The sequence below is a fragment of the Podarcis vaucheri genome (genome assembly GCF_965113315.1).
Source record: "Podarcis vaucheri genome assembly, chromosome: 17".
NCBI lineage: Eukaryota > Metazoa > Chordata > Lepidosauria > Squamata > Lacertidae > Podarcis > Podarcis vaucheri.
This window is the reverse complement of record NC_138755.1, coordinates 23,627,785-23,699,873: the sequence shown is the minus strand read 5'-3', so window position 1 is coordinate 23,699,873 and position 72,089 is coordinate 23,627,785.

Below are 72,089 nucleotides of genomic sequence, written 5' to 3'. Positions count from 1 at the left end.
TCTGCTAGATGACATCGCAAGGGATCGTTGCCTTAGGAAAATGAGAAAAAATTCCCAGGGATGACTCACACCCTAGCCATCACCTCTTTAATCTTCTACCCTCGGGCAGGAGATATAGACGTCTAATCAGCCGTACCAACAGGCTAAAAAATATCTTCTATCCATGGGCTGTTAGGCTGTTGAATGAAAAATAACAGCAAAAGCGACTTGCGAGGTGCTGTGTTGTTTAATAAGAGATTGAGTGTTTGGGGGTGGGGAGGGAGGTTCATTTAATTTCGTTGAACACAGGTTGTACAATGACAATAAAGGTATTATTATTATTATTATTATTATTATTATTATTATTATTATTATTAGATGCTAATGGTAAACTCCTTAATTCCACCAGTTCTAGAGTTCTGGTGTATGTAGTACAGTGCTTGAATAAACTAGTTCAGTTGAAAAAAGTTCATTACATATATACATACACCTGAAAGTAGTTCCTATAATTGCTGGGTGAGTTTTAAGTTAATTTTGGGGTGGAACTTAAAATGAATTCTAGTTCATCTTCATCCCTGGTCCCCAAAACATGAGGCCTGGTCTCTTATCTTTCTTCTTTTCAAAAAGGAAGTCAATTGGACATCTATAAAGAAAGTTAGAAAGCAAAGAGTGGAGACAATTTTCTAAGGTTATTAGGCAGATACCTCTGCTGATGCTCAACCACTTATTCACTGCTGCTAAACAATCAGAAGGAAAGGATGGGAGGCATTTCCTGCATGTAACTCCTAGAGAAATGTGCTGTCTTCCGACAGGAGCAGATCACAGTGAGAAGTACAGGTATAGTAACAAATTGAATGATGCCTTGGGTCTTTAAAAGCTGTGTGGGTGCTATAAATTAAACAGAGTAAGCCTTTTCTAGTAGGGAAATGCAATTAAGGGGAAAGCTTCACCTGTTAACCTTCTGTCTGTCAGACAAACGAAAGTAATATGATTACTTTTTGTGTGGCCCCTGGTTTACTTTTGGAATCTGCACTTCAGCACAGCAGCTTGTAACATTCTGAATGTTTGAAATGGTTTTGCCAAGGATGACCTGTTGATGAACTAAAAGTTCATTGGGTGAACTTGAAATGAACCAGTTCAAAAAGGCAAGATAAACTAGAAGTACATACGCTCCAACTTTATAGGGGCATTTCTCATTCCTCCAACTGACCCTCCTTGACACTCCTTTTTTGTTGTCCCCCCTTGCAGAGCATTTCCTATCAGTGCCACCACCACCACACCAATGGGACACAGCACACACACCCTCCAGGTAAGAGAAACCCCTTAATCCTGATTTGATCCTTTGATTGATTTACCCCCTTTTTTTCTTGCCCAGGGTGGCCCTGCCCTCTGCCTGCACCTCAGAGCTGGTGGCAGCAGCCCCTCTTTCTCCTTGCTCATTCTCCAGCAGCTGCTAGGAGCTACCCAAGGGAGGAGGCCAGCAGTGGTGGCCATGGAGAGGCCATGGAAAGACAATGGGATGCTCCTCCTGGTGTATATTTTGCTTTAGGAGGCTTAGTTTGGTCAGAATCGAGTATACACTTCTAGAGTTAACACAAAATACATCATTTCTGGCAAATGAGCCACCAAAGATGCTAGAGGGCTGTGAAATTGGTGTCCTGGGCTTTTTAGCTCATCTTCCCATCTGAAACCCAAGGGGTGCATTGTTTGCCAGATGTGATTCCCCCCCCCCCAGCTCTCCTACCCCACTACATTATTTGTTTGCTTAGATGTTTAGAAAGATGCTTAGAAATTGAGGTAATTTTAATCTGACTTAGTATTTTAACTTCTGTATGTTTTATAGTATGGTTTTGATTTTTTCTCGATTTTATTGTTTCATCATTTTGTAAACTGCTTTGAGGTTGTTGGGTTTTTTTACATTCAAGTAGTGTATAAATTTCATGAAACAAACCCTCATACATGGGTCTTTTTCTCTTTTCCCCCTCCCCCTTTTAATGAGAAAGCCACATTTCTTCCCCTGACCTACAGACCTGTTGGTAGATGTAGTTAGCAGCTCTTAACTCTGTTAAGAGACAAGGGAGGAAAACATCTTGACTATATCAAATTTCACTTGAGTCCAAAATCTGATCACTTTGGCTCATTCAGGTGAAACTTCTTATAGTGCCTACTGGCAGCATAGCTTTTGTTTTTTAAAAAAATGCAATTTAAGTGTTAAAAGAAATGTTTCCAGATGGTCTACATATTTTATCCTACTCCCACCAACCCTTCATAAACAGATGGTTGGGAAAAACATCTAGCCAGAGGTGGCAGTAACTAAATTATAAGAACTGTGAAGGTGCCAGCAAGTGATTCATGTTAGCAGACTAACAGCTCTCCTTTGGGGGAAATTGTACTTTGAACCTTTTTTTTCCAGGATGTCACACATCCCAAAATGCATTTTTTTCTGACCTCATTATGAGTAGGTATTGTGGAATACTTGACATGGGATTCATGCCATTAAATATATGATAGGAAATCACTCAAGTCTCTTGAAAGGGGAAAAAAAACATACGTTTCTCCTTGCACAAAGTCCTGAAGGTTCCCTAAAGGTCAGATGGTACAATTTTCATATTTATATCTGCTGATGCAATCTCATCACAACCCATAGGACCATAGGCTTTGATTTAGGCAACTGTCTTTTGTTCTCTGTCATTTTCCAATGGATGCCACGTGAGATCCACAAAAAACAAGCTTGAATCCATCACATGACGTCCACCTCTGAGGGTCTTCTGGCAGTTTCCTCATTGTGAGAAGTGAAGTTACAGGAAACCAGGCAGAGGGCCTTCTTGGTAGTGGTGCCCGCCCTGTGAAATGCCCTCCAAACAGATGTCAAGGAGATAAGTAACTATACAACTTTTAGAAGATATCTGAAGGCAGCACTGTATAGGGAAGTTTATAATGTTGTTGGGTTTTTTTGCTGTGCTTAATGTTTCTAATTTGTTGGAAGCCACCCAGAGTGACTTGGGCACCCAGTCAGATAAGCAGGATATACAGTAAATAAGAAAATGATGAAGATGCTGCTGCTGATGGTATCCATTAGTGATCATTGGCTTATGGTCCATTCTTAAGAACCAGTGAGTAGAACATTGGAGTTGTCTGGAAAATCTGCTATTTGGGTTATATTAGGGCTTTGGGTGGTAGTACCTGAATCTAGACCTGCAATGGTCAGCTGCTCCTCCTCCTGCCATGGAAGGGAAGGAGGGTTGAAGCAACCTCCTGCTGATTCCAGTTCTAAGAGGAGGCGGAAGAGGAGCTGCTACCCATGGAACTGCATGGCTGCCGTGTTTGGCTTCACCCCCAGTTGCTCCCGATGTCCTGACATCACAAGCATGACATTGGCCCCCACAATCGCCCTTGCAAGCTGGCACCTCTGCACCAGGCCAATTGGCTCCAGTCTGGTAGTTTTGCCTGCCTTATAGCAATTGTCACAACTCTAGCAGTTTAGGTACTTGGTAAACCTTAGTCATGGATGAAAGAGTGATTTTAGCTCTGTCTGCCCCTCCAAAGGACAGGGAATCCTGTTAGAGGGTTCCAGGACGAGTGGCTTGTTAGGAAAACATTCTTTAAGAAACAGAAAAAGTTTCTGGAAGCTTAAAAGAGGGTTCCAGAATTTTCTTTAGTGTGTAAGAGTGGCACTCTAGGCTTGATTGGTGTTAGCTGGAGGTGCAAATAAAGGGAGGAAGTTGCAGGCTGCAATTTCCATACGAGGAAAGCACACACACATACACACACTCACTGTCAGCATGCACGCTGACAACAAATTTGGAAGTAAGACAATGTGTGCTGCTGATACTGTGAGTTTTGCTGTGTCAGAATTGTTACTTACTGGACTGTATACCATGCTGGAGAGATTGAGAAGGAATGTAAATAGCTTGTATATAATAGTAACAGAAATGCTTGTGCAACCAGTCAAGCAATAAAGAAGCTCTTGACTGAAGAATTTGAGTATGACTCCTGTTCTTGTCCTCTGCCTCTGCAAGAAATTCTGCTACCCCCTGCGGGGGTTCCCCCTACTTGATGTAAGTCATAGGATGTCCCCGCTGCCCAGTTGACTCTAATTCACTTCTGGCAGGTGGGTCGGAAGACAAGGGTTATGCCCACTGCCTATGACAAACCTCTTACATCTGCAGTCAATAAAGTTGTGGCCTTATTCGACCCAATTTAAACTGTGTTGTGTCTATTCTTTGTATTCAGTTATGGCACAGAGCCTGGGCATGCAACAGACCTCAAGGAAAGAGCCGTGTCATGTTATTTGCAATGTGATATTTTATATGGAATTGTTAAGAATAAGGAGGCTATAAATATAGGCATTATGTAGCCACCTCTACATATGTTTTGAAATGAAATAATTTTGCAAAACATTGCAGAGAATCTTTCAGTTTTCAGGAGATCTGTCTCCATTGGATTTTAGTACTAACCAGTCCCTTCCAGCCACAGGCTTCCACCAGTTCCCTTTCCATGTGCTTCTTAGCTACACAGGTGAGGAAGCCCTTCAAGTTCCTAACAAATGGATTTTCCAGCAGCCTGAAGCATGTAGCAGCAGTTTGCAAGTGCTCACCCTTCACGATTCCTTTTGAGCTGCTTGACAGGAGTAGGAAGAGGAAGTTTGGGACTTGCAGTAAAGTGTATGCAAGAATTCTAGGCAAGTGAACAATAAATAACTGTAGAAAGGGGCATCTGCTAGCTGACAGTGGTTAGAGGCCTTAGGCCTCAATTGCCTTTTAGATTGTATTAAGTTCCATTAGTAAGTAGCTGTGTTTGTCTGTCGTAAGCCTGAAGAGGCCTCTGTACTGCAGCAGAAGAAAAGAAATATATTCTACCAAAGGGCAGGTCGTGGAAGCACACAGACAATTTTGAAGGAAGAGATCAAAGCAGACTACCATTTGGTAGGGACAGCCACCTCAGGCAATTGTTTTCAGTGTCATGTTGTTACTTAGTTATTTAATTTATTTTTGGTGCATTTTATTGCCAGGGCAGTAAAAAAGGGTGTGCATGTGTTTGATTTTCTGCTTTGGGTGTAGGATACCTTGGTTGGTCTTTGGTGCTAAGCATTTGACTTGAGAGTGGAGGGGGGACGGACGTGGGTGGTGCTGTGATCTAAACCACTGAGCCTCTTGGGCTTGCCGATAAAAAGGATGCCCCATCCCTGTGATGGGGTGAGCTCCCGTTGCTCCATCCCAGCTCCTGCCAACCTAGCAGTTCGAAAGCATACCAGTGCAAGTAGATAAATGGCTACTGCTGTGGCGGGAAGGAAAATGGCGTTTCTGTGTGCTCTGGCTTCTATCACAGTGTTGTGTTGCTCTAGAAGCGGTTTAGTCATGCTGGCTACATGACCCAGAAAGCTGTCTATGGACAAACAACGGCTCCCTCAGCCTGAAAAGTGAGATGAGCGTCGCAACCCCATAGTCACCTTTGACTGGACTTAACCATTCAGGGGTCCTTTACCTTTACCTTTTACCTGAGGGCGGAGGGGGTACAGAAGGCACCCTTTGCTGCTCCACCTCAGCAAGGATGAGGGTGTTTATTTCACCATATTATTTCAGCCTAAATTTTCGCTGCCTTAGCATACCCTTCAACATTTCTCTGATGAAAATAGGGACATCCTGAGGAAAAGCAGGACACTCCAGGATCAAATCAGAAAACAGAGCAGCTTCTGTAAATCTGGGACTATCCCTGGAAAATAGGGACACTTGGAGAGTCAAGCTCAAAATGTTCCCTGAAACTTAGAATATTAGTGCAATGATAAAATAAGAAGAGTTTGGATTTGATATCCCGCTTTATCAATACCCGAAAGAGTCTCAAAATGGCTCACAATCTCCTTTCCCTTCCTCCCCCACAACAAACACTCTGTGAGGTGAGAGGTGCTGAGAGACTTCAGAGAAGTGTGACTAGCCCAAGGTCACCCAGCAGCTGCATGTGGAGAAACGGGGAAGCAAACCCGGTTCACCAGATTACGAGTCCGTTGCTCTTAACCAATACACCACACTGGTCCATATATACATGAAGTATCTCTATTTTCTTTTTAGGTTGTTGTTTTTTTTAAAGGCACATCAAAAGTGAGTTACTATACCATGGGATTGGCTAGTTTGTAAGAATTGTTCTGCACTTTCTGCTTCTCTCTCCGTCTGAACTGAGGTAGCTAGTTATTGTTTAACCTTTTACAGGATGAGCATCACTGTGCTTTTGTCAAGCCACTGGGAGTACTCTGCAAGTCTTTTTAAATGTTGAAGGAAAAAGAAGTGGCAAACACGGGCAAACCTAGCATTAGCTGACTAATGTCTGAACTCCTCACCACCACCTCTTTTTTTCAGGGCTGTTCTTTTCAGCTCTGAAATGCATACAAGAAAAAAGAATGTCAGCTCTTCAGCACTGGGATTCTCAGATCAGGAAAATGATCCTGCATCTGATGGGGAAAGGGAACTTTCTTGGGAGTAAATGCTGCTGCCAAGGTATTTGGGGCAGAGAAGTGTTAAACATTTTCCCATACTTCTCAGAATGGTTAATCCACAAATTATACATATATTATACCAGGGATGGTATAATAAGCCCCTCACTGAAAGTTTATTGTGCCCCCCCAAGACACATGCATAATTTTATTTGTATGCCAACTTTCCGCAGTCCAAACTATGCCCAAGGCAGCTTGCAACATGAAAAAAATACATAACTATGATGTAGCCATAAACAATAAATAAAACATTTAAAAATACACAACCAAACTGAACAATTTCCGCATAAATCAAAGATTTGAAATAAAGACATACACTAAAAAAAAAAGCTACAAACCATCCAGTCGAAGAGTCTTTTCAGCAGCCTCAGCTTTTGCAGCTGGAGTCAGTCAGTCAAGGCCCCACAACTCCTAGGCCAGGTAGAAAAAGGCTTACAAGGAACAAAGTGTCAGACTTGCATTCGAGTGAGCGACTCTTCCGGTCGAGTCCTCCGACATGATTAATGACCTGAGCCTTTGATGAGGCTCCAAGCACATTTCCCCATTACGCAGAGTATCCAGCACGCAGGGAAGGAGCTGAGATAATAATAGTTACATTGCAAAGAGTTTTATTTTCCTAACTACGCAGACAGAAAAGAAACATCCTCTCTCTGTGAGAGCAGAGAGCAATTGGAAGAAAGGAACGGGAAACCAGTAAACATCACAACCATCTCCTGTCTTCCGTGAGACTTCCAACAGCCTGGAATCTCTGGAATGCAGAACAGAATCTTGTGACTCCAAGGACTGCACAGTGGCACAAACAGAAACTAACACAAAGCAGGTCTTCCAGAAAGCTTAAGCTTCAGAGTCCCTGATCCTGGAGGGGCCCCAGAAGTGGCTTTGGATCTCATTGCTTAAAATTTTGGGGTCTAATAGACCCAATTTGACTCTAACCGGTTAATTTGAGAATCCCAAAATTTGAGAATCGGTAGCACAGATGTTGTAAAGGTGTGGGATCTGTCCTGGGACAAACCCATTGAAGAGGATAACAGTGGTTACCCAATCCCTCATTGCTGGTTGCAAAGGGGCGCCCATGACAGTTCATGCTTCTGACACCCAAAATGTACATCTGTCATTGCTCCTGACTCAGCAGCCCTTGGGAAGCTTCCTTCAGTAAGTTTCCTGTAGTTTGCAGTAGTTTTAGCTCTTGTCAGGATCACTCAGAGGAGCACATATATTTCTGTCAAAGCCAAGGAAATGAAAACGTAAAAAGCCACAGGTTTTGTTGTTTAAGGAAACAATGTACATTGGGAGTATATTGGGAGTCTGGTAGCAGATGCTTCTCCCAGCAAGTGTTTGTTGGCCCCACCCACTGTCTGACACTTGCAGGTGTGGGTTGCTGGCAATTCAGCTCTCAGGGTTAGCAGTCCTTGACTATACTTTGGCAGCGGTGAGAAGGGGGATACATATCTGTATAATCACATGAGAAATTTCAAGGATAGTAAAGGAGTGTGTGAGTGTTAATGACATGCACCTCCAGTAGGGAAGGAAACATTCAGTTTTAATGCAAAACTAGCTGTTTTGCACTTCCCAGAACAGTATGCAAATGAAACACATCTTATCCTTTGAAATTCACACTTCTCTGAATTTTGTGATGCAGGCCTCCAATTAAGCAAGGTGCACCAAAACGTGTTCGTTTGGAGCAAGTGTGCATTAAAATGCACATAGTAGTAAAAAAGTAAAGGTAAAGGTACCCCTGCCCGTACAGGCCAGTCTTGCCAGACTCTAGGGTTGTGCGCTCATCTCACTCTATAGGCCGGGAGCCAGCGCTGTCCGCAGACACTTCCGGGTCACGTAGCCAGCGTGACAAGCTGCATCTGGCGAGCCAGCGCAACACACAGAATGCCGTTTACCTTCCCGTTGGTAAGCGGTCCCTATTTATCTACTTGCACCCAGGGGTGCTTTCGAACTGCTAGGTTGGCAGGCGCTGGGACCGAACGACGGGAGCGCACCCCACCACGGGGATTTGAACCACCGACCTAATGATCGGCAAGTCCTAGGCGCCGAGGTTTTACCCACAGCGCCACCCGCGTCCCCTTAGTAAAAAAGTAGCATGCACCATATTAGGAGAGATGTCTTGCAAAAATGTGTATATTAGGAAACGTGTGCATCAGAATGCTGGCAAAAATTTGGAGGCGATTAGGAAAAAAAGAGACACTGAAATGGACAGATTCATCCACAAAGCAAATATACCGACGGGGCTGGCACTCAGTAACTGGTACAAGTTAAATTGTAACAACTATGTCTGGAGGGAAAATCAGAGGCTGGTAAATTTGGAAGCAACCCTAATTTTAAACCACAAACAGGCATCTTGAACCCCATGATGAGGAAAAGAGGCTTTGGCGACAATTTCCAAGAGATATTGGCAGGCAGGGAAGTATTACTCACCTCCCTGCTGCAAATTGCTTTTTCCTGAAGCTACTTTGTAGAGAAGTAGTGGCTATCAGGGTTTTATTACTTGTGCTGATGCGTACTATGTAACCTCAGAATACATTCTAATTCTGAGCATGTACTTAAAATGTTTTTTAGTTTACGGCAGAAGCTGAGTTTCCTTAGCTGCCCGCATTACTCCCGTTGCTTCCTTACATACTTGTTAAGATTTTTGATAGTGGGCTTTATAAAGATACTTTGTCACAGTACAGATGGAATATGAGGGAAGATGGATGGCAGAATTGGTTACTTCCAATCTGTTCTGTTCCTATGTCACAGCAAATCCAGTAAATGTGCATCCATACCAGGCTCCATATTACAGTATATGGGAGTTACACTGCTTTCTGAGCATCCATTTCTCTGCACTGCTAAGAGTCATGGAAGAAATGACTTGTGAGCTCATTTTATGAGCTGTGGGTCTAATTAAGAGCATTTGCATCCTACTCACTGCATGAATATTTCTGGAAGGTTAAAGCCTTGACACATTCGCACCACCAGCAACACTTCCTATGTAACTGGAGGTTTTGCAAATATCTTAACAAGGGCTTTGGGGGATATTAAATCGGAAGGTGGAAAAGGATAGAAATTAATACATTCTGATTACTTATTTATTGCTATTTATACCCTACAGACAGCGCAGAAGGGACTGACGCATCAGAACAAATGCCAGGACATTCATTTGAAAGTTTGAAATAGCCTTGTTCATGTAAATTGAATAAAGGCCACGCTATCATCGACTTGAACCAGAGGCCACCCTGTAACTGGCTGGAACAGGAAGTCATGGAGGGAATATTCTCAAGTTCTTTGGCAGCTGCAAATTTCTAACAGTTTCTGAAATCTTTATAACACGTTCTGTCTGCTTTTCATAAATATTTTCCATGTCACTTTGGTATTGACTGACAGGCTGACACAAATACAAATAAAGATGTGTTCAATTTTGCTGAATTGCTTTTTAAATCCACGCACACATATCCCCCACTCAAGGTATGTTCTGCTTCCTTCCTCCTTATCCTTACTGACAACACCATGAGCTTTCTTCCCCTGAGACAGATTGGGCATGATAGAACAGGGCCTTTCCCCCCTTCCCGATGTCAACATTTGTGATTTAATTGGGATCTCTCTATAGTTTATTATAGATTTGGAAAGCATTGTAGACTGTCTTCAGACCCCATCTGTGTTATTTATTAAAAGCAGTATCATACCATTTAAAATAGTCGTGGCTTTCCCCAGAGTATTCTGGGAAGTGTAGTTTGGCTGTTGTTGTTGATGATGATAATGATAATGATTCAGTTTATATACTGCCTTTTATCAAAAGATCCCAGAGTGGTGTACAACATTAAGAATACATGTTACAGAGCATAATGATAAAAGCATTAAAAAGCATAATAATAAAATAATCATAATAACAGTCTCCCTGCACAGTTTTAACAGGCCATAGATTATTTACTAGCCATGTTGTTGTTGTTGTTTAGTAGTGTCTGATTCTTTGTGACCCCATGGACCAGAGCATGCCACAGTGACATGAAGTGGCCGGGTGCCTCTTCTACATCCCATAAGCAGGGAAGGATAAGCACAGATCAGTTGGGTGACTGGAGTCAGGCTGCAATTGCCCACCACGGATTGACAAGCAGGAAAAATGTCATTTGAATGGCAAGAGCCCACATTGACTTTTGTTTGCTTTCAGCTACTCTGCTGTTCATATTGCAAATCTTGTTAGTTAACAAGTCTGCTGTTTTTCATGCCCCATTTGTAGATACATATCTCGTCTTCATTACAAATTTTAGGGTTGGGAAATAAACTGCACCCTTTCTGGATGCATTTATGAACAATAGTCTTTCTGTAAAAGGAATGGGAAATCAAAGACTATTTGTGTGACTGATCGCATGTGCTCTTGTTGAGTAAAAAAAGAAGAAGACCTTGTACAGTGTGCATTTTCCAAATAACAAACAGACTAATTGACTATCTAAAAGTGTTCCTTTATGCAACATAATAAGGACCTTTTCTTTGGCAGGAAGTTTAATTAAGTCTAGTTAATATATGGAAGCTGAACTTCAAACAATGCTCATAAACTACCCATATTTTTAATTCCCCCCTCTCTCAAATTTTAGGCAAGAAAAATGAATTTGGTTTAGCTGACAGCTTGGTAGAGGCACAGCTGAGATGTAATAGATTTAAAGTGAGGCTAAGTATCTAAATGGGGATATCAAAAAGGAGTGTAAAAAATAGATGCTAATTAAACAGAGGGTTTTTTTATTTTTATGTTGCCTTCTGTCTGACCTGTTTTTAAGTCTTTCATCTTCAGCATCGTCAACACATATTGAAAAAATCTGATTAACATCTGAAGAAGTAGGGTTCCTGAAAGCAGGTTTGCTCCCCCCATCTCATTTTAGGAAATGCTTTTTAATCAAAGGCTAGTGCCCAATCTCCAAGACAGCTAATTAAAGCAAAGGAGGGTGAAACCTGAATGCATTAATGTTGCAAATGTTGCAGATTTCTATGTAAGTTAACATACAAGGTTGCAGTTTCTGAACAAGACAATGGCCGCTTCCTGACTTTCCATCTTTGTCTCCCCTTCCCCCTCAGCTGCTGCCGAGGCTCACGGTGTGGCGATCACACAGGGTCCCCGAACGTTTCACCGTCTATTGATCCCTGTGCCACCACTTTATTTCTCGCTGCCACCACCCAGGCCCTACCTGGTACAATACTGAGTCCAGTCAGGGTTAAATTGAACATAAACTTCTGTTTATTTATTGCAGTTTAACAAGCGTGTGGTTTCATAAACGGTATCAGTCAATTACAATCTTGGGGTGCCTATCCAGACCTATAACTTCTGCTACATGCTCTCACTCACTAAACCACCTTTCAGATATTTACTTGTCTTCCTAGCTCCCAACTGTTCCTGACTCAGCTTATTTCGCTAAACTAACTCAACCTACCACAGGAACCCTGACCATAAGGTCCAGTCGTGACCGACTCTGGGGTTGTGGCGCTCATCTCACTCTTTTGACCAAGGGAGCCGGCGTACAGCTTCCGGGTCATGTGGCCAGCATGATGAAGCCACTTCTGGCAAACCAGAGCAGTGCACGGAAACGCCATTTACCTTCCTGCCGGAGTGGTACCTATTTATCTGCTTGCACTTTGACGTCCTTTTGAACTGCTAGGTTGGCAGGAGCAGGGACTGAGCAATGGGAGCTCACCCCGTCACGGGGATTTGTGTGGGATGTAAGCACAGGAGCAGTCAATGACAACATTCCTAGAGTGTAGGGAGGGATGTCTGTCCAGCAAACAGGTAAACTTCCTGGGGACAGACTTCCTCCGCATGTGACCAGAGGTGGGTGTGGCCTCACCTGTGCAGGTAATGACAAAAGCACAGGGCAGGCAGCCATCTCTCTCTCTCTGCCATCACCTTTCGAAGAAGCAGGATGCCCTCTTGGCTCTCAGCCAAGAGAGGAGAGGGCTATCTTCCTATAAGATAGATTCTAAGTGTATTTTACCTTTTTAAGCCTGTCTGCCGTCTGGGATCATATTGTGAACAGATCGTGAGTAAACTCTTTTATACTTTTATAAAGACTGTGTTGTGTCTTGTATTTTAAGAGGGAACAAAGGGGAAATTACCAGAGTAATTATTATAGAGGTTCTAGCGAACCTGTGCACACGTTACCGTTGCGAACTTAAAGGGGAATGTCTATAAACTCTGCTGATATTTTGGGAACTTGTTAGCACAAGTTGGATAAGGATATTGTCAGAGCTGCTACCAGGTCCCAGCTCACATAGGACCACGCCACACAGCGTCCACTTTAAAAGAGTCTTTATTGAGTTACAGGTTTCATTTCCGAACTGCAGCGTGCAGCTCTACACCTTCTGCCCTAGGTCGGCGAAGACCCATCTGAGTCCCCGCCTCTTGCACACCAGCTTAATACCCTAGCCTTGCTCCACCTCCTTCGTCTCTCCCTACGTCTCTGGGTCCTTCTGCCCCCCTGGGACTCCTCCCTTCTACTCTCCTCTGACGCTGACCCCCCTGATCCTTCCGCTTCCTTTCGGCGGGCTTTGGGACCTGGCTCACTCTCCGGGCTGCTTACTGCTCCAGCTTCCGCTGCATTTGAACTTGGCGCGCGCGCCCAACTCTCTACTTTCCTCTTGACCGTTGCCTCGCTCTCTGAGGAGGGCGTGACCACCCCTGACTCGTGCCCTCCCTCCTGCTGACGGCCTCCGGAACCCGATGCCTGGCTGCCTTCCTCCCTGCTGCTCTCAGTCTTGAGCGTGGGTCCCGACTTCCAGCTGCTGCTCTCTGAATCTCCTCTGTTCCCTTCCTCCTGGGGTGTCCCCCCGGATCCCCCCCTTGCTCTGCTCACTGGGGCTCCCTTTTGGGAGTCCTCTGACTCACTGCTTAGGCTTGGAGATCTCGGTTCGTCATCATCACTCATTCTCCCTTCGGCTTCCTCCCCCTCGCTCTCTGTTTCCACCCTTCTCTGCGTCTCTGCTTCTGAACCCCTGACATCCATCCCCCCCTCGAAGCCCCCCCTTCCCCCCTCCCCGCTGTCAGGTGTGGGTGCTGGGCGCTCCATCATCATGGGAGGGAATGCTGGATACAGGTCGCTCCCCGTGGGTGGCCGCCAACTGAAGACCTCCGAGTCTTCCCCCTCGCGGTCGTCGACGTTGACTTGTTGCTCTTCCATCTCTGTACCGCCGTGCTCGAACCCGAGGTCCTCCCCGAACACGTCCATGTCAGTCTCTGCGTCGGTCGCTCGACCTGGCCTCTCCAGCCACTTCCTGCGCCATTGCTCCTCTGGTCGATCGTCCCACCAATACGAGTTGCCTGATGCCGAACCTGCCGGTGAACCTTCTGGGGAACGGGTGCTCCGTGCGGGTTCCCCTTCTGAGTCGAATCCATGGAACGTGCTGGAAGAAAGTGTGGGTGTGAACAACCAGTCGTCGAAGAAGCTCGCTGGCATGGGTTTGTGTGGGAAGAGGGCATGAAACTCGTCCTTGAGCAGGGGTTCCTCCAAAGCGTAGTCTGGTACCCAGCTATTGGCGCTGGCCCGGGTGCCCTCTCTGGCTAAGAGGTATTCGACTCCCTCTTCCCCCCATCTGGAGTCCAAAATCTCCGTGACCTCGTTGATGTGGTCCTGGTGCTTCACCTCCCGCGTCTCCGTCCGTTCCCGGAGCGGACTTGGCGCCGTCCCTGGCTCCTGGAACCTGTGAGGTGCCTTGTAGGGAGTGAGCACCGACCTGTGGAACACCGGATGCATTCTGGAACCCTCCGGCAGCGCCAGTCGGAAGGCTACCGGGTTGATCTGCGCTTCGACTTGGTACGGACCGATCTGCTTGTGCCCCAACTTCTTCTTGGCAAGTGACCTGGTCGGCACTGCGTGGGCTGCCAACCAGACCCAGTCTCCCACTTGGATCACTTCGCCAACCCGCCTGTGCTTGTCAGCTTGCACCTTGTAGGCGTGCTTAGCTAGCTCCAGCTGCCGTCTGAGTTGATCGTGGACCGCCTGCAGCTCTGACGCGAACGCGTCCGCCGTCTGTGGTTCTCCTTCCCCCACTCTCTCCAGTCCCGGGAAGGTTCTGGGATTCCTCCCATTGTTGGCAAAGAACGGCGTCACTCCTGTGGACACGTGCTTCGTGTTGTTGTAAGCGAACTCGGCTAGCGGCAGGTAATCCACCCACGTCGCAGGCTGTTGATTGGCATAGCATCTCAGGTACTGCTGCATGATGGCATTGACCCTCTCTGCTTGCCCGTTGGTCTGCGGGTGTCTTGCTGATGCCAGATTGACCTTGACATTTAGAAAACCCATCAGCTTCTGCCAGAAAGACGAGATGAACTGGCGTCCGCGGTCGGACAGGATAGACCGTGGCAGGCCATGCACTTTGAACACGTGATCTATGAACAGTTTGGCGGTTTGTTCCGCCGTGGCCACCTTCGCACACGGAATGAAATGTGCCATCTTGGTGAACAAGTCCACCACCACTAGCACAGCTGTCTTGCCTCTCGAGCTGGGTAAATCCGTCACAAAGTCCAGGGCCACCCTCTCCCACGGTTCAAACGGTGTTTGCAGCGGTTCTAACAGTCCCGCCGGTGGTCTGTGTACCGGCTTGGCCCTCTGGCAGGTGTCGCACCTCGCGACGTAGTCCGCGACCTCTCCTCTCAGCCTGGGCCACCAGAAGTCTCTCGCGACTAATTCCATCGTTTTCTCTGTGCCAAAGTGACCGGCCGTGGGTGCGTCGTGCAACTGTTGCAGTACCTTGGCGCGAAGGTCGTCTCCTGGTACATAGACAGCCCCTTTGCGTAGGAGCAAGCCGTCCCGCACCTGGAACTCGTCCGTGGTAGCCGTGCCTCTGAGCAGTTCCGCCATCTTGTCTTGCGCGAATGAGTCGTCCCGCAATGCACGTCGCACCGCATCCAGGTCTACTGTAGCTGAGGCACACGCCCACGCCGTCGGTGCGAAGATGTGCATGGCCGCCGCTGGCGTCACCTCTTCTAGGTATTGCGGTTTTCGGGACAGTGCATCCGCCATGATGTTGGTGTCGCCTGGGACGTACTCTATTCGGAAATTGAAGTCAGCAAAGAACTCCGCCCAACGTATCTGCCTCTGGTTCAGGAACTGAGCCGTGCGCCAGTGCTCCAGATTCTTGTGGTCCGTGCAGACCTGCACCGTGTGCTTGGCGCCGATTAGGAAGTGCCTCCACGCCTTGAAAGCTGCATGAATGGCCAGCAACTCCCTGTCCCAGATGGTGTAGTTCTGCTCCGACTTGCTGAGCTTTCTGGAGTAGAACGCTCCCGGCCGCCACACCCCCTGCGGGTCTCGCTGCAGCAGGACAGCTCCCACGGCTCTGTCTGACGCGTCTGTCTCTACCCTCAACGGTTTACTGGGGTCGATATGCAGCAGTTGCTTCTCCGATGCGAAGAGATGCTTGAGCGCTTGAAAGGACTGTTCCGCCTGCTCCGTCCAGATGAATTTCTTTTTTTTGGAGCTGAGCGTGTCCGTAATTGCTGCCGTCTGCATCGCGAACCCCTTGATAAACTTGCGATAGAAGTTGGCGAAGCCGACAAACCGCTGGACCTCCTTCCGGTTGCGCGGGCTCTTCCAATCCAATACCGCACGAACCTTGGTGCTGTCCATGGCTATCCCCTTGTCCGACAACTTGTATCCCAGGAAATCCACCTCCGTCGTGTCGAACTGGCACTTCTCCAGCTTGGCGTACAGTCTATGTTGTTGCAACCTGCTGAGCACCTCCCTCACGTCTCGGTCGTGAGCTTGCTGCGAGTCAGAGAAAATCAGGATGTCATCCAGGAAGCAGACGCATGTCTTGTAGAGGAGTCCCTCCAACACGTGATGCATAAAAGCTTGAAAACAGTGAGAGCCATTTTGTAATCCAAAGGGCATAACTCTGTATTCGTAGGTGCCCAGCGGTGTGAACATGGCCGTCTTCCACTCATCGCCCTCCCGCATGCGGATGAGATTGTACGCCCCTCGCAGGTCCAACTTGGTGAACACGCGTCCCTTGCGCACCGTCGCGAGGAGGTCGTCAATCCTGGGCATGGGGTAATCAGACGGTTTGGTCATCTGGTTCAAAAGGCGGTAGTCCACAACTAGTCTTTTTTGGGGCGTGTCTTTCTTTTTCACGAAGAAAACGGGACTGCCCCCCACTGCCTTGGACTCTCTGATGAAGCCACGCTCCAGATTATGCTCGATGAACTGTTTGAGTTCCTGCATTTCATCTTCAGACATGGAGTATAGCCGCCCCTTCGGCAGCGTCGCCCCCGGTAGGAGGTCAATCTTGCAGTCATATGGCCGGTGAGGGGGTAGCTTGTCCGCCTCCTTCTCGCAGAAGACCTCCAAAAAGCTCGCGTATTTGTGGGGGACCGCTTGCAACGTTCCCAACTGCAGTTGTGATTCCTCCTCCTCTCCCTCCCGTCGGGGCAGGATGCAGTGTTCTGCGCAATAAGAGGAGCCGAAGATCAGTTGTCTCTGGTACCAAGCCAGTGTCGGACTGTGCCTGTCCAGCCAACTCATGCCCAACACAATGGGCGTGTCCGACAGTTGGGTGACATTAAAACTGATGACTTCCCTGTGGTTGCCAAGGCGCATCACCATCGGTGGCGTCTGCTTCACCACCTGCCCCCCTAGCAACTCTCTGCCATCCACTGTGACGACTTGCAGGGGCAGAGTGGCAGGCAATAGCTGTATAGCGTGCTGCTCCACAAAGCTCTGCGCTATAAAGTCTGCGTTGCTTCCAGAATCCACAGAAAGCGGCACTTCGATAGTGACGCCGTCGGGTAGCTGGAGAGATGCTGTGAGCTGCACTACTGGTTTGGGTGGGAGGGGATCCGTGGGTTGCAATATCGCTGGGGACTGCTTCACAGATGCGTCTGGCTGGGCCCCAGTGCCTCCGTCTCCAGCCAGACATCGTCGTTTCCCTGCTGTGGTTCTCCTTGCTGCGTTGCTGCAGTCACCATTGCTGAGGCTGCAGTGTGCTTGTGGAGCCTCCGGGGACACTCCTTCGCCAAATGGCCTGGATCCTCGCAGATGTAACACTTCCTGTTCCCTCTAGGAGGCTTCGCTTTCACTGCTGCCGGTGCTAGGGCTCTGGCTGCTGACTGAGCCCTTGCACCTCCAACCTCCATCGGTTCCCCTCCCCCTCCTGGCGGAGGTGTGGATTGCGCACGCGCTGCTTCCCTCGGAACGAAAGAGAAACTTCTCGCTGCTTCGCGCCCTCCACGTCCTTCATCTCTGCACCATGGACGTTCTTCCAGCCTCACCCCCACAGTCAGTGCCCTTTGGACCACCTCCTGCGTGCTTCGGGGCCTCTCCCCCCTTGCAATTTCATCCTTAACCGCAGAACTTAGACCCTCCCAGAAGAGGTCTCTGACAGGGGGCGAATCCCGATCCCATTCTAAAGCACTGACCAGCGCAAAAAATCGGGCGTGATACTGCCGGACGCTCGCCCTCCCTTGTTTTAGTCCATGAATCTCCCGTCTGGCAAGATCCACATCAATAGTAGACAAAAAACACGCATCCATCGCTTTGATAAAGGCATCTGCATTCTGAAGCGCCGGATCTTTATCCCTCCACAAATTGCGCAGCCAGGCTTTGGCATCCCCATGCAAATGGGACAATATGAACCCCACCTTCTCTTCCTCATCTCTAAAGTCTTTTGCCAGCAGTTGCAGTGCGCACATTACGTCTGCTCTAAAATTAGGGTACTGTTGCAAAGTCCCATCGAAGTGAGCCACAAGCCCTCCTGCTCTCCGTGCCAATCCCACGCCCTCCGGTCTGGGTCCCGGTTGCCCTTGCTTAACAAGCATTTCAAACCTGGCGTGTAGGTCTCTGTAGGCGGCTGTAGTCTCCTCCTCCCGTTTCTTGGAAGCCAATACCTCTGAGGACAACTGGGTCACTGCCTCTTGCAGCGCGGAGATCCTCTGTTCTTCCGTCATCTTGCTAACCTTTGTGAGCTTGCTTACAGACACCCCTCTTCCTCCCCTAGCGGCTTCTGCTCCCGCTGCGAGGTTTCAGGTTTCTGAAGCTTTGAAGAGAGATGGGTCTTACTGTCAGAGCTGCTACCAGGTCCCAGCTCACATAGGACCACGCCACACAGCGTCCACTTTAAAAGAGTCTTTATTGAGTTACAGGTTTCATTTCCGAACTGCAGCGTGCAGCTCTACACCTTCTGCCCTAGGTCGGCGAAGACCCATCTGAGTCCCCGCCTCTTGCACACCAGCTTAATACCCTAGCCTTGCTCCACCTCCTTCGTCTCTCCCTACGTCTCTGGGTCCTTCTGCCCCCCTGGGACTCCTCCCTTCTACTCTCCTCTGACGCTGACCCCCCTGATCCTTCCGCTTCCTTTCGGCGGGCTTTGGGACCTGGCTCACTCTCCGGGCTGCTTACTGCTCCAGCTTCCGCTGCATTTGAACTTGGCGCGCGCGCCCAACTCTCTACTTTCCTCTTGACCGTTGCCTCGCTCTCTGAGGAGGGCGTGACCACCCCTGACTCGTGCCCTCCCTCCTGCTGACGGCCTCCGGAACCCGATGCCTGGCTGCCTTCCTCCCTGCTGCTCTCAGTCTTGAGCGTGGGTCCCGACTTCCAGCTGCTGCTCTCTGAATCTCCTCTGTTCCCTTCCTCCTGGGGTGTCCCCCCGGATCCCCCCCTTGCTCTGCTCACTGGGGCTCCCTTTTGGGAGTCCTCTGACTCACTGCTTAGGCTTGGAGATCTCGGTTCGTCATCATCACTCATTCTCCCTTCGGCTTCCTCCCCCTCGCTCTCTGTTTCCACCCTTCTCTGCGTCTCTGCTTCTGAACCCCTGACAGATATAATTAGTCAATATATCCTCTCCTGCACCCCAGAACATTCCCACAATTTGAACCGCCAAGCTTCTGATCTGCAAGCCCTAGGCTCTGTGGTTTAACCCACAGCGCCACCCGCATCTCTATCCCAATTCACTCCCACTCCAATCAACCACCCAACTCCCAACGAACTCCCTTTTCACCCCTCCCAGAGCTGGTTTTATAGTCCCTCTGACTCCACCCCCTGGGTTCTGATTGGGTAACCTGTTTAACTATTTCACCTCACTTCTCATATGTTAACGTCACACATGGGTCCCCGCCAAAACCTATCCATTCAAACTGGCTAATCTGCTGTGTCCGCAGGGGATGCGGTGGGGCATGGGGAGTGGACCGGAGGGAGACAGGCTTCCTTTGGGTCTGCCTGCCATCTACTTAGCCTGGTTGACCCCCAAGCACATCACCAAGTCAGCCAGAAAAGTCACCCACCCTTTCCCTCCCTCCATTAATTGTCTTTTACTGCTCTAACCATTTCCTTTTCAGCTAGGTGGGCTTTGCTGTGGTCTGTTGCCACTTGCCGTATTCGGGGCCGGGAAGGAACTTCCCGTACGCTGCAGTTTTTGCCTTCCCCATAGCACTAGTCACAGTTTAGGCCTTGGATGGAACCTTACAGTCTTTCATCCAATTGGAATGTGGTGACTCACCCACTCCCAATTTCTCTGTAGAGGACACAACAGAGTGCCCCATTAAAGGGGTCTGGAGGGAAGTCTCTGTCCAAATAGCCAGTTGTGTAGGGCAAGTGGGCCACATAGCTTCCCTCAGCGTTTGGGGACCACCCGCATAAACCTGCATTTTGCAATGGACCCACACCCAAATAGACCCTGTCATGCCTCAGTTTCCTCAGTGGGATGCATGTCCAAGGCCTCCTACATTTGAAATCAATAAAGTTGTGTCCATTTCAAATCCCAGACTTTTGTTGTGTCCATTCATTTACCACTCAATAGTCGGGTGTGCCGGGGTTGGGGGTTCTGAGGCCAGGCACACAGCACCTAAACAAACGTTTGCACACTTGTTTCATTTCGAAATGTATTTTAATATATATATTATATTCCACCATATATATATATATATATATATATATATATATATATATATATATGCTTTCGTAGATTTTCACGGGTACAGGAATGCAGGTTTTATATATATATATATTTGCTTTCGTAGATTTTCACGGGTACAGGAATGCAGGTTTTGGTGTCTTCGGGTGTCTTCCCGTGTAAGAGTCGGGGTGTCTGTGCGACGTTTCGACAAGGTCTCACTCGTCATCTTCAGGCTGGTGCTTTCGGCTTCTTGTTACTGGAACACAGCCATCTTCTCAGAAAAACTCTTCACAAGCTCAAGAGGTCAAGACACGAAAGCTTTAGCAACTAATCTACACTTAATGACCCACCCAGTGATATTCAGAATATCACTCATGAAATCACCCAAGATATCCCTCAAGTAATTAAGGAACAAAAGAAGAAAAGGCACACTAATCTAGGAACTTCCTCTCTGCCCAGAACGTTGGAGGCTATACACCACACCCCTCAACAGTATTTATAGGAACTCAAACACCAGACTCTGCTCTGTTCCAGTAACAAGAAGCCGAAAGCACCAGCCTGAAGATGACGAGTGAGACCTCGTCGAAACGTCGCACAGACACCCCGACTCTTACACGGGAAGACACCCGAAGACACCAAAACCTGCATATATATATATATATCCCAGACTTTTGTTGTGTCCATTCATTTACCACTCAATAGTCGGGTGTGCCGGGGTTGGGGGTTCTGAGGCCAGGCACACAGCACCTAAACAAACGTTTGCACACTTGTTTCATTTCGAAATGTATTTTAATATATATATTATATTCCACCATATATATATATATATATATATATATATATATATATATATATATATGCTTTCGTAGATTTTCACGGGTACAGGAATGCAGGTTTTATATATATATATATTTGCTTTCGTAGATTTTCACGGGTACAGGAATGCAGGTTTTGGTGTCTTCGGGTGTCTTCCCGTGTAAGAGTCGGGGTGTCTGTGCGACGTTTCGACAAGGTCTCACTCGTCATCTTCAGGCTGGTGCTTTCGGCTTCTTGTTACTGGAACACAGCCATCTTCTCAGAAAAACTCTTCACAAGCTCAAGAGGTCAAGACACGAAAGCTTTAGCAACTAATCTACACTTAATGACCCACCCAGTGATATTCAGAATATCACTCATGAAATCACCCAAGATATCCCTCAAGTAATTAAGGAACAAAAGAAGAAAAGGCACACTAATCTAGGAACTTCCTCTCTGCCCAGAACGTTGGAGGCTATACACCACACCCCTCAACAGTATTTATAGGAACTCAAACACCAGACTCTGCTCTGTTCCAGTAACAAGAAGCCGAAAGCACCAGCCTGAAGATGACGAGTGAGACCTCGTCGAAACGTCGCCCAGACACCCCGACTCTTACACGGGAAGACACCCGAAGACACCAAAACCTACATTCCTGTACCCGTGAAAATCTACGAAAGCATATATATATATATATATATATATATATATATATATATATATATATATCATATTCCACCTTTACCCCATCAAGGAGCCTGATTTCTAAGATCGCCTCATTTCAGGCACCACTACAAGATCTAGATCATTTTAATTTCAGCAATGTGATGGCACTCACCTTGCCTTTATGTATAGATCTGGGTATCTCACAGTGATGTTTTCTCTGCAAAAAGGAGTCAGCTTAACATATAAACTCTCGGAACAGCAGAGGAGAAAGACTGGACCACAGGTGCACTGATGTGGGGTATGAGTGGACTAAGAGCTTGAGTGGGAAGTCCCAGTTAAAATCATGCCTCAAGACATACTTTTTTTAGACAGCCTCAAGTGAGGCATTATGAGCTCAGAGTCAAACATGACACAAATCTACATTACAGAGATAATTAAACTGACCTGCTCTGTGAGGCTGTTGTTAAGTGCAACTGAGATATGTACGATTATGTAGCTCTATTGTATACAGAATGTTAATAGCAAAATGTCATAATTATGGTTTTGCCAAACCTTCAACGTCTTCTTTTTTCCTGTTTTGTAAATGAGTACTATTTATCGTTTCTTCTTCTTTTTGTTTCTTATCTGTGCACTTGCAGTTTTGTACTTTTCATACGAAAGACCTTCAAAATATAAAAGACCTTCAAACGGTCTTTACTTAAAGGAGTGAAGGAAAGCTGCATCTGAAAAAGGCGAACAGGCAGTGGTGGAGGAAGAGGAGTGCGGGGGGAGCGCACCGCGCCTGGCAGCGCAATCCCAGTGGGGTGCCATCGTGGCTGCCCCGCCCCTGTGGGCAGCACACCACACCCCCAGGATGCACGCCAGCCCCACCCCCATCTGCTCTCCGCCCCCCCGGTGATGCAGTATGCTCCGCCCCTGCGAACAGGAAGTAGAATTCCATTTCCCCCTAATGGATGGAGCAGAGTTCAAAGGTGGCAAGCACTCTTTTTGTTTTGTTATTGGAAAGGCTGTGGCATCATCATTTTTGCAGACACAATCCCATCTCAGCAGGCCTTCTGGGAAAATCTAAGGATGGTTGTTGTTTTTCCTCAGCTCAAGGACAGGTGAAACAAAGTATGCCTAGGTGAACTATGGAACTCCCTGCCACATGACACAGTGATGGCCACCAAATCTAGATGTCTATAAAAGAGGATTAGACAAATTCATGGACAAAAAGCCTATTGAAGGCTACTAGATCTGATGGCTGTGATCTGCTTTCACAGCTGGGAGGTAGAAATGCTGAAAACTACAGGAGGGGAGAGGGCTCTTGTGCCCAAATCCTGCTTCTGGGTTTCCCACAGACATCTGGTTAGTCACAGTGAGAACAGGATCCTGGACTAGAGCGGGTACTGACTTGATCCAGCAAGCTGTTCTTAGTTTCTCAGTAGTATTGTAAAATAACCCTTTACTTTCCCCTGATGAATAATTGGCATTTGTTCATTTATCTGGGCACTCAGCAGTTTTATTGTGATGGTGGTGGCTAAACCTCTTTCCTGACCCCAATGATCCCCAGTGACTCTTCCAGCTGTTGAGAATCAAGCCTGCAATCAGCTCCCTCTCACCAGCCAATTAGATCGCCACTTTCTGGGTCCCCTGGATAAGGATCAAAAGTTAGGAGAATATATCAATAAGAAATTGACTTTTTGAGCGAAAGAGAAAATGAACTTGCAACACTGGGGTTGGAAGATTGAAAAAAATACTGGTTTATAGACGATAGAATGGTTGGAATGAATATTATATGCAGCTGCAGGACAGAGAGCTGGAAGTCCTTTAATTCTTTTCTATCTTTCTACAGTTCCCCCCCTCTTTCTTTCCCCTTTCTCTTCCTTTCTCTTTGCTTTTTCTTCCTTCTGGTTTTCTTTCTTTTCTTTTTTTTAGACTAAGTAGCTTTCTTATCTTATATTATATTATAAAATGACACTTCTTTGCAATGGGTATGTATTTTTTGTGTATCTATGAATAAGTATCAATAAATAAGTTAATTTAAAAAGAAAAAGGTCAGGAGAATATGAATTGACTTTACTCACTTTTATTTGACCTCTGTTGTAGTATAATTATACCTCACAAGGTCATATTTTGTGTACCACCAGATACGTATGCAGGCACACACAGCATATTTTTTGTGAGGAAAGAAAGATTCTACTTTTTTTAATCTCCCCCCTTTTCAAATCCCTTTGCATTTGTCCAGGGGTCAGCAAACTTTTTCAGCAGGGGGCCGGTCTACTGTCCCTCAGACCTTGTGGGGGGGCAAGCTATATTTTTTTGAGGGGGGTGATGCAAGAGCACCATGAGCCCCGGTAGCTGCTTACCTGTGTCTTGTGAGCAGCAGGGGCTGGTGGCGACGGCGGGGGGACGACGACAATGAGTGGCACAAAAGCTCCGTAAAGGGGCTGCTTAAAATGGCAACCACTCAAGCACTGCTGCTGGCATCAACAAATCCCAGCCCCCTTCCTCCTCTAGGCAGGGCGGGGAGAAGCCAGGAGGAGGGAGGGAGGTGGTGGCGGCAGTGGCACCACCGTGTGAGGGAGAGAGAAAGAACCCGCACGCTGGCATTCCATGCGGCGATTCCTGGACCATCCATGGGCCGGATCCAGAAGGCAATTGGGCTTGATCCGGCCCACGGGCCTTCGTTTGCCTACCCATGCATTTGTCCATATCTTGCCTTCCTCTTCCCAATCCCCAGCAAATGTTTGCCTTAAGTATTCTTTTCACAGTCATCTCCCTTCCTTTATTCCCCTCTAATTTTCTGTCATGTGCAGTTCCATTATGTGGGGAGCATGAATTTCTTTCAGCAAGAGATCTTTTTTATATTGTCTCCATTTGCCTTCAAGAAAACAGAGCCATTTGTTTTCAGGCTTTTTAGTCCAGGGCACTGAATTTTCTTTTATTCACTTTCTTTTCCACAATGTGCAAAAGCACTTGAAGATCGTCAAAACCTGTAACAACAAGGATGCTCCCCGCCATCACCATTTACTACAGCGTTATTAGAAAGAATATCAGTGTTAGTCTAGATTATGGGTCCCCAATAGCTCACAGTTCTGTGTATATTTAAAAAAACACCCCACAAACATCCAGAGAATAGCATAACTATCAATCTCTATGTGATTGTGTAGCAGCAATGTGGATGTTGTATCCCTTTTGATATCTTCTAAAGTGCTCTTATGGAGCCATTCATATTTACTGCATTCCATTTTGTGCTGAATGTTCTTATGATGATTGTAAAATGGTCTATACATAGTTACTTACTTGTTTGTTACAGCAAATATGGAGGTCCTTTTTATCCGTACACATGATGTTCTTTGCAGAACAGTCCTGTGTGTTCTTCCAAATATTATCGGGTATTTCAGATTCTTTAATTAAGACTGACATCCTTTAGCCACCTGCTTGCATTTGTACAACTATGGTCTGTGACCAAGTCCCATTTGGATTTTGGCCCTCAAATGTCCTTCTCAGGTGACTTAACTAAACTAAGCTGGATTTGCCCCAGATAAGCTAGTAAAATGTGAAGGAAATATGGTGTAGATATATTGTTGTTATTATAATTCAGGCATGCCAACTTTAGGGAGCGGAGGTGTGATCAGCCACTTCAGTATTCCTTAGTAGGGGGCTCAGCACCCCCCCAATAAAAATATTGAAGGGGTGGAGGAGGCCGAACCACTGAGCTAAGTGTGGTACAATGTTAAAGGCAAGCTCCTCCTGAGTGCGAGAGAGGAGGAGCTGCGGCCATTCTCCCGACAACACATGCACAATGTTTGTGTGTGACTGTCAGACTTCAGGGAATTTGATTCCTCACCTGCTGGGAGCCAAGAAGTGGATAGAAACTTTTAGAGGACATCAGAAGGAAGCCTGTATAGGGAAGTTTTTAATGCTTAATTTTATTATGCTTTTATATATGTTGGAAGCCGCCTAGAATGGCTGGGGTGGTACAAATAATAAAAATATTATTATGATGGCATATTTGTGTGTGTGTGCGTGCGCGCGTGGGTTTTTTTTTCTTCCATAAGTGATCAGTGTCTTTCTTTTCTTCAGTTCTCTGGTGAGCAGTCATTTCAGTTCATCTCCCACCCCGAACCCACGTAATCCTGGTTCCCATAGCTTTATTTTAATTAGACACAGCCTCTCTGAGTTTTGTCAGCTCCAGTGTGTTCACAGCTGTTCTGCCACTTCCTTCAGGCTTGAGATCATCAACTCCATTTGTGAGGTAAGTGTGAAGAAGTTCTTTTTAGCTGATGGGAGGTGGTGGGAACAAGCACCTCACTATAATTTTACCTGTGCCTACTACAAAGTTTTGCCTCAAGTTCACAGGAATATCAGAAAGGAACACCAGGCTAAAGTGGCCATCTGGGTCTTGTGTAACAGGTTAAATTTAGCCAAGAAGGCTGCGTGGACATTTTAGCCATACATAAACAATAGCACTGGGTATTCTGCTTTTTTAAGTTTTTGGCAATCAGAAATACTGTTCCAAAGGTTTTTCAATGTCCATTTGGGGAGTCATTGTGTCTTCTCTCTGCTTCTGCTTGGCACTGCTTTTTTGCTCCTTTCCCCTTCTTTCTGGATTATTCAAATGAATGATCCCAACCAACTGACAATCATATAGTGAACTAGATGGTGACATGACATATCGCCAATCAGATTTTGCTATGTGGCTGTGTCAATGAGAGCATGGGAATTGGTCCTTCCATCTGCCACTTGGGTGATTCTAGCCAATCAGGGATGATGCTGTTAATAGGAAGTCACTGTATTGCTATATGATATAAGCTATATCATGATGTGGTATCTTTCTGAGGGACATTCTAGGAAAAAAGAAAATAACAAACAAACCTGGGAGCTTCCCTCAAAATGTGAAAGATGCAAGGCAGTTTCACCTGTTTTCATTCCTGAGCCTTCACTCTGAACGTTTATTCAAAATAACAGCTGGCCCTACAACTAGGAAGCATAGGGGCACAATGGCAGCTCCCTGTCTGTATCCTTTAGTTAGAGGACAGGGCTGTTTAATTGTTAAATTGCAATATTTAAACTTCTCACTGCCATGCCCCATGTTGATTCCTTTCCCACAAGCGGCTCTGAGGGACAAAAAAATCTGAAGTCTAGATTGCTACCATTATTAACCAGCAATTATTATTATTATTATTGACAATGGCTATTGCTTGGTAATTCTTTTTTTCATCATGGAGCTCTTTGAAAACATTGATATGGAGCATGCTGTTTTATATTAAAATTCTATTATTTTCCCTTCAAGCAGGGAAGGCAAAATGTATTATTAATTGCACAATTACTTCTGCATACGAAGTACTGGTAAAAAGAAATCTAAGGTTCGAAGTGTCATGTGAAGTGTTCTTTTTTAAAATATATATATATAAATTATACAGATTCTTGATTTTCTACTTCTTACAACAATTTCTTTCGAAACCCATGAAAGTAATTCATATTAAGGCATTCCACATGGGCAACAAATTACTTACATAATCAACTACTTAGCTTACCTATAAAATTTATTTCAGAGCAATTTATTCTGTTTACATTTTTTTCCCCTTTTTCCCCTTTCATGAAAGCAAGAGAAATTGAAGATCAAGGCCTGACTCTTCCACTCTCTTGATGTAATAGCAGGGACACAGGGGAGCACAGCAAATACTCTGGCTTAGTTCTAGGATATGTTTAGTTCCAGCCGTTTACAAAGGCGAATATGCCACTGAGGAAGGACTCAGTCAGAGGCTTTCTGAGTACCCATTGGCAATTCAATTTATCTCTCTGCATCAGTTCCCCCTGAAGGACAGTACTACTTCTCTTTGCTCTGTGGTACTGTCAGGAAGATTAATTCATTAACTTTTTAAAAAAGTATTTGGGCTACTGGAAAGTAAGTCAATCAGTCAGCAATGTGGTCAAGCTGTTTTGAATAAGTGTGTGTGAGAGAGTGAGTGCCCACTTTGGTCCAAGCAGGAGAAATAGTAATGGAAGAAATGTATCCAGCAAAACCTTTAATGACACACTCTGGAATCAGCTACACTAGTGTGGGGGGGGGGAACAGAGCTTTGAATGTGTTACAAACATGCAACACCATATGGCGGTAGAGAGCAAAAAAAATTCTTTGCAGTTTTCCATAGTGTGTTCCCCCCCCTTTCGTTATAATGATTTAATTTCTTACTTATTTATAGCGTTCCCCCACCTCCTGTGTGTAGATCCACACCCTGAAGATGTGCAAATACTGGCTGACCTTGACTGGGCAAGTTACAAGTAAAGCTGCAACAGTCCACCAGCTGCAGCCCCTTTAGGACAGAAGTGACTGGTAACTAATGTGTCCAAAAAGTTGTATACCAGGGTAAAGTGATTTTAAGAGTACACGTATTAGCAAAAATAGCACACAGCATCTGCTATACTGAGGAAAGCTGCTTTACAACAATAGGCAAAATTGCATATGAAAAATTTCATATTAGAAGGAACTTGCACCAAAATGCTGGTGGATTTCCATGAGTTCTTTAGCAAAAACAATAACAACATGGCAAGCTGATGTGAGATTGTGGCCAATTGAGCTAAAGATTGTTAAAAACGAGAAACTGAAAGAAACCAAAATTGATGGAATCCAGCCATTTCTAGTGCAGACTGATCCCAATACACTGGGTCATAGGAGCCAACGCCTAGAACAGGGGTAGGTAACCTAACGCACGGGGGCCAAATGCGGCCCAATCGCCTTCTCAATTTGGCCCATAGACAGTCCAGGAATCAGCGTGTTTTTACATGAGTAGAATGTGTGCTTTTATTTAAAATGCATCTCTGGGTTATTTGTGGGGCATAGGAATTTGCTCTTTTTTTCTTTCCCGCCTCCAAAATATAGTCTGGCCCACCACATGGTCTGAGGGATGGTGGACTGGCCCACAGCTGAAAAAGGTTGCTGACCCCTGGCCTAGAAGAAGAGGAGGAGGAGGAGTTTGGATTTGATATCCTTCTTTATCACTACCCTAAGGAGTGTCAAAGCGGCTAACAATCTCCTTTCCCTTCCTCCCCCACAACAAACACTATGTGAGGTAAGTGAGGCTGAGAGACTTCAGAGAAGTGAGACTAGCCCAAGGACACCCAGCAGCTGCATGTGGAGGAGCAGGGAAGCAAACTCAGTTCACCAGATTATGAGTCCCCCTCTCTTGATCACTACACCATGGGGCAGGAGGGGTCTTCACTCCCCCAATAAAATATTGGAGGGTGCCTGCCCCCCTAAAGTTGATGAATATTGCCATTCAAGTGGTGTGCATGCAGTGTGTCATGTGATCGATTATGCTCCCTTCCCCCAATATTTTATTCATGTTGACATTCATGCATTAGGTATTATGCTTTGCACTGCTCCTATGTATAATGTGTGTGTCTTATTTCATATACTCAGCTACCTGCATTTTTGGACTTTCCTTGATAGGATGGCTATGGGTGGTATTATGACAAACTTCTATGCTATAGAATCACTATAACTCTTGCAATGGTCACCCACAAGCTGGTTCCCCAATGGCTCAAAAGGGTCTAAGATGCTGTGGAGGCCACCCTCATCCAACCTTCCTCCCCTTCCATCTTCTCTGAGATCCAGCGCCGAGGGCCTTCTGGCTGTTCCCTCATTGCAAGAAGTGAGGCTACAGGGAACCAGACAGAGGGCCTTTTTGGTAGCGGCACCCACCCTGTGGAACGCCCTCCCATCAGATGTCAAAGAGATAAATAATTACCTGACATTCATAAGACATCTTAAGGCAGCCCTGTTCAGGGAAGTTTTTAATATGTAACGCTGTACTGTTTTTAACACTGATTGGGAACCACCCACAGTGGCTGGGGAAACTCAGCCAGATGGGCGGGGTATAAATAAATTATTATTATTATTATTATTATTATTATTATTATTATTATTATTCTCCATATTGGTCTTCACAGTGCAAGAGCTTGAACATGGTGCGCCATCACTGTGCAGTGCCCCCCTCTTCTGCTGATCTCAAATGCTTGCAGACCTGAGAACCGTAGGAGTGCAGCAGCAAATTCATTTTAAATCGCAGACCTGTGGGTGATTCACGTTGCGAGGCTACATTTGCCATAGGGGAGGGGTTCCCCTCCCCACACACATTGTCATCATAACGGAATGTTCTGCCAACAAGATGCAGGTGTAAACTGCATAAGCAAATGAAAGCAGGGTTGGGAAAGGATGCTCTAAAAGTTCTATCTATAGAACTTATTCTTCCCCGAGGTGCCTTTGTGCATCTGGTATATGTTTCTGAGAAGCTTTTGCTCTTCTTTTTTCATGGTTTGAACTTTATAGTTAAGGTGGAATAAAAAGGTATGCGATCGCTTTGGAGCTGATGTACTAAAATGGCAAGATAACAAGCACTGTTGGGATATATTTAGGAGTGATACACACATTTATTTATTTCAATTTTTACATGCTGCTTTCCCATGGAAGAAACAAAGAAAGAAAGAAAGAAAGAAAGAAAGAAAGAAAGAAAGAAAGAAAGAAAGAAAGAAAGAGCCAACTCCAAAGGAGCTTGCAAAAAAATAAAAAAATAAAAATCTGGCTTACAAAGCCTGACAAGGAGGACATAGGAATTGCCAACTGCAGCAGTAAGATATTTCCTTTCTGCTTAATGAAATCATTACTTTATCATTCACACATTTGTTCTTATTTAAACCTTCACTCTTCTTTTGCATATTGTCAGAAGTGCTGGACGAGGAAGGGACTTGGGTTTTGTTGGACATCCGCTTTTAGAGTGGAAGCACGAAGAACAAAGTTTGTTGGATAGAAAGCCATTGTCCAATTAGTTTAGATGTCTGGAGAGCTGAGCATGAATGTGTTGCAGTTCCCATTTCATCATCTGCAGTTGTCAGGAAACATTGTGGAGAACTGGGGAGGGGGGGGGGGGGTAATCTAGGCAAAGGCTTGAAATATATCTAGACAAAACAGGGACTGAGGGGAAAAGTAATAAGATGATTTCTGGGCAGAAGTTCTCCCCTTCACAAGCCTTTTCAGGTATATTTCTGGCCTGGAAAGAGGGACCTTTATGTTAATATTTATGGGAGGGGCAAATGCTATAAATGAAGAGGGGGGACACAGCTTACCATCTTCACAGCGGGTTTTCAGAAGTTTATTCTTTTTTTTTTAAGGGTCTGCTTCCTCTTGAAGCATACCCTCTAACAACCCTAAAATGCCGGGGTCATCATGAAAACCCTTAAGCCATCATGGATTCTGGGCCAGCCAACCACTGCCACAGTGTCTTTTCTCCTAGCAGATCAGGAGGAACAAATGACAGCAAAGGTTGCAAGGTTTTTAGCTGGGGCAAAGAGAATAAGGTCCACTATTTGACTGCTGATTCAGGACCCCAAACTGTGTTTTATACAATCGATTTTTTTTATTTTTTTCTGTGTATATTGCAATGTTCTTTTGTTGCTATGGCTGATGGCTGACACAAATAAAGTTTCATTCATCATGGCTTCTCACTTTTTCGACTTAGATTCCCAAATTCCCAAGAGGTCTTCCCTTCAGTACAGTGTTTCAACATGTTACTGGAAGTTCAGATCTGAGCATCCCTCTAACATATTTCTTAGGTCTATGCCTCCTACTTCCCCCTCCAATATGGCGTCACTTCCTGTTCTTATGAAAACAAGACGTGGATCACTTGAATGCCCCTAAGAAAGTTTATCATGGTTTCCCTGCTTCTCAGTCAGTTGGTCACCCCTGACAAAAGAGGTGGTTGGGAGGACAAAGAGGATGGGGTCTGTCCACGAGGCCACAGTCATGGTTGCAAGGGGCTCTGATGGGTTGCAGGTGCTGAAGACCAGTCATAATGGTCATTTGGCTCTGGCCTTCTTCCCTGGCTTCTGAGGAGGAGGTGCACTGCACTGATGTAGAATATGCCCCTATTTCCATCTGAGGAATGTTGGTGGGTATGTTGAAGTGGCAGTGGCCCTGCAGTGAGCTGGCCATCTGTAGCAGGGATAGGAAGCTCAGGACTGGGCAGAGGAGGAACGGTGGAGACTGCCTCCCCATCCTGACCCTTCCAGGGAGGAGGAAGAGGAAGACAGTATAGATTTGCAACAAGGGTTTGCGGGAGGTCACAGCTCAGAGGCAGATGAGGGGGAAAGTTGGGAAATAATTGGAGAGGAGGAGGAAAAAAGCAGCAGCAGAGTGGCGACAGCTGATGGACACAGTGTCTTTAGAAAGCATTCCAGACATTCCATCTCCCAGAACCCAGCAAGCCTTGAAAGTAGGAGAGCAAAGAGCTCAAAGTCAGAGGGCATCTAGCAGCGCCCATAGAACAAATGAAGAAGTGGGAGGGGAGGGGAGATTCACTCAGGACAGCACCAGTATCCAAGAGGATGGATTCTATAGCCTTCCTCTGTAAATATTAAAGTAAAAATGGAAAGTAAAAAACTTTTCCTTGTCTTTATACTTCCCTGGGCAAGCACCCAGGAGTTGCTGACAGCATCCCTTCACTGTCTGGCCCCAGGGACACTCCACAGGGCCAGATTCAGGTTTGATGAGGCCCTAAGCTATGTCCAGCTGTCCTTTGTTAACAACAAATTGTCACTTTTTTATATTGAATATATGCTATATGGTAATTTGTGGACCTAATAGGTATCTAAAGCCATTTGCACATAACAAATAGGAGCCTACACAACACAAAACACTGTTCCTGTATGTAGGTTTTATTTTGTTTGTCTTTTATCTTATATTTTGGAAAGGTGCATCCAATTTTTTTCCCTTTAAATTTTGGGGGGACCCCCAAGAGAGTGGGGCCCTAAGCTATAGCATGTTTAGCTTATACGTAAATCTGGCACTGCACAGATCACACCCTCTCTGTGGCCCATTCCTCACACCTTGAATGTTTCTGCCTGACAGGAACATGTTTTTGAACTGTACAGGTGGTACCTCTGGTTAAGAACTCAATTCGTTCTGAAGGTCTGCTCTTAATCTGAAACTGTTCTTAACCTGAAGCACCACTTTAGCTAATGGGGCCTCCCGCTGCTGCCGCGCCGCCGCCACGCGATTTCTGCTCTCATCCTGAGGTAGAGTTAACCCGAGGTACTACTTCCAGATTAGTGGAGTCTGTAACCCAAAGTGTTTGTAACACAAGGTACCACTTTACTTGCCTATAGGAAGGATAATGAGGGGTGTGAGAGTATATATACAAACTAGGTAAAATTTACATTTGTTACTCCACCCACATTTCCCTCTGGCCCTGCCCACCACTGGCATGTGGTCCCAACCATTGATCTATAGCCTGTCCCCTAGAATGGGAAAGACATTCGATCCCCGACTGTCTGAATGGCAACTTTGCTCAGTTGTGATGTATCCTTCAAATTGTCTCAAGTGTTACAAGCAAAGAGGCTTCTTGTTGGAGGCCAAAAATATGAACCTGAGTGCATTCATGCAATTAAAATTCACATCTCTTCTTGGTTGTTTCAAATAACAGATCCATTGAAAGGGTTTGACATGACCAGAGGAAAGATCAGACTTTTAAAATGGTGTCACAGCACCAATCAAGAAAGTTGTTCGGTGCTTTCTGGCAATGGGGAAATGATGTCAAATCTTTCCACAAAAGTAGCTCTGCAGGGAAACTTTTGGAAAATAAGATGAATGGTGCTGGCATGTGCAACAGGAGGGATCACGGGTTGCTGTCAAACAACAACTTAAGAGGTAGTTTTAGAGTTTTATGCTCTAGGTAGGCTCATCAGAATTTCAGCTGATGCATCACAGACTGTTAGGAGCAGTAATTCTGCAGAAACATGGTGATTGCTGGCAACCAGTGGCATATGTCTCTACGTCTGTGACTGATGCAGACAAAAGATATGCACAAACCCAGAGAGTTGTTGAGAGAATCTTGTTTGCTTGGGAGTGCTTTCATCAATGTATCCATGGCCGGATTCATGAAGATGGAAACAGTGCTGTTTGGCAAGCCAGCGAATGGCTGCATGTGAAAAATTCAAAGATCAAACTGCAAAATAATGGTTTTGACTATCACCTCTAGACCAGGTAAATTTATGTTTACTGCAGGTGCCCTTTCCAAAGCTATAAACTCTACTTTGAAAGCAAAAACAAACAAACCCTGAGCTTGCAATTCAGGCTTGTGTAGACTTACTTGTCAAACTACTCCCAGCAGCAGTCAAGGAAATGAAACGCGTCAAAACAGAAAAGATGTCTGAGAATTCAAAAGGAAGTGGTCATTCCAGGAAGCTGGCAAACAAAGGCAGCTGTCAGCTCTGCAGAACCATGCACTTCAATGTATGTCTACTCAAAAGTGGACCCCATTGATTTAACTGGGACTTACTCCCAGGTAAGTCTACATTGGATTGCAGCATAAATGTACAAAATAGATATTTTGCAAATAAAGTGTACTACTCACACAGGCATTTGCAGGAGAGCATGCTGTCTTTTTAGCAGACACCCAGAAAAATGCTGTCCATCTCAAAGCTTTTGGTTACCCAGAATCACAATGGCAGCCTCAAAAAATGGTTACTGGCCATGGGTCCATATACACCAAAAAGCCATTTTAAAACAACTGCATTGCTTGTCTGTTTGTTTTGGGGCCCAAATCAAGCTTCACCCTCAATTATTGGAAAGACCAACATCTTCCCTACATGTTAAGACTGGCAGAGAGGACCTTCTTTGTAGTTTCACTACCATCACAAAGTCCAGGGAATCATGACCCAGGAGATGGAAGGTATGGTGGAAAGACATTGTCTCCTCATAGGCAGGAGGAAATGTGAAGGATTATCTCCTTTGTTACAGAACTCCCACCCAGAGGAGGGAAAGGAAGTGACCACACATAAAGGGTCTTCTCTAGGAAGTTCAGGACCTCTGTGTACTAGCCCTGTGCTTGTCTAGTAAAACATGCATTTGTGATTTGGGCTGCAAGCCACACAGTTACTTCCACAGCAAGCATTCCCACCCAGAAGTCAAGAAGACCAATGGAAGTTTCAACATGAATGATCAACATTTACACGCAAAGGCAGCACTGGTATGATACCAAGGAGCCTTTAAAAACTTAAAGCAATATCTCAGCTATTTCAGTCAAAATCTTTCCTGCTTTCATCCATCTTTCTCTCTCTGCTCCTTTTTCTTTCTTTTTATTTCATCCCACAGTCACTAATCTGCTTTTTTCCAGCAAGGCGGGACATGCAATAAGGTGCAACATGCAACTTAACAGAATTCAGATGAGAGGTTTCTCAACTTCTGTTCTATTTTGTCAATTCTTCTCACCCTAAAGAGTATCTCCAAAGTTCTTTTGAGACTAGCCTATACAATCAACATCTCTACACTGGAAATGGAGGTAAGCTAGCTAAAATGAAAATAATGAACACGCCTTTCTAACGCTATGTTTAGGAGTTAAGTGAAATATCTTTGGGGGGAATCGTTTGCCTGAGATAAAAAAATGCAGTCATTTTCTTGTGGTTCTTGTATTATACATGTTCCTACTCCCACAAATACATTACATTTTATTGTTGCAATATGCTTACTGTAATTATGAGCTTACAGTTAGGTAGTTTAAACTCTTTGACTTGAAAGTACTCTTTGACTTTCTTTTCAAAGTGCGCTCCCCTCTTTTAAAAAAATAAATAAATAATCACATGTTTTACCTTCATCTTTATTTCATTACTTGATTCCCCTACAGTTCCAAGAAAGAAACAGCAACAAGCTGTTGAGCAAGGTTTCTTTAAACAATATTTTGAGCACATGCTCTCATGGAATACTGGCTTATTATTATTATCAATCAGAACACATGTTACATCTGATTGGGGAATAATGGGATAAGGCATGCGTTACTGGGTGAACTGGGGCCACAGTTTAATCTAACTTCAGAGCTCAAGAACCCTGAGAATCAAGTCTTGGGAATTAACACATCACCTTAAATGCTGGATCTAGACACATCAAAAAAAGCATTTCAGGAAAACATGTTGTAAACCTGTGGTAAGAATTCCCCTCTACACCATCCTGTTCATTACCCAGGTGAGGAACCTTTTAATAAACCACAGAACCAAGGAAACGATTTTTCAAGTACAGCATCTGGATTCAGGGACCCAGTGTTTATTATAGCTATTGCAGTAGGACAGAGCTCACTCAACTCAATATGCCAGTTGAGAAGGTCTGCCCCGAGGCACTTCAGAACAAAAGCTTGTGTAGTAGTTCAAACACAGCAAACAATGAGTCATGAAACATCTTCACATGTGTCAGGAAAGGTTACAGGTCAGAAGAAGTAAAGCGCACATGGCTCCATACTGGTATCTTCACCCCGCAATCACCTTGGCATGACCCTGATGTGCCCAGACCATTTGACCATTTTAGGTCTCAGATGTCCAGCGTTACCCTGGCAACCTAGCCTTCAGTGAGGGAAGAGCATGATAAAATCCTCTTCCTGGGTCTCAGATAGCTTCAAGGATAGCTGATTTACACTCTGGCGCTAAAACATCCTGCCATTTGTACCACTTTCAGGGGTAGATAAGGAGAGATGGAATTCAGCTTAGGAGGGGCAGACTCCCTCCTTCTGTTCTGTCATTTGTGACAGCCACAACTTGACCTCTTAGGCACTTCTTGGCACTTGAAACTTGCCAGGCACATTTTGCACCTGGCTATTGGCCGCTTGAGACTAAGCGAAGCTGCCCGGGTGCCAGGATGGCATCTGACGTCTCCATCATCTGGAGGTGTATGGCTAGGGATCCTTCAATCTTGTCTTTTTGCACACTAGCAACACATCCTGCAGAATTCTATCTGATATACCGTATTTTTTGCTCTATTGGACGCAGTTTTTCCCCTCCAAAATTTGAGGGGAAATGTGTGTGTGCCCAATGGAGCAAATGCAGGCTTGTTCCATAGCCGTGCGCAACCCCTCTGGCAGGGAGAGGCTGCATGGGGCTATGGCTTCTTTAACTCTGCGCAGCCTCTCCCGGCAGAGAGAGGTTGCGTGGGGCTAAAGAGGAAGCCAAAACAGCCAGCGCGATCCATCCCGCTGGCTGCCTTGGCTTGTGCCATAGCCGCGCGCAACCCCTCCGGCAGGGAGAGGCTGCACGGGGCTATGGCTTCTTTAGCTCCATGCAGCCTCTCCCGGCAGGGAGAGATTGTGCACGGCTAAAGAGGAAGCCAAAGCAGCGAGCGGGATCCATCCAGCAGGGAGAGGTTGTGCGCAGCCTGTACGCTGGTCTTTGGGGCTGGGGGCGGAAAGATTTTTTTTATTGATTTCCCCGTCTAAAAACTAGGTGCGCCCTATGGTCCGGTGCGCCCTATGGTGAGAAAAATACGGTATTTCATCAACACAACCAGAATGAATTCCAGGAACAAAAAAAAAGTTATTATTGAAAAATACATATTGCAAGCCGTCTGGCTCAAAAATGGCAACTAGGCATTCTGTTTTGGCGACTGTAACCCTGGTTTAAGCAGCCATTTGGTGCCCAACTTATATATCTGAGTTTCTAACACTGGCAGTTCCCTCAGCCTGGGTACCTCAGCCTCTCAGGTTCGCTTCTGAGGGAGGCTGGGGCACTTTACTGTTTGTGCTCATTAAGGAAGAAATGTAAATGGCATCCCATTTACATTTTTCCCTCCCCAGGTATGCAAATTGTAACTGTGAAAAAAGCTATCAGATGAAATAAATATAGGAACTTTGAAAGTCCCAGGAAGGGTGTGGGTAGAAGCAGCACACTGAAAGCAACACATGTTCAGTGAAAAATTAGTCTATGACTCTCTTTGATTTTCTGTTGAGAAGGCAGTTGAGGGGTAGCCCCCCATGAACTCTTTCTCATTGCTGTTGAAAATGACTGTACCTTTGGCCCCGACTCCTGAACACCTTGGCTCAGGTCGGTAAACAAAGGAAGAACAAGTTCAGAGAAACCACCTCACTCCTGTACACTTTGGAATATTATGTCTAGTAATCTTTTTTTTTTTGGTTCACGGCACTCAATTTCAGGCCTAGAAGATTTTGCCTTTGAATTATTCTCATCCTGAAGAGGAAAGAGCATATACAGGACAGGAGTGATTTGAACTGGGATTGAAAGCAGCTGAGTGTTGTTACAGCGGGACTTCTCGGCAAGGTCTGCTTCTAATCGTTTATCTTCATTACTGTGATTGGGAGGACAGAAACGGCTAAACAAAGCTCTAAGTTGAGAGATGCACAGACAAACTGAGGAAAACTCGGCACTGCCTCCTGCATGCCTGGTAGCAGAAAGCCCTCCCTAGGAAGGCCTACCTGGTGCCTACTCTGAAAGGCTTTCATGCCAGGCAAAGACCTCCCCTGACATTTTAAACTATGCTGTAGTTTTAGTATCATTAAGCTCTGTGGATTGTTTACCCCTCTCCTCTCTTTTTTAATTGATCTTTTCTTAATATATAAACAATTTCAACATACCAACTATATATAAAAAATCATATTCATTATTCCCCCCTTTTCCCCACCCCTTCAAACCCTCCCACCCCAGAGACTTCCCTCAGCTCCTTTTCTCTGATTTCTCATCACATATTATTCTCTGCATGTTATAAAATTGTACATCTATCTATCATGTTATCAACCAATAAATTTGTGTATGTTTATTCAAACCCTGCCAAGGAGTCCAGTTATTTTGTTGTCTTTTTTAGATAGTTTGTAAAAAGCTCCCATTCTTCCTTAAAGTCACAGTTGTCATTGTCCCGCAGTTTGTGTGTCAATTTAGACAGTTCTGCATAACTCATCAATTTTTCTTGCCACTGTTCTTTCGTTGGGATTTCCTCATTCTTCCATCTCTTTTTTTATTGATCTGGCTCCTTGGATTGATTGATTGATTTTGTATACCAGTTGATCTCAGGGCAGTTCACAACATAAAATCACCATATATAAAAAGCAGGAAATACATAACGAAGACAACCCAATAACCCCCCTTCCACAACACATTTTAAAGGGCATTGGATGTCAATCAGCCAAAGGCCTGGTTAAAAAAGAATGTTTTTGCCTGGCATCAAAATGAAGGCACCAGGCAAGACTCCCTGGGGAGAGCATTCCACAAATGGGGAGTCCTTGTTGCAGAAAATTCACATTCTTGTGTTGCCACCCTCCAGACCTCTTGTGGTTATATTTCTTTGCTCTCTGTTTTGAATTTACAGGGGTTTAAAAAATTTGTTGTCCCATGTTGCTTTTTTCTGGCTTTTTATTATAATGCAATTATTAGCATGTTATAGGCTGTCCAGAGAACTTTTGGTGTGTGTGTATGTGTGTACATGTAATGATCTCAGGCAGTCAAACAAACGCCAAGAAGAATTAATGACTCTCTGGCAGTTTTATGATACATTTATTTACATATTAAATCCAGAGTGAGGCTCTGAGCCTGCTGCTCTTTGCTACGAGTTGCTCACTCTGAGTCTCCGCCCCATCACAACACATAGGGCGCCAAAGACTAGTCCTTCCTCTTTTGTACTTCTGTTGCATCTTAACCCTTTTGGCTCTTTTGGTTTGGGGAGAAGGTGGGTGAACTCCTCCCCCCGCACTACACTATCAAACGACAATTTCTCAAAACACTGTCTCCCTCCTGGTTTCATAGCAACCCCCTCAATGTCTTTTATCTCCTCCCCTCCCCCTGCCTGTGAGCTTTCCAAGTCTGGAAACTCTTGATAAAGGGGGGGTTGAACTACCCCACTCCTGCTCGTTCTGTGGGTGTGATCTCTCACTTCCAGAGTCAGACTCTGGCTCTCTTTGTACTGGCAATCCTTCATCTCCAGAGTCTGACTCTTTCAGGCATTCGATTCAGCCACGTCCTTGACAGTCCATGTACCAGAAGCTCCCACCCCTGCTTGTTCTGCTTGCCAAGCCTGCCAACTCCCACTGCTTGCCAACCCTGCCAACCACCCCTTTTCCCAAACCTGACCAACACCTACTCCACATCTTAACCCAAAATTCCACCCCTTCCCTCACAGCTTGCCAAAACATCCCTTCCTTTGCAGCTCGTCAAATATTCAATGGACGAGGTGTGCACTTGAGGGTGCTCTGTTAAAATTGCACACTGAAGTAGATAACAATGTTTCATGAAGCTGCTACTGTGATTCTGAGTAACCTAAAGCTGTGAGTTGGACTGCCTATTTCTGGAGATACACTGCAAGATAACATGCTCTTTTTCTTCGGTGCTGAGTAGGTAAAATATTTTGCATTGGTGTGAATTACATGTCATCTTTGTTGTGTACATTGAATTAAGTTGTTCAGTCATTGAAAATATATTCTCCTCTACCTCACTGTCAAAATGTGATGGAGCTCAAGCACAAATAAAGAGGTGTGGGTGTGGGTGTGGGTGCGTTTATATTGTCACTGTGTAAATAATATAAAACTCACTATGTTTGCATGTTGCACAGATATTATTCCAATAGTTTTTTCTTAAATGTAGCAGCAGTCCTGCAATGGAAACTATCACAGGGAATTCCATCTGATGTATTACAGCAAAACCAGTGAACTTTCTGATGTTCTGGAATTGTTAGCAAGATGCCTGAGTCAAATGGATAAGCAATTCCTTAAAGATCCATTACATTCCTTGAGAATTTTGTCTAGAGATCACTCTTGGCTTTTGTGAGAAATCATTAGCTTTTGCAGTTTAGCTTTATTATTTTCCCTTTAATGGGATTAGTAAATAATCACATTAAAGATATTAGGATGCCAAATAAAATAAAATAAACCCCTTCCCTAACCCCATTAGCATGATTGTTATTATTAGACTGATTCTTGTTACTCTAGACTCCATACAGATGATATTATTCTAAACTATCCATTTTCTTGGGTTTCTAGTCTGCTGGCAAATGACCACAAAGGCTGAAGCAAGCAAATAATGAGATTGTGTGGGATATATGTGACAACTGTTTGAGGGTTGTTGTTTAATCTTCCTATGTGTACAATGAGGCAAACAGGTTTGGCACAGGAAATACTGTTAGTATTTCCAGTGCAATGTCTTTGAAATTACAATATAATGATGGCGTCTATGACGATATTAGTGAAGGTGTGGCAAGAAATGAGAGTTAAGAGCTTAGAGCCACATGATCTTTGCCGCTAAACAACATGAAGGAAGCAGAAAGACACGTGTTAGGATTGAAGAAGAAATGGCCCGATGAAGTCCATTCAGAAGAGAAAATTGAGCTTCGCTAGATAGGTCCTGCCCTTGTCAAAATCTCATTTTCAGACTTCCTCTATTAGATCTGTGCTGGGATAGGCGTCATGACATAGTATCTTGGGTCCTTCTTGGTCCTAACCTCCCAGCAGCCCTTTATGAAAGGAAAGGGGAAGAGGCTAATGGGAGGTTATTCAAGAGTTGCTTTAGCCGTACTGCCCTTGTTGTAGTTTGACCTCTGTTTAGAGATGGGTGAATTCCTCAAAGCTTAGGCTGGATTGGGAACAGCAAATCAAGGCAGCGTACACATTACTGACAGCAGGTTGTTCTTTTTTTCTCAATTCAGATCAAAACTGGCTTGGGAGCAAACACATAAAAATGATAAGAAACGGCAGGATAGATATAGGAAAGATGTGGGACACGGCTAATGTGTGTACACACCACTTCCCAAAACAGCAGTGGGAACACACTGGATGCAGAGTAAGTGGGACTGTGCAAGTGGCTGTTGCAGACCTTGGGGTCTCAAATTTCAGTGGTGTGACACCACAATTCAGCGCCCCTCCACCTCTCACGCTTCATTCCAAATCTTGGTTGTGGAGCCCCTGAAATCTGCCTTTGAAAGGGGAGAACCTTTGAAGGAGAAAAGGTGTTCTTCCCCCCAATTCTAAATGTATTCCAAATTGCTACATCAATGAGCTAATCCCATTGTCAGGAATCCCAGTTTTCAATTTGATAACACAGCAAGCATGGTTAATTAAAAATGAAGATTTATTGCAAAAACAGAGTTTTCCAGAAGTCTCTAACATGCCCCCAGTCTCATCAACCATGATGACCCTTCTGACTGCTTCCTGCGAGACCAGAAGCAACTGAACTCTTTTGTTTTGGTTCCTGTCTTGTAGCCCTCCCATTCGATGAGATCGTGGAGGGAGAGGGTCAGCTCCCACCTCTTCCCCATTCTCTGAGAGGCTACCCTGAATTCTTTCCTGCCTGCTAAATTGCTTTTTTCTCTGTTTGCGGCATTTTGTACTTTCTGAGAGCATTGGCAGGGTTCTGGCTCACACTCATTTATTTCCTTATCAACTGCCATTCCTAAGGGTGGGGGAGTTGGAACTAGGCTATGGTCAACCTGCCTGGCAGTTAACTCTCTCTGTTCCTGGCTGTTTCCTTCAGTTGGTTGCAAACTTTCCCTGGGGGCTGGCTCATTCATGACACCCATGATCTCCTTCCCCATGAGCTTTAACCTGGTGGATGCTGCTTTCCCCCATTCCTTGATATCAAGGAGGGAAGGTGATTTGCCACCCTGGTGCTGGGAAGCAGAGAGATGCTGCTAGCGATGAGGACAGGAAGTGGGAATGGATGGATATGTGCCAAGAATGCTCTGTCGCACACATGATATGGAACTACCCTGTGTTAATTCCGGTAATTATTTACCTGGCGCCACATTCTTCATGGAAATTTAAGGACATATAGATGGCTCCATTTCCTCAGCTGGGAACCTTCTGACCAGACCAGACCTTTGGATTCATTGTGCTTGGTGACTGGCCAAGTGTAAATAATATTGCAGCACCAGAAAGACACTTTCAACCCAGCAGACTTCATTTATTTTTGGATGGTCATTATGCCATAAATGTGAAGAAGCACATATAAACATGCAGAGAAACTTAGCTTTTTTTATTTGAAGATGCAGACAGTAGAGCAGTGATACCGAAATTACAATATGGAAATACGTTGCATACGTGTCCTAGTTCCCTCACCATTAAATCAGACAAATCTTATAATTGTTTCATAGCTGCAATATTACAGTTCAGATTAAAAAGAAGGTGTTACAAAAGTTCCAGAAGACAAGCTAAATGTTGGGATTAATTAACCATGGAACATTATACAATGTTTAATCTTCGTATTGTTGTTAAGGCCAATTAGCTACACTATGTATGGAGCATTTCAGGTTATCATGCAGTAGGGGGCAGTATGATACATTCTTATCTACACAAGTAAGCTTATTAGTTGTATTAACATGGTGAATTCAGTAATTAGAACAGGACATTGGTGGTAGGTAACAGCTCCTGCAAAAATGGCTATGTCTGCTGTGAGTAACCTATCTCTGGGACTTGGTCTATTTTAGGGATATCTATGAAGTATCCAGGGATTCTGTTTTGGGTTTTTTTTAAAAAAAATTGTAATGGTGAAGGCCAGCCATGATAACGAGAGACCTCATTTTTTCATCAGTTTTCAGAAATTAGTGCATCAGTAATGCCAATAGCAACTAGATTAATCCTGAGGTTTCCCAATATTTTGTGGCAATTTTGTTAAGGCACCGGTGCACTGACAATTTACTATGTGTGCAGTCTATTCCAAGATTTTTACAATTCAGTTTTGTATCAAAAGTGCATGCACTCAGATTTTGCATGATTAAGGATCAGATTTTTTAAAAAGGAATATATTGAAGTACTTGCTGGCAGCGAGGAAGATTTATCTCTGCAGAGGCCCACAAAGGGTCAAACGAACCTCTGATTATTCTGAGAGCCTCTTTTTTATGGCTGTGGCCACCAGATGTAGATCAATACAGCTGTTATGAAAGAGCATCCTGAATTAGCAAGACACTTGCAGTGTTCTGCATAATTGATTCTAAAGTTGATTTTTAAAGTGCACCGATCCTTTATCTGATGTTTAAAAAGCAAAACAACAGCAACAAACAGAACCATAAAAGGGGAAGGATCGTAAGGGATGCTAAAAGATCCAGATGACCTCATATTTCTTAGTCATTCTAATGACTTGCCCTTGTTGGAGCCTTAAATTAAAGGACTCTGTAAGAAATTAAAGGACTCTATAAGAAATTGATTATTAATCTCCCTTAAAAAGCAGTCCAAATGAATGATGCCTATACTTTCTGACGTGGAGTGGATAGGTTTTAAGACTCTGACTCGTTGTGACGGAGCTGCGGTGGGGAGTCCTTAGTGTATTCGTGAAACACAAAGGATTATACGTCTCAAGCACATTGCTAATCAGTCCCGACTGGATTAACAGGTATTACAGGTAATTAATGATCATGGAGTATTGAAATCAATGAGGCTTTTGAAAAGACATTATGAAGCCCACCAGTGTGACTTCTACAGTTTAAACACTTTGGCTGTAAGAATTTGCATTGAAGTAACAGAGCTTGCTGCTTCTGAAATATCCTGTATTCTGGGAAGTAGCAGAGAAGTGCTAATCATGCACTTTTAAATGCAGGATCCAACAATAAGACAAAGCAATCTAGGGTACTTGATAAATTATGTATTCCCAAATTCCAATATATAATTACCTGATCTGTTGCTCTTGGACTAATGTGCAGATCAAGCTTTGCTACTCCTCTGGTTCCATGTTTTTCTGAATATTGCAAAACAGTTCTCTGCAATAAAAATATATCAAAAGTTGTATTTTTAAAAGCAAGTATTTTGAGGAAAATAGACTGCAAATCTGGGTGGAATTAAACATAACTGCCCTTTCTCTAAGTTTCCCATTTTACCAATCTGAAATTCAATTTTCAGAATTTTGCAGTGGTTTGCTGTTTCTAAAGCAAAAACACAAACCACACAATCTTCATGAAAATTCATCAACATTTTAGTGCAAATTTCTCCTAACCAGAACATTCTTATATGTAGTTTTGACAAATATACACAATTTTGAAAGCATTCTCCATTGGATGTGATGCATTTTTAAGGTTATTTTTCACCAATACATTCATTTTTATGCACACTTCCCTGCTATATTTTGGTAAATGCTGCTGGAGAATTGCATCACAAAATTCAGATAGCTGCAATTCGTTTCACATATTGCTTTGGAAAGTGCGAATTTGATGGAGTTATCTTTCAATGTGAACTAAATCAAATTTCTCCTCCCATGCCCCAGGCCATACTCCTCACAGGTCTTCCTTCACAAACTCATTTCTTTAGCCTGGCAGGAATGTGTCCTTGTAACTCTTGCTGACCTGGATAGAGAGGGATCGTACAAATCAGTATTGCCATATTTCAAAAAGTGAAAATCCATAAACAAAAGGGGACAAAGTTGTTGAGCTTTTCTTGGGGGAAGGGGCAAAGTTGTTGAGTTTTGCCCAAAGTTGCTGAGCTATTTTCAAGGAAATTCGCCAAAATCTAGACTTACGACATGGGCTGACATATGTCTGGATTTTCCTGGACATTTCAGCGATTTCTGCCTGGACACTGTTTCTGATTTCTGTATTATGGCTATGTCCAGGAAATTCTGGACGCATGGCAACCCTAGTACAGAGGTACAATCTGTATTCAATTCTCCTCTTTTGCCTCTGATGTCACTTGTCACTGATGTGGCCCTCAGAAGGTCACCCAGAATATTATGTGGTGCTTGGGCTGGAAAATTTTCTCTATCCCTGGTACAGTTACAGACAAATCTGAATATAAAGTGAATCACCCATCTTATACTAGGCCTTAAATCTTATGCAAAGCACCTGTAATCTCAAAGTCCTTTTATCCAATTCAATGTTTAGGTGGTGGTAAAAGAGAATGCACTCAGTACTTACCCAGAATCTCTTCTTTATTATCCCTTCATGTGCTGTTTGCCTTGGTAAATGTGGTTTGGGAACTAAAACACTAAATATTACCAAGCAGCCATAGCACTCAGTTTTATTTAAAGGTATCCACGTGTACCAGGAGCGGGGAAATGGAGCTTTTGTTTTCCTGTTAATTAACAGGCTTTAAACTGGGTCACGTTATGAGTTTGCATGATGTAGAATATGCATTTTCTCAAGGTTTTCACAGGGAAGGAGATGAGAAACTCAGCACTTTTGCTTTGAGCCTGCGTTCGTTTGAACCTGAACCTCAAAGCAAAAGGTGAGGGGGAATTACAAAGCCACCATGGTTGAAACTGAATAAAATATTTATACAAACCCTATGAAGCAAAGCGAAAACTCAAAAGTGAGCAGGATATTAGGCACTTGAATATCTGCTTTGGCTCTTAAATTAGAGTCATTCCAGTGGCCTTTGCCCTCCTAAATGTTAGCGGTTGGAGCTCCATACAGTCCGCCGGATGGTTTCATTATCTGAATGTGAAAAGTTTGGCCATCTTCTGGTAGTTTCATCCTTGAACTCAATCTCGAGGTGCAAGCAGCTGTGATGGGGATGGCCACTTCAGTTAGCAAGTCATTCATGGGCAAGAGCTTTTGATTTTATCAAATGGCTGTGCAAGGATTTGCAGTGGCTTGGTGGAAATTACTGAAACCATGTGATTGTCAGTTTGCATTTCTTAGTACAGAAAGTATTGATCTGATGTGTAGAGATCTTTCCTATTCTAATTAATTCAAGAAGCTTCTGGAAGTTTCTGGAAGTTTCTCTGTGTGAACAAGCAGAAGGCTCATGATGTTTGGATTGTTCATTTAGAGAAGCTAGATACAGCTGGCTTAAACTGGTTCTCTTATCTCTTCTGTCAAAGGTCATGCTGACTATATAAGTAAGGTGAGAAGGAGCCTGGGTCTTACTTTCTTTTTCTATCTCTTTGTTCTGTTGTAGTGTTCTGTATGGTTAGTGCTAAGTTTAAATCTTATTATAAGTCATTGTAAGCTTTATCGTATGTGCTGCAACCAATGGCTCCAAGTTACAAGAAAGCAGATTCTGACTGAACATCAGGAAAAACTTTATGATGAGAACAGCTGCTCAATGGTGGAACAGTCTCCCTCTGGAGGTTGTGGAATCTCCTTCCTTGAAGGTTTTTAAGCAGAGGTTGGATTGCCGTCTGTCCTGGATGCTTTAGCTGAGATTCCTGCAATGCAGGGGTTTGGACTAGACGACCCTCTACAGTTCTATGATTCTATGAAGTTGCCCAATGCCCATCAACAGTTAGTAGCACACAGGATGCTGAGATGTATTGTATTCCTATTTAAATGTGGTCTAAACCACAGAACCTAGGGCTTGCCGATCAGAAGGTCAGCAGTTCGAATCCCCGCAACGGGGTGAGCTCCTGTTGCTCAGTCACAGCTCCTGCAAACCTAGCAGTTTGAAAGCACATCAACGTGCAAGTAGATAAATAGGTACCACTGCGGCGGGAAGGTAAACGGTGTTTCCATTAGCTGCTCTGTTTGCCAGAAGCTGCTTAGTCATGATGGCCACATGACCCGGAAGCTGTACGCCAACTCCCTCGGCCAGTAAAGCAAGATGAGCAGCACAACCCCAGAGTCGTCTGTGACTGGACCTAAAAGTCAGGAGTCCCTTTACCTTTATATCTAAATTCATATCTATACACATCAGCTATCATATGCAAATTTTATGTAAACTGGTGCCCTCTTTCATCCTCTCTTTTTTAGCAATGCATAACTGGCCTCCCTGTGTGGTGCTGAACCCAGAATTAAGTGTTGGTGATTAATTGGAGCCCTGCACTATGATAGCAGCCCTGTAGGAATCCTACAATGCATCGTTTTCCACAGGCACACATAGTCACTTCAGTACCTTGCAGAGGCATTCTGGGAAACCAATGAAAGTAAGTTTGAGGTCAGCTAAATCAAGTACATGAAATTGGTTCTTCATTCTTAGTTCAGCAACCCCAGTTACCGAACCTTCGGCTCAGCCAAACCACACAGTTAGCTGAGGAGAGGTCAGCGTAAGCCATCAACATTTTTGAACACGGTATGTTGTTCTTACCTTTCCGAACAGATCTGTCATCCCAAGGGGCTCCAAGGCCTCAAGCAGTCTTTTGAAATTAAAAGTGTCTATAGTGAGCAGTTTATTTCCCCACCAACACCTCCTCCTCGCATTAGTAGCAGAGCAAGCTATTCCTCTCACGTATAGTTATCACTGCCAGTAGCCTTGTGCTCTCCAGGTTGTGTTTCTGTTTTAGGGGACCCGAAACGGTTGTTACGATTGCTGTACTTGTGTGGCGGGGTGGGGTGGGATAAATGTAGAATAAAGTCATTAATGAAAAAGAGTAATTTAGATAAATAGATTATTGCATAATGAAACAGATCAAGAAGAGTAGACATTACGCAGGCAAAATCCTATTAGTGTTTAGCATCAGTGTAGGCCAGAGCCTTCAATCTAATTAAGGAATTTAGCAGGCTTTTAACAGGTATCATGAGTCCTTAAGAGTTCATCATGCTAACCTTTGGTTTTTCTTCATTTACCTTCACATTCTGTTTTTCTCAACCTGCCATTTTCCATTCAGCATGGGGTTCAGGGTTGACGGGTCTCCCAAGATTTTAAACCTTGAAATGGGGGCAGAGCCAGGGAGATTTGAGAGAAGACTTTGACCAGGGTGGGGTAGAGTCTAGTATGCCTGACAGTGGTTGCCACTGTGGGTTGTAGAACAACCATTTTTGCTCTGGTTCCACTTACCACTGGCACGTGGCCTCCAGAAGCTTGCTCATGAGGGGATGCATCTCTTGGATTGCAAAAAAAGTTCCCCCACTCTTCAACTGCTGAACTAAGGCCATCCTAATTTTTCAACAAGGAGGGAATTTCTCTTCCCCCCCCCAAGTGCTTGGAGGCCCAACCTCTAGACTTGGTGCTGATGGGCAGAGTCTGGACTCATCATGGGAAACTTGGTGCCTTTAGTCATAGGGCACCTGCTGAGTTGGAACTGGACGTAAGAAGAGCTTGCTGGATCAGAGCAATAGCCCATCTAGCCCAACATCCTGTTCTCACAGTGGTCAGTCAAATGAATCTAGGAAACCTGCAAGCAGAACATAATAACACTCCCTACTCCTTGTGGTTTACAGCAACTGGTATCCAGAAGCATTACCTCATTATTTATGCAAACATGATGACATCTTCAGATGGACAAACTTCCCCTCAGATTGGGAACACCAAATGGGAACACCAAGCAGAGGGCCTTCTCAGTAGTGGCGCCCACCCTGTGGAATGCCCTCCCATCAGATGTCAAGGAGATGAGTAATGATATTTTAGGAGACATCTGAAAGCAGCCCCGTATAGGGAAGCTTTTTGAGGTTTTACCATGTTTTTATATGTGCTGGAAGCTGTGCAGAGTAGCTGGGACAACCCAGTCTGATGGACAGAGTAGAAATAAATAATATAAATTAATATAAATATTAACTGTGGGTCATTTCTGAAACTGCTAAAGGAATTAGAAGTAGCACACTTAATTGTAATTGTAGCATAAGCTGTAATTGTGTATTTCAAAGAGGCAAATTTGCAGTCCTTGAACTGGGTTGGCAGTATTAAAGTCTGGAGCCAAGAAGCTGAAAATCAAACTCCTTTCAGAGATCTCAGCATTGCAGTGCTGCAGAGTTGCGCTTGGGTTTTTTAATGGATTGTTTCTTCTTCTTCCTGCCACTTGGCCATGTACTTTCTTCATTGATATATGTCCCCTAACTTAACCTCATCTTCTGGTTTTCCTATTGCCAAGGAATCATCAGTAGTGGTTTCAAATTTCTTTGCTTTCACATCATCTGTATTTCTCTCTCTGGTCTGTATATATTACCCAGTTGACCTGAAGATTTTTATGCTGATAAGTGTATTTCTCGTGCACTGATAGATTTCTCCCCTTTTCCAATCAATAGCTGGCAATGGTGTAACTCATATCTATTGAGCTGGGGAGATGGGCACTGTTCTCCATTGCACTCTAATTGCCTTGCATGACTCTGATGGTGCAAAATGATCAGGCCTGTACACGAGAGCATTTTATCTGAGAGGGATGAGGCATTTAGATGACAAATAGGTCAGCAGCATATGTATTAATATATATCAGCAGTATATTAGGGTTCTCTGACAGTTTCTCCCAGAACTGCATTTTAACATAATTTGGTTAACATTATCAACATAGGTGTTTTACTTACAAATAACTGTTTGCAAGTGATAAAAATTAGTAAAACATTTCATTGTTCCAAAGTGAAGGAAAATTCAGTAATGAACTCCAAGGGCTTCAAAAAAGCCTGCCTCAAAGAAGAGAGACGTTTTTGAAGCCCCCAACAACTTTCCTAACTTGGATCAACATTTACATACCCTCCAACATTTCTCCAATGAAAATGGGAACATCCTATTCCATGATAATAATTTTATTATTTTTTACACCACCCACCTGACTGGGTTGTCCCAGCCACTCTGGGAGACTCCCAAAACATATAAAAACATAATGAAACTATGCAGGGCTGCCTTCAGATGTCTTCTAAAGGCTGTATATTCACTTATCTCCTTGGCTTGAGGGTTGCATAACTCTGTATCCCCCAACATTTCTCCGATGAAAATAGAGGCACCCTACCTCACACTCCAATATTTATCTGATGAAAATAAGGACATCCTGTGGAAAAATGGGCATTCTAGGATCAAGTCAGAAACCGGGATGGTTTCTGTAAATCTGGGAATGTCCCTGGAAAATAGGAACACTTGGAGGGTCTGCATCTGAACTGGAAGAGAATTTCCTTCCGGCTTCCCACCTCTCCTGTCAGGAATGAGCCAGCTCCAAGCGAAGGTTTGCAGTCACCTGCAGAAAGCAGCCAGGAACAGAGAGGCTTTGATGTTAGTCAGGCAGGGGAGAGCCGGCGGTCACAGACTTCTGCTCTTCCTGACATTGTTGACCTTGACGGGCAGACTGATAAGGCAGTAGCTGGGAGCAGGCTAGAATAGAGCCAAAGCTTGCTGGAAGCACACTCCAGCAGGAACAAACTCAGAGACATCCTCTCAGAACAGGAAGAGGTTGGAGTTGACCCAATAAGTCCGAGGAGTCGGTGAATGGGTGAGCTGCTAGATCAGAAGCAAAACAAGAGACTTTAGGGTCATAAGTTCAATATCTTCTATAGGCGCTGGAAGAATCATCTTGAGTAATGATGCCGGAGGCTTTGTTAGAGCCGTCTGGAGCCATCTGTTTGTTTTTACCATAAATCCTCCTTTTTAATTAGCTACGCTTACTGTGTTATCAAGCTGGGAACCTGGACTCCTGACATCTCCGCAAGAAGAAGCCTTCTGGATCAGGCCAAAGTCCCCATCTAGTTTAGCATCCTGCTCTCATAGTGGCCAACCAGATGAAGCCCACAATCAGAAGCTGAGTGGTCTCCCGATCTGTGATTCCCAGGAAAGTATTTAGAGGCATAATGCCTCTGACAGCCTCCCTACAGCGCTCTCACATCCCCAAAAGCTCTTTCTGCCAGCCTCCACTCCCAAACTTGCAATCATCTTACCTTTTCCCTTTTTAAAAAAAGCTTAGGTGTGGTGGTTGCCCCTCTCCTCAAATCTTCTCCCAGAAGCCACTAGTCAATAGAGCACCCAACATTGCTAGTTAAAGCATCAGAGGATTTAAGAAAAAAAAGGGGGGACACTTCTGCCCCTAGACTGATACTGCTCACACTACCACTGAATGTTCTGATGCACCTCGAATCCTTGAAGCAAGTCAAGGAATGCCAGCACTCTGCAGCCCTTGATACTTGGGATTTATTTCATTTTTTTCATATCAAGTACAATGGAGTCCAAATTTCCATCTAATACATTCTAGCTTCATCATTTTTAGTATGAAAAGTTTCTTTCCCCCCTCTCATACTTTGTTATCACAGAAACCACATTTTGCAAACTAGGAGTCATGAGAGATCCCACCTGAATTCTTTCTCTTTGATGTCAGTGCTTGAATTTAGCTGAATTCTGCCGTTTGTTATTATCACCTTATATTCTTTCTCAGATCTTCAGGGATCTCAGCTGAAACAGGAGCACCCTAATACTAGAGAGCCCTAAGGTTTGCAGAAGCACAAAAAGTATTTAGGGTGAAAACAATCTTAAGGTGATGGACCAGCGCACTTATCATACAGTTTTCAAGTTTATGTTCAACAGAAGAGACTTCTCCCCAGCAAATGAGGAGTGGTTTGAAATTTCTTCTGCATTCCTCCTCTTGTGGGATGTGAAGCCTATTCTTAGGACTTCCAATTTTTCTTTGAGGTCAGCTTTCAAGGAAAAAACAACAGCAACCTCAAAGTATTGCACTGTGACAGGTGGAGTAGGAAGGGACAATAATAATAAAAAAATAGACCAGTTGTTTTTCTGATTAGATGCAAAGTCGATGACAATGCAAACCTATACATGTTGCTTTCAGATGCAGAAAGTGCTGATGCAATTTCCATGGCAACCAAAAGGGGGGAAGAGATGTTTCTACCAGGTTTAACTGTGGAATCACTGAAGTGACTCCAGGAGGTGAGTATGTGAAAACAGCAGTCAATAACTCTAAAGGAATGCTGTTCTAAGTATAGGAGCACAGAATAGAGAGCAATTTGAGGTAAGCCATCTTGCCCTGGACAGACCACTCAGGGGGCAGAGGGAGAGAAAGATGTATTGGCTCCTTTGACATGAAGTAAAGCTGGATTATTTAGATCATAATCTCCACACCATAGCAGACCTGAAGGTCTGGGTCTTAGATTTTAAGGTCCAGGTTCCATTCAATCCAGTCAAGATTTTAGCTGAAGCTTCAGGCTCAATTTAATTAAGAAGTTTGGATGATAACATCCTTGCATTGTGGAAGCCACTGCTGTTTGCCAAACAAATGTGAACGGGCTGTTTCTGATTGGAAGCATTAGTTACAATGTTTTGTAATATCTTGTTTAATTATGAGTTTCCGTTCCATGGCTTATTTAAGATTAGTTTCTTCCGCAGTTTCCTAACATTTAATCCTCAGCATTTATGCTGGTATTATATCTGAGGCATAGCGGGATTGTTTGCTTGATTTCCACCACCCCTTTGCCTAAGGCTGTTGTTGTAATTAATTGTTAGGTTTCAGTTCACATGGGCTTTGTAAATGCTTTATGGAACAAAAAGTAGAGTTGACGCACCAAGGACTCCATTAAAAATATCTTTTAGCTGAGAACGGCATCTTGCCTCTTCCCTTCTCCCTGCAAATCTATGTAAGAAGCGCCTTGTGTCACTAGATGTTGTGATAGTCACTAAAGGTGGCTTTAAAGGGGGATTAGAAAAACCCAGAGAGGATTTGTCTACCAATGGCTGCGAGTTATGAGGGTTGCATAATATCTCCAGGATCAGAGGGACCATGCCATTGTGTCATATTTGTGGGCTTTCCTGAGGTTTATGGCTGCCCACTCTGGGAAGTGGGGTGTTGGACTAGATAGGCTGCTGTCTAGCAGGGCTCTTCTTATCTTCTGTCAGGGGCTGGACTGAAGAGGAATGGTGGGAACCGCCCTCCCCTCTTCCTGCATCTTTCCAAGAAGAGGAAGACAGTATAGATTTAGAACAGTGGCTTGCAGAAGGTCATAGTTCAGAGGTGCAGAGAGGAGAAGCTGGGAAATATTTGGGGAGCAGCAGGAAGAAGAAGCATCAGGGGAGAGGCAGCTAATACACTCAGTGTCTCTTGAAAGCATTCCTGACCACCCCCTCTCCCAGAACAAGGTGTGCCTTGAGAGTAATAGAACAGAAAATTCAGAGGCAGATAATGCAGATCAGTCGGTGCAGGGGTGACATAGAATAGGAGGGGCTGAGGGGTGGGACTACTTGGAGCAACACCATTATTTAAGAGAGACTGCATTCCTTCATCTCTCTCTGTGAATATTGAATAAACTATATTCTTCTTGTTCTTCTGCTTCTTGGCATCCCACCGTGAGAGGGATAGGATTCCCTAAAGCCTTGACATCTTCTTAGCAATTATGAAATTAAAAATTGCCTTGCTGGGTCAAGCCAAGCGTCTATCTAGCAGCGCCTGAATTATGGAGGACAAGGAATGTCAAGAGGCTTTAATGAAGTCCCTAGTATGCTTCTGAAAATAGTGATTAAGCAAGCCGTTGACCCTTTCTGTCCTTTGTGGTCCAATTATCTATCTAGTCCACATTTTGCATCCACCATGCAGATGCCCAGATACATACACCAAACATGCAGCAGGGATGATGGAATTACACTCGCTATCACCATCCTGCTGTCTGCATGCCTGCTAGTCTAGGTGTATTGAGCATAAGGTGAGAATTGGGTTGCCACAAAAGTACAGTTCATGCATGCAGGCCTTCCATGTCCTTGGAAGCCCTGTGTCCTCGGGGTCCCTGACCACGCGAATCCTTCCGTATCTTTGCTTGATCATAGCTGAGTCTGGCGTGTCACTCATATCCATCTTATGTCAGTTAGGCTGACATAAGTAAAACACGTACATATGTCAGTACTTATGTCAGTTAGGCTGACATATCAGTAAAACACGTTTCGCATGTGCAATTCATCACTTAGCCAATTTGTTGTGGAGGTATGTGCGACCTGTATTTGAAAACCTTGCATTCTGCATAGGCAATATGTTAGCTATGCACATCACTTTTGTTTAGACTTGTACTTCCTTTTGTGAGAATCCAAAATATGTGTGAGGTTTTAAACAATGGGAGCTCCCAGATGGACTGCTTTGAGTCGTAATCCAAAATGTCCAGGTTGTGGAAGTCTGCTGTATGCCAACTTAATGTTTAAAGCACAACACAGGGGGGAAATAATGTTTATCCAAAATAAATGGATGTATAATTGATGCGGCCTCCAGACATTTTTGAGGTGGGAGATGTAGTTCATTATACGGTTCGAGTTTGTCACTCCTAATCTAACAGTGCTTTTACATACTCCAGAATAGCCAAACATTGTTCCACTTTTTACAGCGCATCTGCTGACACCATCTCCAGTAGGTTCTTCTCCTGTGTTTTACTTAGTGCTTTTGGGGGTACTCAAGTGTACTCAGTACCAGCATCCCCCCCCAGCACCCTCCACCCTTCAAATGTTAAGTGTGGTACTTACTCTAACAACTTCACGAGGAGTACAGACACATTTCCCCCCTTTTTCTAAAAAGCACTGGTTTCAATCCATACGTCTTTCACCTTTTTTCAGACTGCAAAAAAGTCCATACACATGATGGACATCTGTAGCAGTTAAGACTGCAGTGACTATTTGTTACCATTTCTTGAAGTGACACTGTGTGTGTACGTATCTATGTGTGTGTGTTGTTTGCTATCTGTGAAAAGGAGGGTAGATCTATACACGGGGGGGGATGCTATGAATAAGTCAGAAATTAAATCATTATAACAAAAGAAATAAAACACTATGGAAAATCGCAAAGAAATTTTCTTTGGCTCTCCAGTGCCAACTGGTGTTGCATGTTTACAATGCATTCAAAACGCTGTGTTTTTTGACTAATGTAGCTGAGTCCCCAGTCTCTAAGACAAGTTATCAAAATCTAAACAAAGTGGAAGAAGAGGAAAAAGAATGGTGCGTTATTGGGCAGACATTTTGCAAAATTATGTTAATTTAAAGTTGCTCTTTGGCATTGTTTAGCATGATGCCAGTTTTAGTAAGACGTGTGTGAAGTAGCAAGTCAGTTAGTGCTTGAATGAAGAACAAGTCTGAGCACTAAGTCGGCATTCATACAATAACAAGGTGATGCGCCCTTTATGCTGCAATTCTAAGACAGAGAGAAGGAGAACCTAAGGCAGTTGAACTGCTTATCCAAAGCTCTCTTGAGTTCTCACTGGCAGGGTGGAAGTGAGGACAGATGTCTTATATTGGTTGCTTTTAATGGAAAAAAATATATGTTCCCCTCCCATTGGGAACAAAAAGGCTGATTGCCGAAGAATTGATGCTTTTGAATTATGGTGCTGGAGGAGACTCTTGAGAGTCCCATGGGCTGCAAGAAGATCAAACCTCTCCATTCTGAAGGAAATCAGCCCTGAGTGCTCACTGGAAGGACAGATCCTGAAGCTGAGGCTCCAATACTTTGGCCACCTCATGAGAAGAGAAGACTCCCTGGAAAAGACCCTGATGTTGGGAAAGATGGAGGGCATAAGGTGAAGGGGACGACAGAGGACGAGATGGTTGGACAGTGTTCTCAAAGCTACCAGCATGAGTTTGACCAAACTGTGGGAGGCAGTGGAAGACAGGAGTGCCTGGCGTGCTCTGGTCCATGGGGTCATGAAGAGTCGGACACAACTAAACGACTAAACAACAACACAGTTTATTCCCTGCTTTGGGGATGTGACAGGAGACAGGTAGAATACCAGATTCTTCACACTCTGCTTCCATCACTGGGACATCCCATTTTTGCTCCTGGGACATCCCGTTTTTGGTCCTTCTGAAAGCAGAGCTTCAACCTCAGGAGGACGGGGGCCATAGAAGTCTGTGTGGCAGTGAGGAGGGAGTATCTGACATTGAATCCCACTCTTCAAGGTCAAAGCTCCCTCTCTGTCCTCAGAGAAGAATAAGATTCCTATGGACCCTAAGACATGCTCCCAGTGGCCAAAGGAAACCCAGCTGGCATTTAAGGCATATTGTCATTCAAATGTTCCTTTAAATGGTTGTGCAACAATTCACAGTAATGATGTTTGCTAGCAACTCAGAAAATTCAACCTTTGTGGAAATTGTCCATCTATTTCTGAATATGCACATGAAGTTTCCCATCCATGTCAAGCCACTTTTTGATTACCTAGAAATATCCATAAATATAAATAGGGTAGTTTCACACATTCTAATCTTTATATATGTCATCACCAACAGAAAAGAATTATTTCAGTACGACTGTTGTGAGATAGCTTCCCTGTATAGCTTTTTTGAGTGGTTAATGTAACTCTTTCTCTCTGTTTCCTAGTAATGTCTTTCAGCAGATAAATTCATGATGCTTGAACTAGGGTATGTTCCTCCCTCGCTTCTATCATGTCTGCCTGAAATAACATCCTATTAAGCAAAGTATTGACTATTAAATTGCTCTCTTGGTTTATAAGCCATTGCATTACAAGCCTCCCACTTCTCATTCCATGCATTTATTTTAATTGTGAATTCCATCATGAGTAGAATACTGTGACTTTTACTCTCTCTCCATGTTGCAATGAAGCCAGCTATTACTGAGTAATTTCTTATAAGGAGAAAAAAGATATCTGTTTTGTATCAACAAAATGTAGACAGACTAAGGAAGATCTTTGTTTTCTTGAAAGGTCTCGTAATACAAGTGACAACAGAAGTTCAGTGAATGGCTTGATCCTGGTGTATTTCAAACCCGAAGCCAGAAGTTTGAATGTTAAGAGCAACTGCTTGAAAGCAGGAATGGTTTGCTTTGCAACTCATTTCTTAAAGGGGTTGTGGTCCTTCCTCTTTGGAAGTTTTCAAGCACATGATGGATAACCAACTCTCGTGGGTGCTCTGGCTCTCCTGCGTAGAGCAGAAGATTGGAATAGATGCCCTACAAGACCCCCCTCCTAGTCTACGACTCTGTGAATCCCCTACTGCCATTAATAGCAGCTGTGATCTAGCCACTGAAACCAGGCAAGCCATCAAATCTCAGGCTTACATCTATTGTGGGGTCTACATAGGAGTGGACCACAGCAGCTCAGAAAAGAAGCTTCCCCCTTTGAAATGGATTGATGTAGCAGTAACACCCTAAAACCATAAAAGCACTGTGGAATGGCTCTGTGAGTTGTTGTCGCTATTAGTTAAACTAGTTAGCTGCTTTAACGTGCCCCAGGCACCCCAAAACTTACAAGGAAGACCTACCGCATAGATACAACAAAGTTGAAGCAATGACATGCCCTTCATCACCATAGCATAATCATTAAAATATGCTCCAACCTGTTCTTGCTCAGGTTTGGTTCATGTTTCATGTCATTTCTTAAACAATTTAGTATGTTGGCTGGCATCAACGGCATATCCTTAAAAGCATTCTGGAAGCCCGCTGGATTAGATCAGTGTGTTTCTGGGAATGAAACACCTGGAGCATTTCCCACTTATGTGGAGTAAAGAGGCATCCAAAATCTGAGTCTGAGTCTTCTCTGAACTAAACAGAGCCAGATCTTCCAAACATTTGTCTCAGGGTTCTGCTTTCTAGATCCATCACCATTTTGCTTGTGCTCTTCTAGGCACAGACTACTTTGTCAATGTCTTTCTTCAAAGGCAATACCCAGAACTTGGCACATTACTCTGGGTGTGACGTAACCAGCACAGAATACATTTCACCTGTTACTTAAGGTGGCATTATGCTTCAAGGAATTAGGACTAGCATACAAGAACCTAAATGGTTTTGGGACCATAGTACCTAAAAGAGCATCTTCCTTAGTATCAACCCTCTGGCTGGGGGTGACCCATGGCCATCTTACATGGCTAGATCATAGAATCATAGAACTGTAGAGTTGGAAGGGACCATGAGTGTCATCTCATCCAGCCCCCTGCAATGGAGGAATCTTCCACCCAACATGGGGTTCAAACCCATGACCCTGAGAATAAGAATCTCATGCTCTACCAACTGAGCTATTGTAGAAATTTTTCAAACCCTCCAATATTGCAAAAATGAAAATGAGGAAAACATCATTTATTTTTGCATTTATTTAATCTGTTTTTAACCTGTCCTTCATCAAGCGATCCCATCATTTGGTTGACAGCATAAAACATTTGGTTATCTCTTAGTTAATAGCATAAAACACTTTCAACAGCACATTTATAATGACTTTTAACACTGGTGTTCTCATGCTGAGGGATTGGTGCCTGATATCAACCACTCCACACTAGTGTGCAGTGCTTTAGGCTCTGGTTTTGTCTAGCCTATGGTCGATCCATTGATTTAAAAGCAAATACAGGGTGCAGGGGATGCGGGTGGCGCTGTGGGCTAAAGCCTCAACGCCTAGGGCTTGCCGATCGAAAGGTCGGCGGTTCGAATCCCCGCGGCGGGGTGCGCTCCCGCTGTTCGGTCCCAGCGCCTGCCCACCTAGCAGTTCAAAAGCACCCCCGGGTGCAAGTAGATAAATAGGTACCGCTTACCAGCGGGAAGGTAAACGGCGTTCCGTGTGCGGCTCTGGCTCGCCAGAGCAGCGATGTCACGCTGGCCACGTGACCCGGAAGTGTCCCCGGACAGCGCTGGCCCCCGGCTAATAAATGTGAGATGGGCGCACAAACCCCACAGTCTGTCAAGACTGGCCCGTTCGGGCAGGGGTACCTTTACCTTTACCTTTACAGGGTGCAGGCAAAATGTTTCCAGAGGAATTAGTAGCTGAAGACAACACCTTTGCTCTTCCTTCCTCGCTGTCATTTTTGGCCTGGAACTGTGTATGTGATTCCTCCTCTTTTATTTCCTGCAAATATCTTCTCTGAAAGCTTTCTTTTCCATTAAGCCTTTGACACAACACCTAAGTACTTGTAACAAATAGATGCATGCATAAAAGCAGTGAACCCCCCTGTTTATCTCTGATTTCTCTTTGGGAGCAAGGACCTTTCCTCTTGTTCTTTGCAAGGTGCTATGAAGATTGCTCTTGTTCCAAATAGGGTGATCTGGCTTACACATGAGCAAGAAGTGTCACCATTCGATTAGCTGCTGTTGTTTTTACTGCTCTTAACTGCAGAAGAAGAGAAAAATTCTGTGTTATAAACATGTCATGTGGTGGCGATTATCATATTTATTCTCCTAAGCTAGAATTTATTGCAAGCTGAAGTGAGAGCTATTTGCACTGTCAGAGATTCCATAAATCAAGATATTAAGAAGTCATTTGTTTGGTAGGAGACACATACAGTACCTTGCACACAATTGTAAGCAAATGCCTAGAAATTTGAGCTGCGCAACGCAGTGCAAATGCATCTATTTTGAACAGAAGACCCATCTCTGCTCAATGGGGCTTGCTCTCCAGTAAGTGTGTTTTGGAGTGCACTCGGTCAACATCAGTGAATCTGCTGGATGAGAGTGCATTCCAATTTAGAACCATATACTGTCCGAAGAGTATGACAGAAAATACTTGAAGGGGGATAATGAGTGAGAGGCTTACAAAGCCTTCCCACTTGTTCTGTAGTTCTTACTTTATTTATGGGGAATTAAAGAAACTGCAGTGGTTTATAAGCACTCCAGGCTAAGAACAGAAGTAGGAGTTCATTTATACTGAAGATGAGTAGGTGGAGAGGGTAATTTTTATTGCCTGCAGTAAATCTGTTTGTTTAATGCATTGACAAAATACTGAGCTTTAAGAAATGCTTACCCTTGTAGGGGAAAAATTGCCCTCATAATGCTGTCAAGGTCAGAGAGTTTTGCTTGTCCTGTCATAAATGTAACTGCTGGTCCCCACAAAGTGAAAATGCCTCAGGGCAACATTAACTTCAGTGCCTAACTTAAATGCATGGGGTATATTTTGCATCTTAATTTCTCTTGCCCATTGGTACTGCCCTGCTTCCTGTTAAGCTTCTTTGAGCTAAAAGAAAGGTTCACAGTGCAGTCTTAACCACATCTATTAAAAAATAGGATTATCCAAGAATTCTGGGAAAGACTAGAGTGGAAATTGCTGGTATTCTCTTACTCATCCCATGTCCGGAATGGAAATCAACCCAGTGAATATGATTGGTATTTACTGTTGTTGCTTTCATCGCACAAATGATGTGTGATTGATTGCATCTCCCCCATTGGCACTGTGAATGAATGTGGTGGAATACCATAATGACAATGACTAAAGCTGTGGTCTCTCTCTTTCTCTCTCTGTGTGTGAAAACAATAGGTGTGCAGTTGCATTTAGATTTCAGGTATTTGTACCAGGATTCAATCCACATAGTAGGATGCACATTGCTATCTGGGAGGGTTGGGTGGGTGATGCTCAGGCCGAGTGCACTGCTTAGAGCAGCCCCAGCCTGCTTTTATGCCACGGGAGTGGACCTGAGGGAAGACTACATCCCACAGGTCCGCTCCCCAAGCCACACACCCCAGGACACCACGGATTGGCCAATTCAGACTACGGGCCTGGCGGTGCCCATGATGCTCTGTGGCAGCCAGGAGGGAGCAGTAACCGTTGTAGAAAAATGGCAAGGCTCTGTGGGGCTGAGGAGGTGTTGTGGCAGGCCGCAACTGCTGCTCACCATGGCAGGGATAAGTGGCCATTCGCACAACTAAGTATGTTGTTGTTGTTTAGTCGTTTAGTCGTGTCCGACTCTTCGTGACCCCATGGACCAGAGCATGCCAGGCACCTCTGTCCTCCACTGCCTCCCGCAGTTTGATCAAACTCATGCTGGTAGCTTCAAGAACACCATCCAACCATCTCATTCTCTGTCATCCCCTTCTCCTTGTGCCCTCCATCTTTCCCAACATCAGGGTCTTTTCCAGGGAGTCTTCTCTTCTCATGAGGTGGCCAAAGTATTGGAGCCTCAGCTTCACGATCTGTCCTTCCAGTGAGCGCTCAGGGCTGATTTCCTTCAGAATGGGAAGGTTTGATCTTCTTGCAGTCCATGGGACTCTCAAGAGTCTCCTCCAGCACCATAATTCAAAAGCATCAATTCTTCGGTGATCAGCCTTCTTGATGGTCCAGCTCTCACTTCCATACATCACTAACTAAGTATAGGTATACACAAATGCATTCTCTGCAACTGTTTAAAACTGCCAAGAAAAACTTGTAGAGTGTATCTCATTAGCCGTGTACTGTGACCTGTCAGGTTCCTGCCCATTTATACAGTGAGAGACAACTTAAGGGTGCCATGCTATTTTTGACTTGGTGGGACACAAGCCAGGCAATCTGAATTTAAAAAACAAAACAAGGATAGCTTACTGTCAGGCTGGAGGCAAGTGGCATTGCAGCCCAGCATGGTTGTGGTTCAGGCAGGGGTTCATTCTCCTGCCCTGCATGGCTGATGGACGACATCATATCCTTCCCCTGTGGCCATGTGGGTTGCTGGTGGCCTGTCTGTGAGCTGGACCAATCAGGGGCCGGCGAATGAGCATGGCTTGTGTGGCAAAGTGGACTGATGACTTCAGCTGCTGGTCTTTGCTCCGTTCTACTTGCTGTACATTTCAGCATGCCACAGCCGGACTCGCCAGCTCAGTCGGAGCTGGATTTGAAATGACAAATCCCTTTGCTTGTTTAAATTGGCCCACAACAGATTAATTTATTTTCCTCCTAAAATTGATGGCCATTTCCATTGGAAAAGAGTGCTGCATTTTGAATTGCCCATATATTTAAGCTGTAATACTGACACATCCTTCTACAATGACCTTTTGACAATCTCTTTTTGGTCTGTTGTCCATTTCATCCCTGTCTCTATTTACTACTCAATATGCCAGTGAAAAATGGGGGTTATATGTTTGCTAGTCAAAGTGTAAAATATGGAAAGGTCAAAGTAGTAAAGTAGCATATTAGGAATAGAAATTATGATTCCACTTTTTCAAGACAAAGTGAGTAATAAGGGAGAGGGTGTTCAGTGACAAACAGAGGTGCTATTAGTTGAAAAATTGTGTGTAATATTCTTTTCATATCCAAAAAAGTAAGTTTTCTTCTATTGGGAATTCCAAATCCATTTAAAGATTTTACTGTGCAATCCTATGCATGTTTGCTTTGAAGTAATGTCTTCGCCAGGATTTATGCCCTAGTAGGTTTCTCAGATTGCACCCTCAGAACTCACAAAGCATGGTATTTATGGTTTTTAAGGATGTGATGATGTCATGAGATCATGTGCTCACATGACTGTCTCCAGTGCTGGAACAACTGGTACTGAAGGACAATATTATGACATTGTGTGAAGAAAGTTTGTGTATTTGATTTGGTTTTGTTGGTTTTACTCTTAAGGCAAGTAGGATTTGCTCCTTTCATCTGGCATGTTGTACATATCTCTTTATATCTTTTAATGAATTTGGGGAGAAGATAGCCATTGCTCTTCTCATCCATTCTGTCCCATATCCTATCACCCACTGGTCATCGCCTGCCATCAAGCACACATGGAAACTTATTTGCCATGGCAGGTACACAAGGAGTAGATGACAGTGTTGGGAGAGGAATGGGCAGAAAAAGCAACATGTGCCCTGACTTCCATTGCAGAATGCAGTGCACACTGGTTTGTCTTCAGTGGCTGGCTTAGAAGATAGCAAATATCCCCAAAGCCAGACCTACACAACTTGTGGTAGCACACATATTAATATGCCAGTTCACTAGAGAATTATTACTTTTCATTTTGTCTATGATGGGCTGCAAAAACATGGAGGGGGCAACTACCTAATGGGTGTCACAGTCTAACTGTGATCTGGGCTCACCTTGGTAAATTGCAAGTTGCATATGATTGTCTTAAGCTGTAACTGTGACTTGGTGAAGGTTGGGTTCTGCCAGGGTTCAACATTAAAATGATGGCATTTTACAGGAATTTGAACATGGGAAGTAGCATGAAATGATTCTTGCATCCTCCTCTCTCCATTGTCTAAATCAACAAAGCTTTGAGCAGAGTTATTAGATCAGGGCTGCCATACGTCCGGGCAGAATTGTTGAATGTCGGGGGAAATGTAGGGAGAAACCAGGGCGTATGGCAAAGCCACTCCTGACACCAGGAGGGGGGGTTGCGGGCTCACGCCCACCCCCCCCCGCGCGGTCAGGGGGTATCCTCGGGCCGCGTCATTCCCTGGGCCAGCCAATCGGCGGGCTGCAGGGGTGGGGCTAGGGTCATTTAAGGACGGTGCGGCCCAAGAATGCCCCTTTTCTTCTTTGATTCAGCTGTGGTTTCCCACCCACCCACCCTCTAGGTTTTCGCTCTGACTTTGCTATGGACCTCGGTTGGTCGCCGCAAGGGGCCTGGTAGGAGTTTTTCCACTTGGCTAATTGGCATTGTTTTTAAAGCCATTTGTTTTTTTCACCTACCTCATAGCAAAATGTCACAACACCTTTGGTTTTGGCGGTTAGGCATTGGTAGGAATATTATTATGCTGATGAGTTGGGGGGAGGAGTGCCATCACCTCCCCCAAATATTGAGGGGTATTCCGATAAAGGATTCCGGGGGCGTTGCCTCGTCCGAAACCTATGGAGGCTAGGGCCTAAAGTGCGCTCCTGAGCGGTGACCCCTCGGGGAGCACCTAGGGATGTGCATCTCAGGGGCTCCCCCTGTTGATGTTAACCCCTCCCGGTCTTATGCCGGATAGTCTGATAGGACCAATGCCTAAAGCCAATACCGCTCTTACCTGTAATCAATAAAGTTGTGGCCATTTTCGCCCATTAATCTTAAATGCTGGTGTCCTGTGTCTTTATTTCTATCCAACTGGGGGGGGGCAGGAATCGTCATGCAACCCATGTTGGAAATGTTGCTTTGTTTGGTGAATTTCCCTAAACATAGCTTTAAAAGCTTCAATTTTGAGATTTTGCAAAAAAATAAAAACTCTGCCAAAAGCTCACCCATTTCTTGAAAAATGGCAACCGTATACTAGATGCTTCAAATAGGAAACCTACAGTCTGTATCCTCAAAATGAATTCCCTGCTCATCTCCAAGCTCAGCCAAGCTCTTCATTCTTCTCCAAAGCTGTATCCAGTCGGTCAGTCAGATCTGCATCAACATTATAGGATCAATTGTCCAGCCAGCAGAAAGGAAAACATCTTGATGCAAAAACAAGCAAAAGGAATGCTTCTTCTCCCTTTTACTTTGTTAAAAAGTTTGTTCAGAAATAACCTCATGTATATGTAATTACAGACATAATTTGCAGCCAGCTGTTTCTACATATTAGAGGGTGTTGCCTTGTTTAGACGGTCGCTGAATGCACAGGGGTGGCACGTGCCCTGCACAAAGTCACTACCATCTGCACAAATCAATCGTTGGACAGGGTGAATGACTCCGGGATTTGTTCTTTGAATGTGAAATTGGGTGTCAGTGCAATTAGGAGAAACTGAATGATGGTTTCCCAGAACTTATCAATATTCTTGCATCTCATCTGCCACTTGAAGGCTTGCTCTTCACAACCAGCTTCAGATTTTTGCCTCCACCGACATGGTGACCATCAGATACTTTGAACTGCAACACCCATCAGCCATGGGCAGGGACTTTGTTGGAGAAGGCTGGTCAGGCATAACCTTCTCTCTTAGGTTTATTTTGCCCTTTTGCTGATCATATATACACTTTTTACAAATTATTCCACCATTCCATTACAATAAAAACTCAAGACACTGTAATTAAAACAATAATAAAACACAAGATAATCAATGATGATATATCGGTGCACACTGCCCCAATCTCTGAATGGTGAATGTTCACAGCATTATCACCCCAAAAGGATCTTGCTTCTCCCATAGCCAAAGCCTTGAATTCCAGCAGAAATCAGTCATCCATCTCTCACTCTCTCTCTCTCTCTCTCTCCTGTAACTTTTTTCTCTAGGTCACATCATAGCAAATTCTGCCCTGAAACTCTGGCTATGTCCTTTTAACTATATATGAGCTGGAGAAGGGCCCCACCCAGACCTATTTTTCTAGAAGAGGAGGTGCAGCAACCCACCATAAAAACTTCCCTCATTCTCTTAGAATGGCAACGGTACCCAGCGGAGAGATGCTGGAACTGAGTTCTGGTGAGTCCCAGCTGAAAGAAAGCCCTGCTCTCCAACCCATATAGCCTCCTTTCATTTGTTCTCTCAATGGTCCATCACCCAAGCAATTAGCTTTTTACCCTTGCTAGGATTGTAGGGGTCTGGCACAATATATCTGAATAGTTTCATGCGTTAAAAAAGAAAAAAAAATTCCTTTGACAGTAGCATGAGTAAACCAGCATGTTTGGAACAGAGCTGTTTTCCTCACTCTGATGTGCTAGTTTCCCAAATGCTGTGTGATTTGTTTAATTTATATTTTAAGTGCAGGGACAGTCAAAACAATGATATCTCACCTAGAATCCGAAGTGATGTTGTCTAGAATGGTACCACCTTGGCCTACAAAATCCTTCTGCCTATAGTATAGATCAGTTGCCAGAGGAAGCACCACCTGAATCACTCTCTGTCTCTGTAAATGTGTTTTGACGTAGTTTAGATTATGGATTGTGATTTGGGAAACAAATACTTGTTCTCTCTCAGAGCTCTATTTTATCTTAATGAAGATTGGAAAGTAAATTGGGTAAGTAAAATCTTATTAGTATGAAGCTATCAGAATGTATTTCTTTCGTTCAGCTTGATGCAGTTCCATTGGGATTTTGGACTCTGCATCCCATTTTATTGCTAAGAATGAGAAATATAGAAATCCATACAGTATATGGCTGCTAGGTACACTTTGGAAAATGTAATTACTGGCTTCATCCATTTTATTTTATGGTATTGAGTTTAAAGAAGCCAGAAAGATAAGATTAGATATTTACTCAGATATAGCTTGGATAAGATGAAAACCATGTCAGTCTAATTATCCACTGCAGGCTCAAACTAAAAACTGGATTTTTGCTGAGTTCTTGATCTCTCTACAAATCCACATAATAAATCTTCTGGCTGGATATATCCAAATTGATCAGTTTGATTCAAGCCTTTAAAAAAATCAATAGTGTCTTTGAATTTCATAATGTCAGGTTATTTTACTCTGCAAACACTTAGCACTTATACTGATGCTTTCCCCAGACATTCTCATTTTCCAGAAAACTATAGGAAAGCTAGAGATTATTGTTCTTTGGAGTTCCTCCATAGGGCTTATCAGAACCAAACAAGATGAAAAATTCACCACTGTGTTTTCCTTTCCAGTGCTGTCTCCTCTCACTGGAAATAGCAATCAGGCAGTAGACTTTCCCTGAGTTGCTGATAACAGATTATGAAAACTGGAGAGACTTCTGAATTCAAATGATGTGATGGCCCCTTCGGTGATGGCCCCTCCAATAGTCATCTTCCAGCAATTCCTGCTAGTCAACATCTCTTTGGTTTAATTTCAACTCCTAATGAGGTATTTGCAGTGTGGTCAATTTAATTTTGTATCAGTGGTTTAATTTATTTACTATTTCCATTTGTAGGCTGCTTACTATCCGGAGATCTTAAAGTGGTTTACAATATGTATTTTACACACACACACACACACACACACACGCAACTAAGTTTAGAATCTGCACACATATATGAAACGTTCTGAAAATGCTTTTTTAAAGCGTTTTTTAAAATAAAAAATACACTGAATTTTCCATAAGGTTCACCATCACCCTCTAGTGCTACATTGTATATTGCACTTAAAACACACTTAAAATGTTTTATTTGCAGCTAAATAGCGGAGTCCTAATTTGCTGTGACCATGGAACGAGGTTGGCTCACACAATAGGACACCATGCACTCCAATCTAGTGCATCATTGAATATAATAATAATAATAATAATAATAATAATAATAATAATAATAATAATTTATACCCCACCCATCTGGCTGGGTTTCCCCTGCCACTCTGGGGGGCTTCCAACAAAAGATTAAAAAACACATTAAAACATTAGTAATTAAAAACTTCCCTAAACAGGGCTGCCTTCAGATGTCTTCTAAACGTCAGATAGTTGTTTATTTCTTTGACATCTGATGGAAGGGTATTCCACAGGGCGGGTGCCAGTACCAAAAAGGCCCTCTGCCTGGTTCCCTGTAACTTTGCTTCACGCAGTGAGGGAACCGCCAGAAGGCTCTCGGAATTGGGCCTCAGTGTCCTGGATGGACGATGGGGGTGGAGACGCTCCTTCAGGTATGCTGGGCCGAGGCTGTTTGAAGACATTGGTGGCTGCTTTGGCAATGGTTTCAGACTGATCCTCCAGTGATCCTCCTTCGTTTCCAAAGCATTTCAGTTACAAAACCATTCTTCCAACAGTTTAAATGACACAAGAGAATTCAGCTACAAATCTAAGCTTCATAGATCACAAATCTCACTTACTGCAGGGTCTAGGATTTGGTCAGGTTTTTCACCTGACGGTGTAGCATCTTGAATCCATGAGCAGCACTGTCAGGGCTAAAGTGAGAGAGGAGTCGGGGCGGGGGGTCACATACAGTCCTCTAACTGGTGTGGAACATGTTTGCTGTTGTTACTATTGCTCTACCTGTGGCAATGTGTGCAGGAATGCAGTTACAGTCATCTTGCCAAAGAACTGGAGGGTTAAAAATACCTGTCCCTTTCTATCTCTGTTGTTTTCCAGACCCCCCCCCATATATATATATATATATATATATATATATATATATATTCCAAAAATTGATTTTTCTCTTCAGAATAATCATGCATATTGCATACCTGGTCCTGAGCAGAATACCAAGCTTGTAATTCAATTGCAAGGTTTTGCTTCCTCTTTATAAATCACTTGAAGTCTGCTCTTATGTCAGCAGAACTCTTCAATTGAATTATGTTCTTCTACTCAATCAAGACTCATCTATATCATATTATGCCGTTGTGGAGCTTGCTTTGGACGATGGCTCTCTTCGTATCTCAGTAACCTCAATTCATACCAGCTCAACTATGCTGTCATTTTTAACGGTACAGTTGTTTGGGCGAACTAGGCACTTTGATAACAATTACTGCAATCTTGGACTTTCTTTAGGCTCAGTAGGTTGGATTCATTACAGACCCATTGCAGTCAACAGGGAATAAATTACAGCACCATCCTAATCATGTCTGCTCAGCCCTATTAAATCCAATGGGTTTCAGTCTCAGGCCACAATCCTAATTTGACCTACCAAACAGTAAAACCCATTGACTTCAATGGGACTTCCTTCCGAGTAGGCATGGTTAGGATTGCTGCCTCAAGTCACTAACTTACATCCTCTTGATTTCAGTGACTCTACATTAAGCATGGCTAAGTCTGGATCCAACCAGTTGTTTCTCTACTGAAGTATATTCAACGTCTCTGTGCAATTCAATCACACTCATCCAGTTCACATACTATAAATAAGAGGAAAAACTAAAATGGCTAAAACAGAAAAGAAATAGCCTCATACAAAATCTCAACCGCAGAGCCATACAGAAACAAACAAAACTGAAAAGAGCTTCAAAAACATAACAAATGAAACACGTGAGCAAATTTACAAGACAAATTGTTGAGCATAATAAATTATCCCAATAATAAATAAATAGGGACACTTTCTGAACAAATATCTCCTCTACTTACCTTCTACATATCTCGCAAAGCTTGTCAGCTTCATCAGCAAAGCTATTTCCCAGATAATTTTGTGCCATGTTTTAAAAATCACAGCACGTTTATATCTTAATGGAACTTCTGTATATTTTTTATCTGTTCTCGACATGTTACTCTACATCACAGGTTTTAGTTGGTTATAATAACCTGCCATATATTATTCTTTCTTAAAGCAAAGATTTCCAAATTATCTATTAATGGACAATTCCAACAATGGCTATGGTTTAATTTCTATGTGACAAGAGAGAAGACTTTCCCCCAATATTATGGTATATTATGCCTTGTGAAGCATTGTCTTTCACTGACTCGTAAAGGCAGTTTCATCCTGGCAAGAATTATCCGTGAAGGCCATCTTTATCTGTGACCAATGCCATTGTTGCTTTTAAATGTATTTTTACTATTGCATTTTTAAAAGTATCTTTTATTGCATTATGATTGTAAATTGTTGTAAAATACATAGGCCCTAGAATGGTGGGATACAGTGGTACCTCGGGTTAAGAACTTAATTTGTTCTGGAGGTCCATTCTTAACCTGAAACTGTTCTTAACCTGAAGCACCACTTTAGTTAATGGGGCCTCCTGCTGCCGCCGCGCCGCCGGAGCACGATTTCTGTTCTCATCCTGAAGCAAAGTTCTTAACCCGAGGTACTATTTCTGGGTTAGCGGAGTCTGTAACCTGAAGCGGATGTAACCCGAGGTACCACTGTATAAATCTTTATAAAAATAAAATTCTACAGCAGTTGATTGTGTTTGTGGGGGATGAAGCCATCTCCTCCTCCTCCTCTTCCCTGAGCTTGGCAGCAGCAGCACTGGCAGGGGAAATAAGGACATTCCAGAACCAAATCAGAAGCCGGGATGGCTTCCGTAATTCCTGGAAAACCGGGACACTTGGAGGGTATTGCTAAAGGCAAACAGTGATTAATTACTATGCAGTGCCAGATTTACGTAAAGGCTAAACAAGCAATAGCTTAGAGCCCCACTCTCTTGGGCTCCCCCAAAAAATATTAAAGGAAAAAAACTGGTTGTACATTTCCAAAATATAAGATAAAAAGCAAATAAAATTAAATCTACATACAGCAACAGTGTTTTGTGCTGTGTATGCTCCTATGATGTAAGCAATGGGCCCTGCCTGCTAGCCTGCTCCCTAAAATATCACTGGTTTGCTCATTTCTATATATAGGATGCCTACATTTTGCATGGCAACATGTGCAAATGGCTTTAGATAACTATTAGGTCCATAAATGACCATATAACATATATTCAACACAAAAAACAGTGACAATTTGTTGTTGACAAAGGACAGCTGGACATAAAAAGGGCCCCATTACCTTCAGTAGCTTAGGGCCTCATCAAACCTAAATCTGGCCCTGTTTATAGGTCTCTACAAGCATACAACAGGACAGGGAAGGGATGTCACTTTGTAATGACAGCATGACAACATCGTCTTCTCAGTCTGCATGTGAAATGGACCTCAAAGGCAAATATGACTATCCGGGTGCTTTAGCTTTTCTTAAATTGCATTCCTGTAAGCCTGAGGCAAGCTACAAGCCCTCTGCCCCTTCTACTACTGTGCCAGTTAAAGGCTGCTGGATATAAGGAGAGTGAACAGAGCACCTTCGTTATGCAAAAGGCATAGCAATTGATTCCCACGCAGCCCCATACAGAGTGATTTAGTCAACGATGGGAATGTCACAGAAGATGTTCCTAGGGGATTGTGCCCTTTCTATATCCCTGCTGATCAGGATTCTTGTCATTGTTCTAATGCTGCCTGTCTTCATGTCACCGAGTTTGTTATTTATTGATTACGCTGACACCAGCAATAAAGAGAGAATTGTTTTACATCTCAGATGAGGATGTGTTTCATGATTCATCATATGCGAGCCAATTGCAAATTATTCTCTCTTGTATTTCCCTATGAAAGCAAATACATAATAAATCCTGACAAGGGATCCTAGAAAATACTCTGTTTCACACACACACAAACACACACACACCCCTCCCTCACTACTTCTTTCATTAGAATGCATAATTTTATATTTTTATTTAGTTTGACAAAAAAATTCTTAAGCCAGGGAAAGGTTGTACCTAAGTGTTTCAAATGAGCAAAGAAATTAAAACCCCACCCGGATACTCCACAGAATCGCTGTGTCCCCATACCACTCCAACAACAACAACAACAACAACAACAACAACAAAATAAATAAATAAATAAAATAAAATAAAATAAAATAAAATAAAATAAAATTATTTATACCCCACCCATCTGTCTGGGTTTCCCCAGCCACTCTGGGCAGCTTCCAGCAAAATATTAAAATACAATAATTCATCAAACATTAAAAGCTTCCCTAAACAGGGCTGCCATTCTTCACAGATGCCTGGTTCATAGTTCTGATCAAGAAGTAATTGCCACTACAACAGGAAGGTAGATAGGAGTTGAAGGGTTATTTGAGAAAATCTGCATTATCCATCACATTGGTACGCCACCCATCTTCCTCTGTCAGGCTCGGGGAATCGGGTCCCTCCCCAGGTGGCAGCAAAGAAGCAGATAAGAAAAGGAAGAGTTTTTACCAATTAGTTTACTCAATAAGAACAGCAAGAGATGTCAATATATTAGCTAGCTATTCCAGTAGGTTTGTTTCCCATATGGTTTGGTACCAGTGGTCCATGATGACTGCCAGGTCCCTCTAGTGTCTAGATATGATGCCCCTAGCTGGAAGGACAGATCCTGAAGCTGGGACTCCAATACTTTGGCCACCTCATGAGAAGAGAAGACTCCCTGGAAAAGACCCTGATGTTGGGAAAGATGGAGGGCACAAGGAGATGGGGATGACAGAGGACGAGATGGTTGGACAGTGCTCTTGAAGCTACCAGCATGAGTCTGACCAAACTGCGGGAGGCAGTGGAAGACAGGAGTGCCTGGCATGCTCTGGTCCACGGGGTCACAAAGAGTCGGACACGACTAAACGACTAAACAACAACAAACATGTAGGGGAAAGCGCATAGAAACCAGTACTGCAAATTTCACTGAATATTTGAAAACATGAGAAACACACCTTATCAGTTTATTATGTTTTGTACTAAATAAGTAATGTGTGGAATTTTGAGAATACATTGCAATATGAATGTTTCATTTCTATTAATCACAATTACTAATTTCTCATTTTAAATAGTGAGTAGTGATTTTCATGCAAGGTCATGTAAATTCTGTTTCTGGTTAAAATTTTGTTATCTCACTATTATACTCTAAGGACTAATGAAATAGAAGTTTTTAGCTGGGTTTTCAATGTGGTTGTTTCAGTTTACATCGGGTTCTGTGTAGCTGCTTCTTATTCTTTATCATACACATAACGACACAGTATATATGATGCTTTAACAGAATTAAAAAAACAAAGTTAGCAAGTGTCAGAGAGATACCCTTGCCCATTCCTGTATTTTGACAGTGGAGGGATAATAGAAGGAAGGAAAGAAAGACCTTTCAC